This window comes from Perca flavescens, unplaced genomic scaffold, assembly GCF_004354835.1.
Source record: "Perca flavescens isolate YP-PL-M2 unplaced genomic scaffold, PFLA_1.0 EPR50_1.1_unplaced_scaf_12, whole genome shotgun sequence".
Taxonomy (NCBI): domain Eukaryota; kingdom Metazoa; phylum Chordata; class Actinopteri; order Perciformes; family Percidae; genus Perca; species Perca flavescens.
The window spans coordinates 20,471-92,559 of NW_021166537.1; the positions used below are offsets into that span (position 1 = coordinate 20,471).

General features: G+C 41.9%; 1 protein-coding gene, 1 long non-coding RNA gene and 2 pseudogenes across 7 annotated transcripts; 3 read left to right on the forward strand and 1 right to left on the reverse strand.

Annotated features, from left to right (window-relative positions):
- Positions 1 to 16,112: 16,112 nt before the first annotated feature.
- Positions 16,113 to 28,605, forward strand: LOC114551501 (uncharacterized). The gene is made up of 2 exons (XM_028572539.1): positions 16,113 to 16,234; positions 27,481 to 28,605. The coding sequence occupies exon 2, from the start codon at positions 27,560 to 27,562 to the stop codon at positions 28,400 to 28,402; it is 843 nt and encodes a 280-aa protein (XP_028428340.1). The 5' UTR covers positions 16,113 to 16,234; positions 27,481 to 27,559; the 3' UTR covers positions 28,403 to 28,605.
- A 172-nt stretch (positions 28,606 to 28,777) lies between these two features.
- Positions 28,778 to 28,984, forward strand: LOC114551511 (uncharacterized; annotated as a pseudogene).
- A 36,186-nt stretch (positions 28,985 to 65,170) lies between these two features.
- Positions 65,171 to 67,304, forward strand: LOC114551509 (uncharacterized). 6 transcript variants are annotated; one of them, XR_003691912.1, is made up of 8 exons: positions 65,171 to 65,252; positions 65,452 to 65,506; positions 65,677 to 65,768; positions 66,013 to 66,123; positions 66,269 to 66,370; positions 66,472 to 66,642; positions 66,704 to 66,860; positions 66,946 to 67,304. It is a non-coding gene; the product is annotated as an uncharacterized LOC114551509 (long non-coding RNA). The 6 variants fall into 6 exon arrangements; XR_003691909.1 differs by having other exon boundaries at positions 66,013 to 66,111; XR_003691910.1 differs by having other exon boundaries at positions 66,013 to 66,111; positions 66,722 to 66,860.
- Positions 67,305 to 71,935: 4,631 nt separating this feature from the next.
- The window catches only part of LOC114551505 (piggyBac transposable element-derived protein 1-like), a 1,849-nt pseudogene continuing 1,695 nt past the window's right edge, over positions 71,936 to 72,089 (reverse strand).

Below are 72,089 nucleotides of genomic sequence, written 5' to 3' on the forward strand. Positions count from 1 at the left end.
AAGCTAACCTTCAGCATTTTGCAGCGGATCACCCTCTTCACTGGGTAGTAAGGTTCCCCTTCTAGGATCCCATGGTTACGTTTTTACGGTTTTGCAAAAAAAGTACTTGAGTTTGACCTCATACATCTTCATCAATGTATTAAAAATGATTTTGACAGACAACACATGATATATTTATGACTTCAGTATATCTGGCTAAGGCAAAATAATCACTGTATTTGAAGTCTGATTTGAAATGGTGAAATGTAAATCTAGGAAAGCTTAATAACCTTTGGGTGATTTTTTCCCCCTCAGTTTCTTCCTTGTAGACATGTCTGAGGCTGCAGAATTCTTCTGCTTCTTTTTGTTTGCAGACATATCTGTTGAGATTAAGGAAATGTATCTGTGAAGAGCTGTTATTACAATGAATACTGATCATTCCAGTATGAATACCTCTATTCCAATAACAAATATATAATGTCACATTACAATTGGAAAGATATAGATTGTAATCTTTTGCAGGGTACTCATTGAAATACATGCAAATTGTTTAACCATATGTTGTATGGTCACTTCTTCGCTCTACCAAGGGTTATAGACTACAAGACGTACAAATAGGTGACCAATTGAAGGAAATGCCTGGAAAATGAGGGGAAAAACAATGAATGTAGTTCCTCCCACAGAGATTACCTTTATCCTATAATCTCTATATTGATGGGAGTTTTGTCTTCCAGACTGATAATGCTCAATTTACAGGGCACAGGGTCTCACAGAATGATTTACTAAGTATAAAGATTCTGTCAATCTGATTCAATGGGTTTTACAAACCCCAATTCCAATGAAGCAGGGTCAACTCTTAAACGAAAATAAAAACATAATAAAACGATTTGCAAATCTTTTTCAACCTATATTAAATTTAATACTCTACAAAGACAAGACATTTATTCTTCAAACTGAAAAACTTTATTGTTTTTTAGCCAATATCAACTCATTTTGAATTTGAGGCCTGCAACATGCTCCTAAAAACCTGGGACAGGATCAAGACTGGGAATGTTTGGAACATTCCACAGGTGAACAGTTTCATTGGAAACACGTGAGTGTCATGATTGGGCATAAAAGGGGCATCCCCGGAATTCATTCACAAGTAAGTCAGCCTTGGTTGTGAATGACTGAGCCTTCTGGGGATGCTATGTGACAGTGGGAATCACTACTGTCCACATTTAAAATATTTTTTGGAAATCATGGATGTCGTGCTCCTCGGGATAAAGAGGAAAAGGACCTCCCAGTTTGTTATCAGCGATAAGTTCAAAAGCCATGGGGGTGTGTTAATGTCCATGGCATACCCATGCCCCATGACATTCAAAATGAGTGAATCTTTGCAAACAAACAATAAAGTCTTTGTTGTATATTCATTGAATATAGGAACTTCACTGGAATAGGGGTTTGTATTATCATCAGGGGTCTCATTTATAAATGTATAAACACATATAAAACAAACTGAGAAATAAGAAACTGATTATGATGACAGAAATCGCTCCCCACAGAATATGAAAGCTTGCTAAGTTACACCATATTTTTAGTTGATTATCATTTATTAACAGGAACCAGCATAGGACGTGAATTGTTACAGCCATGTATTTTGATGTGTGTGTGTGCGCACATACTGAGCTCGTCCATATACACAGTAGACTGAAGTGAATTATATACAGTTAAAAATGAGGCACCAAACACCTACAGCAGACTTTGGATGTGCAACAGTGCTCTTCATCATCATCAGTTCCTACATAGATTGAAGCCGTTCTGGTGGCACATTGTGGCCTATACCACCTCAGTAATTCACTTGCCAAAATTTGTTTTTTGCTTCAGCATCTGTCAATCATCCTGTCAGAATTTTGAAACATTATATTTTCCTTTAGTAATATTTGAAAAGCAAGTTATTCAGACCTACATATTGCAGTAGTTACTGGTTTAACACCTCAGAAGTCACCTCACACTAATCAGTCACTTGTATTTGTTTTCCAAATTTAAATACATTTCTTCATTTAGAGTATTATTTCAGTTTAAGGAGAGACAGATTAGAGTATTATTTCAGTTTAAGGAGAGACAGATTAAATGTTTAACATGGTTATCATGTATACCATGATTAAACAACATATGAAAAAGAAACACGACTAGCAATTGAATCATGATTTATATTCTATTTGAAAATATCAGCAGAACTTACCGCGTTTCTGCTGAGGTGGTTCTGTGATGGGTAGGATGGTAGGACTGGTGGTGAGCTGGATGGTAGGACTGGTGGTGAGCTGGATGGGAGGACTGGTGGTGAGCTGGATGGTGAGCTGGATGGGAGGACTGGTGGTGAGCTGGATGGTGAGCTGGATGGGAGGACTGGTGGTGAGCTGGATGGTGGGCTGGATGGTAGGACTGGTGGTGAGCTGGATGGTGGGCTGGATGGGAGGATTGGTGGTGAGCTGGATGGTAGGACTGGTGGTGAGCTGGATGGTGGGCTGGATGGTAGGACTGGTGGTGAGCTGGATGGGAGGACTGGTGGTGAGCTGGATGGGAGGACTGGTGGTGAGCTGGATGGTGGGCTGGATGGTAGGACTGGTGGTGAGCTGGATGGGAGAACTGGTGGTGAGCTGGATGGGAGGACTGGTGGTGAGCTGGATGGTGGGCTGGATGGTAGGACTGGTGGTGAGCTGGATGGGAGGACTGGTGGTGAGCTGGATGGGAGGACTGGTGGTGAGCTGGATGGTGGGCTGGATGGTAGGACTGGTGGTGAGCTGGATGGGAGGACTGGTGGTGAGCTGGATGGTGGGCTGGATGGGAGGACTGGTGGTGAGCTGGATGGGAGGACTGGTGGTGAGCTGGATGGGAGGACTGGTGGTGAGCTGGATGGTGGGCTGGATGGGAGGACTGGTGGTGAGCTGGATGGGAGGACTGGTGGTGAGCTGGATGGGAGGACTGGTGGTGAGCTGGATGATGGGCTGGATGGTGGGCTGGATGGGAGGACTGGTGGTGGACTGGATGGCAGGACTGGTGGTGGGCTGCTGGTTAGTACAACCTCAATGGTACAAAAATAGGAAATTATTAACCTCCTGTAATAAGAACAAATGTCCCCTTTTTTCTAGCAGTGAGTGTGCTCCATAAGGAAATGTACCGGTATGTCTTTTGTATTCTTCTGTGTATAAATGCTGCCCTATGGACTCTATGCTCTCTGTAGAACTGAGGCGAGGCTGATTTTGTACTCTGGTGCAAATTGTAGAATCTCATTACCTCATGTTAAGTGGAGATATGTGTTTATAGTTTTTTGAAGTTGAATTGAGCAATGCCTCTTGCTGTTGACTCTTTTGCTATGTATGGTAGACAATCAGTGAGCTATGACTATCACTGACTAGTAAAATAAACTAGGTCTGCAAAAAATGGTTATTTTCATCATATTTTGACTATTTTTTTTCAATTAATCGATTAGTTGTTTGGTATATATATATTCATATGTAAGACTCTGAAAGCAGAGAATTGTTTTACTTAAAAATTACTCAAACCTATTTATCAATTATCAAAATTGTTGGTGATTAATTGTATAATTGATTAATAATCTCAAATATCAATTAAGCAGCTCTAAAAGAAACACCTACTGGATAAAGCAAAGACCAAATTTTTGGCCCACTGTGGTTTGCCCTGTGACAGCGGTACCAAGATAACTGGTAATTACAACTGTAATTGCTGTGTCTGCTGTGTCTGTGCCACATTTCTTTTTATGTTGACTGTGGAGTACGATTTTAAATAATCGCACACACTTACCATTAATTAACAGTTCATAGAGAGCCTTCATCCTGTCTAGGCATTTTTCAGAATGGTCTGACAGCTGCCATTTTGGCTGGAGGACTTGTGTGGACCAGGTTTTCTGCTTCTTACTTTTCTTTCCAATAAAGACTATGGCCTTGTACCCCAATGTGTTTAACTTTTTGACCTGAAAATAAAGATATATATTATATAATACATACATAAATATAAGCATTTATACATGTCTGAAACATGGTGGGCTGTAATTATGTAAATAATAACTACAGAAGTTAAACACATACCAAGACAGATGCCTCATCAATAACATGAGAGGTGTTTTTTTTTTTTTTTTTTTTTTGGTTTTTCAACCATGTCTCCTTTCTGGCCTCAAATTTCTGAAGTTTTTTTGCCAGTCTTTGCTTTCTTGGCTGTACTGACTGACAATATTTGCAGGTCTTGGTGGCCACACCAATAGCTGCTTTGCAGCTCACGCAGGCTGTTGTTGTTGACCCTCGTGGCATCTTAAAACTACAACATAAAACAATCAACATCTTATGATTTCTGTTTTCATCTAGGTATTGTATTGTATTTTTGTGTGCGTATAATTTTACCACTTGTCTTACTAGTTCCTATCTCATTTTGATTCTGCTGCAGTGACATGTGAATTTGGAATCAATAAAGTTTTCAACTTATCTTACTTATCATTCTGACCTCGGTTAGCACATTGCCGCCAACTGTAGCTAACGTTAAATGTGGTGGCTAATATAATGCTGGATAAACCCCTATGTCATTGGACACATCCCTATAAATTCATGTTGCTAAATAATTAACGAATGATGGCTTAGACAGCGCTAACTTTATTATTCAGGTTCCGTTAGCATATGTTGATATCAGCATGTGTGTTCATTACCTACCTTTGAGGATGCACAGTATGAATGGTGGTGGCGGAGAGAGCGGACACCCCCCTCACTCACTTGTCAATCTGCTGACCTCTGTGTCTCTGTGATAGGGCAACCCACGTGTCAATCAGCGACCTCTCGCAGCTACGTTTCCCACTCGTAAAAACGTGATGCCACTTTTGTGACACTGTTACATTTAAATAGGGCTGCGCTCCACTGTAAGGCCGGTTACACACTGCCGGCGTGGCGTGAGCGTGGCGTTTCTGCGTGTCAGCTGTATGGATTTTTCTATGTCTTTACACACCAGAAAGGTGTCTGACGCGCTGCTGCTGCTGCTAGCCTTGTCTGGACACATGGATGTTTCCCATTGATAAAATGAAATACCATGTTAAACATAAATATATACTGATTTGATTTCAGCAAAGACAATGTCGGCAGTATTGACGGCAAAATAGGCTACAGAATATTTCCTTCTGTATTGACAGGTGCAATATTAGAAAATCGATTTTTTTTTAAATTACATTCTTAGCCTATATTTGCATTTATATCAAAACCTAGAGGCTTTCAAACATCAGCATGTCATTTATTAGTATGCATTTGTGTCTAAATGACATATAAACATATTTTCCTATTCTATTTTGCCAGGAAACGCTTTCAACACGCTCGCGTCTCCCGTGAAAAATAGGCGTCGGTTCTATTTCTAGCAGGTAGGCTACGCGTGTCAACTCTAACCTGTTAATATGGGAGCCGAAATATAAACGGACACGCCACGTAGCTGACACGCTCGCGCAACGCTTCCAACCGGCCTTAACCTTCTGCCACGGGCTTCATTCCATTTCAAAGGTCGACTGTCTTACAGGGGTCACCAACCTTTTTGAAACTGAGAGCTACTTCATGGGTATTGAGTCTACCAATTTGATACACTCTTCTGAAATAACAAATGTGCTCAGTTTGCCTTTAGTTATATATGGTTATTAATGATTAATTATAGGCTACTCATCTATGTGAAGACACTGAATATGTTAATGATTTCTCACAATAATTATCAACAATGACTTAACAAGGTGGGAAACAGATAATAATTCAATTTTCATTTTCAGAATAGGCCTGAGAGGGCTAGCCAAGGCCTCATGTGGTCCTTGAGGGCTACCTGGTGCCCGCGGGCACGGTGTTTGTGACCCCTGAGTCTAACGTAAACTGAACCCAAAGACCACTGTCTCTGTTTTTAGGCATATTATAATCTATGATTGTAAAATAATAAGTTTATTTCATTGTAGGCTATATTTCCAGCAGGGTGCCTGGCTGAGGTTTTGGATGGTTATGCCATCCAAAAAGGCCTCAGGCTCCTCAAATACTATCCATGCCATCCAATAAAGCACTGCACACACTTTTTTTGTCCATAATATAATGTTAATTATAGATATGTTATATATAATTATAACATTAGATGCATTGTGTAGCCTACTTGCTGTGGCAGATATACATGATTTGAATGACTGTGTTAGGTCATCCTGGCATAAAACCCTCCAAAATCATAAAGATAAAAAAATTCTCAAACAATCCTCATTTTGATCATTATTTACACACACACACACACACACACACACACACACACACACACACACACACACACACACACACACACACACACACTTGAAGCACTAAAAGTGCTCTCTGAACCTGAGCCTGTTAGGGCACATGTCCAAAATGTGAAAAAATGTCAACTTTGCCATAGAGCTAAACCAAATACATCACTGGAAAGGCCTTGACCTGGAGAGTAACATATATCAATTTGACAGTTCTATATTATTCCTGATTTGAGATATTGACCTTTGAACCTTAACCTCAGGGCATATTTGAAGGCTTATAATTATGGGACGAAAAGGGTTACAGACATGAGACCAACTGTTATAGAAAGGTGTTGACATGGGTTATAATTTGATCATAGTCACCAAGGGGTGGGGGGGGGGGGGCTATGGTTTGAAAATAAAAAATCCCCCATTGAACAAGAGAATATTTAAAGTTTGATGCCAAAAATGTGTTTGACATCCCCTCAACCCCCTGGAATGCCACCAATTAAGTATTTACAATTTCCAATTTAAGGTAAAAAACCCTATTTAAAAAAAAACTACAACTCCCTAGACCCCTCTTCAGCACTTGCGTTGACATCAGCACCCCAGTTGTAGTTCCTCCGTTTTAGGGTTGTGCTAGGGGTTTGAAAACATATATCTACCCAATATATCAATAGAACTGCATGTATATGATGTATCCTAAGAAAAGACAACAATGTTTGTTAAATGACGATATTTTAACTAAAACAGGAGACCAGCGCGCCAACTGCTCTGCTCACGTGACGCAAAGCGGACTGTCCTCATCTCCATAGTAACGGCCAATGTTGCTACTTCCGCTATCAAAAATGTAAAAAAAACACACACATATATTTTTAATAAATGAAGGCGTTATTATTAAAACAGACATATTTGACGTCAATCTACTGGCGTTATAAAACACAAATATCTTTAGGACAAGAGATATTTAATTTTCCACTTAATGTCCGCCGTTTTTGTTTTGCCGGCAGGAACCTCGAGACTCACATGATTGAGACACAACACATAGGCAAAAATGTATTTTGACTTATGCGCCTGCAGTTAGTTCCTTTTGTCACAACTTCACAGGTGTGTGTGGATCCGAACATGATGAACACATGCATTCTCTAGTGTGTCATACTTTTGGGGACAAGCCACCCAAAAGGCGCTCAAGTTTTCAGCACCACGGAGAGCAGCCTTCATGTCACCAGCGGCCTGGATGTCAGTCAGTTTGCTGTGATTGGCCGTCTCGTCCAGCGCCAATCACCTTCCCCACGTTAGCAGTTGACAGCCTTATGAATATGAAGCCTAAAATATCGTTTTCGCCCAAGTGGCTTGCTATCGTACAGGTAATATGAGTCTGTTAACACTGACAAAGGCTAAAAAATAACATACATTTCAAAGGCAAATTGATATATGAAATAATATATTACTTAGGATACAATATTCATTTTAATTTTACAAGAGCGTCTGGCCCTGATAGTGTCTTCCGAGAAAGATTCTGGCCCTTGGACAAGTGTAGTTGATGACCCCTGCCTTAGAATATAGGCCTAATGCTTACTACAGACTTACCTGAAAGGAACAACTCACACAATGGAATAAAACAGGAAACTGACTTAAATGAAAACTATTGATGAATCAAACAAAAGAGACGATGACTATAGTTGAAACAACAGTTCACTTTACTGGGTGAAATTAATAAAGAAGGCTTTCTAGAGCAAAGAGACTATGTCCTATTCAAAATAAAGACTATATATCTTCGGATAGAGAAGGTGTATGTGTGTGTGAGTGAGTAAGTGTATTAATATACTAACATGTGGAAACATAAGCTGGAATAGCACACTGTTGGATAGAGTAACAATAAAATAGGCTACGTAAACTACAGTAAGTACAGTATATACAAACTATATACAACTACAGTGAACAGTGAAGGCACTGGTGAAAATTACTAACGACCTTTTAACTGCTGCAGACAAAGGACTTGTCTCCATTCTTGTTTTACTAGATCTTAGTGCTGCATTTGACACTATTGACCATTCAATCCTGTTACAGAGATTGGAACACTTAATTGGCATTAAAGGAATTGCTCTAAGCTGGTTTAAGTCCTATTTCTCTGATCGATCTCAATTTGTTAATGTTAATGATAAATCCTCCAAGTACGCTAAAGTTAGCCATGGGGTTCCTCAAGGCTCAGTGCTTGGACCAATTCTATTCTCCTTATATATGCTTCCTCTAGGCAATATTATTAGGAAACACTCAATTAACTTTCACTGTTATGCGGATGACACCCAATTATACTTGTCAATCAAACCGGACAAAACCAGTCAGCTAGCTAAATTTCAAACGCGTGCATTAAGGATATAAAATCCTGGATGACCTATAATTTTCTGATGTTAAACCCTAACAAAACTGAAGTTATTGTACTGGGACCTAAACACCTCAGAACCTCATTATCTAAAGATATAGCTACTCTGGATGGTATTGCCCTGGCCTCCAGCACTACTGTCAGAAATTTAGGAGTTATTTTTGATCAGGATATATCCTTTAATGCCAATCTACAACAAACCTCAAGAACAGCCTTTTTCATCTTTCGTAACATTGCCAAAATTAGGAATATCCTGTCTCAAAACGACGCTGAAAAACTAGTGCATGCATTTGTTACTTCCAGGCTGGACTATTGTAACTCCCTACTGTCAGGTTGCTCAAATAAGTCCCTTAAGACTCTCCAGCTGATCCAGAATGCTGCAGCGCGTGTTCTCACAAGAACTAAGAGAAGAGATCATATTTCTCCTGTTTTAGCTTCTCTGCACTGGCTTCCTGTTGAATCCAGGATTGAGTTTAAAATCCTTCTATTGACCTACAAAGCTCTAAATGGTCTAGCACCATCATATCTAGAAGAGCTCCTAATACCTTATTGTCCCACTAGAGCACTGCGCTCCCAGAATGCAGAGTTACTGGTGGTACCTAGAGTCTCTAAAAGTAGAATGGGAGCAAGAGCCTTCAGTTATCAGGCTCCTCTCCTATGGAACCAGCTCCCGATCTGGGTTCGGGGGGCAGAAACTGTAATCGCTTTCAAGAATGAACTTAAAACTCTTCTATTTGATAAAGCTTATAGTTAGGGAGTGAGGAGTTGCAGTGTTCACCTAACTGGCCCACCTGCTTCTCTTCATAATTGTTAGACTAATAATACATAACAAAGTAGAGGGAGGCAGGCCAGCCAAGCCCGATCCGGCAGGGGGAGAGTTCTAAGCCCGAAAAAGCTACCTCTCCTTATGACCTGTCTCTCTTAGTTACGCTGTTATAGTTACGCTGTTATAGTTCTAGACTGCCGGGGGACTTCCTTCCTTCCTTTGACACACTGAGCTGCTCTCTCCTCTCCCTTTCTATTACTTTTACTATTACTATTTGTGTGTATCCAGTCCCAGAAATGCTTGTTACTAATCCTAGCTTCTGGGGAGTTTACTCCCCGGAGTCCTTATGTTTTTTCCCCAGCGTATTTCCTTGGAGAACGTTGGCACCAAGACCCTGGTTCCAGCTGTCGCCGTGGTCCTGCTGCACTCCCTGCCGAGCTCAGCGGTGCCCTGCAATGTCATGCTTCTTCCGGTTGAACCCTGCAGCTTCCCGCTACATCCAGTCACTGTTCCATTATTAATGTGACTATTATTGCCACTGTTCATCACACCCCCAACCGGCCCGTCAGACACCGCCTACCAAGAGCCTGGGTCTGTCCGAGGTTTCTTCCCAAGAGGGAGTTTTTCCTTGCCACTGTCGCACTGCTTGCTCTTGAGGGAATTACTGTAATTGTTGGAATTGTTGGGGCTTTGTAAATTATAGAGTGTGGTCTGGACCTACTCTATCTGTAAAGTGTCTCGAGATAACTCTTGTTATGATTTGATACTATAAATAAAATTGAATTGAATTGAATTGAAGGTATGTAGGGATGGACAATACATTTCGACCAAAAATGTAATGCTAAAAAAAAAAAAAAAAACCAAGGTAATTTGTCATGTTGGACAGTTGTGAATCACCAGTGATTGGGTTGGGGCAGAGGGTGGGGACTAATGGGCTAACATAATGGCTTTTTACATTTTCAGAGGAATTTGCAGTACATGCTCTAAACACAAAGAAATCTTACAACAGCAGTAAAATAGCACAGCACTGATGTTTGGGTTCAACACACTATGAAGACATCTTCTTAGTCATACACATCATCTCCCTAATAACTACTCTCCCAGTTCCTCATCAGTTGAGGAAGTATTCTCTAAGTCTTCCTCTTCAGAGAAGTCATCTAAGGACAATGTTTGCAGTCCGAGAATACTTTTGTATGTTGTGCGTGCTGTGGCCAGTTGTGCTTCAACTTCACACAATCTTCTCTTCAGCACACAGTCCCTTACGTCCTTTCTCCATTAATCCGTCTGTACTGCCTGAGAATGTGACATTAAAATAAAAAGAAATGAGCCAAGTGGTAACCAGAGAAGCCAACTGAACTATTTATTGTCCTTACAATTCCCATTGGTGTCTTCAGTGATCTGAAAGGTAAACTCTTCAATCAGTCCAGCAACACTCCTCATGTACTCCATGTGCTGCTTGACTTCGCGAACCACAATAACTTCTTCTTCTTTCAGTCTAGCCAGCAGCATTACCTTGTCAAAAACATTTTTTTTCCGCTCCATATCACCATGACCTGCAAAACATTATATCAAAGTGTTATCTTACAACCTCCTATAAAAATATTGGGACAGAAGATATTTTGCATGCTGTACTACTACTATAGAGAAATAAACCCTGAAAGGATGAGATAGATGCAGGTCATTTTGGATTGTTGCTCCTTTAGACAACAACAAACAAGTTTACAATCAGCCTCTTTTCAGATCTCCTGTACAAGAGCAGAACCAAATGATTCTTTAAAATATGCCATCAAATAATTTTTTCAAAGTACCTGAGGTCCACTGCTGAACATCAGACACCCACTGCTGGACTGTGTCTTGCTGTAGAGATAACTCAGCGGTGAGTTTCTCCAGGTCCTTTGTTGCCTCTGTAATCCTTTGTACAGTCTGTCCGAAAGAAATATCTGTGTTAACAAATGCTGAGACACAATTTAAAAACAAAAATGTTATTATACATATTTGCCTAGTTAGTACCTTGATGTATCTTTTGGCCAGTGTCCGGTCAAGGTTTTCTGCCTTTCGTTTGTTCCAGCCACTTGCCTGGATAGTTAGCATGTCTGTGCGAACTTGACAGACAATATATGTGCAGTAATTTAGGTTCACAGTGAGGACCAAAGGTCAGATACTACAGTGATCATTCTCTAATATTGTCACATAAACCTGGAAAGAATCATACACTTAATTAACGTGTCAGAAGTTAAATTATTATAAAGAGAATCCTGATCAGTGTAAAAGTGCTGACTAGACAATTGTTTTCTAAGGGAACACCTATGCATGGAACTCTAAAGTGCAAAGGCTGAGCATCAGTGTTCAAACCCCTTTCTCAAGGGGGAATATGGAAAATATTAACATTAATAAAGTCTGGTGCTGTTAGTCTTCTCTGGAGTTGGACACCTGCAGAGATTTGACTCCACCTGATCATGAGGAAGCACTCTATTGTAGAGGGGTTCTACACCTTCTGGTTTGGTCTATGTGGAGAAGGATTCATACTGCAGCATGCATAACGACCCCAATCACACCTCAAAGCTCTGACAGAACCACTTGTGGTCTCAATTTGGACACAACTATACATGAAAAATGCTTACCGGCTTTTGACATGTACTTGGAACATATGGCTGCTCGGGAGAGGAAGCTGTTAACCTGTTCAACCTCCTCCCCGATTGTTGTTCCAGCTCCTTCTTGATTGCGTCCCCCCCATTTTAACTGTAACACATTTACATGAATGTTATCAGTTGGAAAACAAAAAGTAGGGGCAGAGGACAGACAATCATAATGTGTGGTACAAATGGTAAGAAATACATCTAATTGTCATTGTTACCTCACACATCCATGAATGCGCTTTTGCATGCGTGATGGAGAGAAATGGGCGCATATTCAGCAAGTCTTCCAACTCTGGACAGTGGTCCACAACTCTCTTCAGATATGGCCAATATTTGCAGACCACATCAGAGCAGAAAAACTGGACGGTCTGTGAAGCTAGCTGTTTCTGGAGATATAATGGGTATGCAAATATTTCGCCACGGAACATATTCAGTCCCTTCAGCAAAACCCCATGACGGCAGACAGCAACTTCAACACCTTCCTCGTCTAGTTTGCTTGCAGACTTGTTGGCGGACTCTTGTGCTGCCGTCCACTGAGCCGCACCACATGTCCCTTTCCCTGGATTCTTAAACAGATGAGGGCAAATATAGACATTTACACAGTTATACTTTACAAAATAAGCTGTAAATCATGGTATTATGGCATTTGATGCAGTAATGCCACTCTATTACTTAAATAAACAAAATAATGTTTAAATTTTGAAAAAAAAAACAGGCAAGCATTCATAAAAATTTTAAATTGTGGTGTTACACATGAAGAAATATAAATTTAGCTTACATGTAAAGTTGTTCCATGGATGTAATCAACAAAGGAGGACACCTCAGCATCACTGGCCAAAAAGACTCCATCAAAAAACCCATCAGGTCTTGAAAGAAATATATAGATGTGGGTTACATTACTGTATAAAAGTAATTTGTGGCTCACTAGCATTTCATTGTACATGAATGTTACACACCCTGGTTGGCTTTTGAAACGATATAATTTGCGGTTCCCATCCACTGCAACTGCCAACATGGAGGGTGTGTGAGCAGGGCACTGAAAATGCTGGACCTGAGACAGCTTGTCAACCTCAAATTTGGCATAGGCCCATTCGAGGAAGGCCCTCTGCATTGTGTCCCCACATATCTTACCACTCTGAGAGCAAAAGTTAAAAAACAAAACAAAACAGTAAGTAACTGTTTCGAATGTTGGCTTCAGACCATTGTCATGACGAAAAAAGGGCTCTGTCAAGAAATGTGTGCTGAATCTTTGGGGATCTTTGGAAGAACAAGTCCTAACAATGAATCAGTTATTTAAAAGGTGATCCAAACAAGATAACTTAAATGATGAATCCACTCACTCGCCCGAAGAGTTTTGTTCGACCCTCGAGCATGCTGACAAAAGCTTGTCTTGACATCCCTGGGGCAGTGATTTTTAGATCCTCATACGTGGTGAACAAGTCCACCATGTACAAGGTCTCAAAATCGACAGTGGCTGGCCAGTAACCACTTTCAACCAGATCACTTATGGTCACTGGCAAGGTTTTTCCACAGGAGCAGTTTACTGATGGAAGGAAGAGGTTGTATCTTCCTGAAATTTCAGAGAAAAACAATTATCTTTTGTTCACAAGACAAAAAAAACACAATATGAAGAAATAAAAAACTTTTTTTTTACCATTCATTCCAATTAAAATAACTGGCTTTCCCTTGGAAAAGCTTGTTTGCCCGGTGGAGCAGTCGCAGCAAGGAGGAACAATTGGTAACATGCAATCTAAAAAGCAGAATTAGTTTACATATTAGAGTAAATGAAACCAAAACCTCAACAGTGAGGGTGTTGTTTCTATCAAACAAAACTTCATCCAGAATGTTTGTTGGAGTAAACCAGTGTTTGTGTAAAATGTAAAACAGCCTATATAACTTGAAACTTAAAAACTACCTTTTTCATGATAGGAGAATTTCCCTCCCTCATGCTGCTGAACAAAAGTGGATGGCGACAGGTGTCTGAAGAACCCCTCCACCATGGATGCTCTGTTATGAAGCACCAGGGCCTCATGTGTGGAAAGGTCACAGGCTGTGCAGTAGAGTGATCGTGGTAAACAGTCTCTACACATCACTACTGCAGCCTTGTGTCCACAATGATGGCAAACCCCCTCCTCGGGCTTCTCAGATGACAACATATTGTTCACCATGAAGGGCCTCATCACTGTCCAATTCTCCAGAGAGGAAGTTTGCCTGTTCCTCCAGTGTGAGGGGAGAGGTTGTTCAGCACCACTTCCCAAGAGGTCTCGGACATCTTGAATGAGGGAGCCTGAAAATTAAAAGGGAAGAAGGCAGTGGTAAATCTGGGCAATTACCACATAACAAATGAGAAAACAAGTATTAAAGGAAAAATAACCTAAATTTTCGATAGTCACAGTGTCTTCAGTTGTGTTGGTAGACGGAGCACAGGAGGGGGTCACGCTTGCTGAAGAAACTGCAAAAATATGAATAACCATTGAGAACTTGCTCAATGAATAATGAATGCAACTACTGATGAAAAAACAAACAAAAAACCAACCAGTGGCTGAATCTCGCTTTCGTTTCTCCCCAGCTCTACATCTTTTTGGCAGAGGTTGACCATCTTTGTCCTCATCAAGCCAAACACACAGCTTTGTTTTGACCCTCCTTTTTGGGGTCCAAGCTGATCCACCTAAATAAACAATTGAGCCAAAGAATAAACCACCCCCCACCAAGGTTATCGCCACCTACAAACATCTCATTATAAAACCAATGTTATAATATTACATTGGAAAAATTCAGTCTAATGGTTGTGTCTAATGGTTGTCTATTGGTCCTGTATTGTACTGACAGATCTAGAAAACCCTTTCTACATAAAAAAAAGAAAAGAAAGTGAAACGTTTTGACAGAATATTGAATGAATCTATCACTGGCTCTAACGTGTGAACTCAGCTCAACACTATAGCTTGCATTTGAATAAATACATTGAACCAGGTGCTGTATAGTTGCACTTTGTTTGGAGTGTTTTCAGTTTTGCACCTTGACACTTCTTCCCTGGTATACCTCAGGGTCTATTATGGTCTTAAACCTTGTAATTAGCATGTAATTAGTATGCTTTTTCCACCACTGAGATAATGTTATTTACCTTGCACTCATCCAGGAACACATCAACCAGGAATATGGCATCTTCGGGGTCAAGGTGATTCATTTTTCAGCTTGGTCAAGTTATTTTTCCTCGTTTCCTTTTCCTCCTTGTTTACATTTTCCTGCATCTTTTCCCTCGTTGTTTCTTCTTCTTCTTCTTCTTCTTCGTCTTCTTCTTCTTGAGGCCATGACGCGTCAAAACCCATCAATGAGATCGCACCACACAGGAGGTTAAATGCACAGAGGATCCGGTAGATTTCAAAATTAAACACAGCGGACAAACATCCGATCGTAACTCGTAACTTTGTCAACATTAGCTTCTCCCGGTGCCACGGAATAATGTGTTGATCAGTAAATCAACCTCAGACGCAACGCATTTAGTGGGTTTTGATCCGTCAGACTGAGCGAAATCGCAATGGAGTCCTATGTGGAATCTGGGTCCACAGCTATGCTAGGCGATAGCAGCGTCCATAGCAACCAAAACGTGTCAGTTTCACATTATTCTGGCGATATCTGAAAAATCTTCGCAACAACAAGCAAGCGAGTGATCATGTACATTCACTGAGTGAATATAATGAAAATAAAATATATATTTCTCGCTAGAAATGTAATCAAAACGCATTTTTATGCAGAAACTAACTCAAAATATTGATTTTTTCACTAAAAACTGAGAAATGTCAGCCATCTTTTTTGTTCTCACGGCCGGAATCTTGAAAGTCACGTGACTTGGACGCAGAACATTAGGAAAAGAATAGGCAGAAAAAATGTAACAGTCATACAATTCAAGGGCCATAATTGTAACCCCTCTACGTTATTGCACTTTGGACCAACGTAGTCAGGGTACGTTTTTATATGAGACTGGGTTGAGAAGTGTGAAGTCGAGAGTTAGAGCAGAGACTGTTTTATCTTTTCTTAACTCTTTTAAGTCTGATGTGTTTTTAATACAGGAGTGTGGCCTGCCGTTTTTAAACCATTACAGAGATTGGAAGGAGCTATGGCAACAAACATCAATATGGAGTGGATCAAACCAGAACAAAAATGATGGAGTGGCCATTCTAATCAAAAAAACCCTAGTCACAGTGAAGGGTAGCACCGTGGTGAGAGACGGCCGGGCACTTTTAGCACACTTGACTTTTATGGGAAGAGATTTTAACGTCTTAAATATTTATGGCTTTAATGATAAAAATGACAGGTACAACCTTTTAGAAGACCTGCAATTCCACATGCTATGTAGGGCACCACTAGTTGTAGGGGGAGATTTTAATTGTATTTTAAGCAGGAACGACAGGAAAGGAGCAGGGGAAGCTCTTAAAATTGACTAAACATCGGTTTTATTATGGGACATATGCAAAGATTTTAAACTTCTCGACTGTTTTAGAACCATGCAACCCAAAGAGCAAGGCTTCACCTGGTTCAGTGGTGATGGCACTAGAGCCTCTCGTATAGATTACATTTTATCACGCGATTGCCCACCAATGGATGCTATATTGGAACCGGTTTTCTTTTCTGACCACGCTATGCTTTCCTGCACCCTCTTACTTTCTTCTGAGGTGACACTAGGAAGTGGTCTGTGGAAGCTCAACTGCTCCCTTTTAGAGGATAGGGAGTTAGTTAGTCAGTATTGGGAGCAGTACCTAGAGTGGCAGACCCTTCAAGACTTGTACGATACACGTGCACATTGGTGGGAAATGGTAAAAGGGCAGACCCAGACTTTCTTTAGAAAGGCAGTAAGAGAAAGAAAGATAGGGACGACAGACGCATGTTGGGACTGCAAAAACAACTCCAGCGGTATTTTAAACTAAACCAACAAGGGATGGATCTTCATAAAGACATGAAACAAATTAAAGGAGAGATGTCCCTTTTAGCAGAAATTAAAAGCAAGGGTGTCATTTTAAGAAGCAAAGAAAAAGAAATAGAGGAAGGGGAAAAGTGTTGTAATGGCAAAATTACATTTAAGCACAATTCCTTATATTTTTATGTTTTATTTCTACTTTACTGCTCTCACAAATGCTGAAAGAGTCTCTCATTCCCACATGTAGATTTTGATTCTAACTTTGTGAGACATTCAGTCTGGAACATTATGTGAGCTGTTAGCCTGAACCGATAAAGGTACAAGGTCACCCTAAAACTATCTCTAGTTTTCTCATGCCAGTTTAGCTGTAACTGGGGGGTGAAAGTCATACAGGGAGGAGGAGGTGACATGACTCCAAGATGTCTCTTGTATTTCTCTGATTGTCTTCACGTGTATCAGATTGCCTGTCAAAATTGTAGTGTCATACTAAGCCAAGTGCGTGTGTGTTGTCACTCTGAAGATGTATATAAGCCTGGTGTTCTGTTCACGCATTTGAGAAACTGACTCCACACTGGGCTGCGGCCTTTTGTGAAATCATGTTGATCCTATTTGCAAATATATCTTTTTTAATAAAATACAAAAACCCAACTTGGTTTTAGTCTCAGTCTGTCTTATTTGTTTCAATTTACTAAACTCTGAAATTTCCCCCCCTGCTGCAAAGGAAACTTCCTTAACAAATGGCGACGAGGATGGGATCATGTGCGGGAGTCAGATAAAAGAGACTCCGTGGTTGACTGAGGACTCGCCATCCGAGATCCAACGATCTTCGCCTCTACCTCGCCCAAAAAGCATTCAGAGAGAGAGGATCAGAAACCACGGAGGGCTCTACTGACCCAACACTGATCTGTTAAGACGGAAGCAATTCCACGCAGCAGGGTAAGATCACACTCTAATTTAAATTGAATTAAGAGTAATTTAAATTGGCTGTAGTAAACTTCCAGAAACAAATACTGACGTTGGATACTAAAATAGGATAACCACTTTGGGGTTGTTTTGTATTAATTTTGGGTAGGCCTAGTCTTTTATGTTTGTGTAAATACATAGGCCTAATTGTGATCATTCTAGCAGTATTTTTGCACCATAAAACTGATCCACACACGGGTGTGACTTTGCTTTATAGATTTTCGGGGGACAAATCTAATTAGGTTTTGAAGTAAATCTAATAAACGGTTTTTCAGAAACTGTTAGGTTTTTTTGTGTTTGGTTTTTCCAAAATAAGATAGAAACCTGGCCTTACAGTGACGATTGTAAGTAGGATAGAAGTACTTCTTCCCAGTAAAATGGGTAACGGGTCGGGGAGATCCGGGTCACACATCCCTACGGGAACCATGGTGGATGACATGGTGTGAAAATACGGCTCAAAAGTTTGGATTGTCCATATTCGTCAAAAAGTTTTGGGTTTTCCTTTAAATTTGGGCAAATTGAAAATATTCAAACAGGAATTAGGAGAACAAGAGAAAAAAATAATGAAAAAAACAAAATTAAGAGGATTTAAAGCTACTGAGTACAGGAAAAACTAAAGGTATGATTCAGGGAAAGATTGCAAAAACACACATACACCAATAACCTCCTCATCAGTTCAGAAAGACAAGTTGGAGAAACGGAGGGACGAAGAGGACACAGACTCAACTATCGGACAGGACCGACAACATCAGTCACACCTGCATCGGGTGGAAAGACCAACGAGTACGTGAGAAAACCATGTTTGAAGCGTTTGTCTGTATGTTACAACAGGCTGGTGGGCAACATATGGAGCGCGGACCCAAGAAAAGGCCACTCCCACGAAGGACGTGGTCGAGCCAGAAGGTGCCGAGGCGGGTACCGTGGGCAAAATAATGAGCCCTACAACCGAGACCAGTGTTTGTACTGCAAGGACTCTGGACATTGGGTATGTAACTGCCTGAAGAAAAAGCAAAAAACACCTCAGACAGAGAACAACACTAATCCCTCTGTTTGACTGAGTCCAAAAGCTGATAAGGAAGATACTGCTATAAAACACACACACTCGCTTCATGCAATGAAGAAATGCTTGGCACTGATACACTGTTTTTTGTTTTTGCTATTTAGGGACAATTGATAGGTTAGAAAGTTCTGAAAAAAGAATCTAATCAGTTAAACCATTATAGTATGTTATCTTCTGAAACCTACAAGAAAATGCCTACTACTGAGGGTAAAGTTAAAAGGGTTCCACTCACATAACTTGATTATTAGAGCTAAAGATTTGACACTGAAGTGCAGTGGTCATTCTATTTGGTCAATTGGGAATACAGGTTAAACAGTAAAAGAACAATTTTCTGTTCCTTTCTCATATACATGGGAAACTTTTTTTTGGGGTCTGATTTATGTCCACTTATTTTGCTCAGGTAGTGATTTAATGTGCACTTTTAACATTGGCTTAACCTCAACACCTGTGATTTGATTTCTCATAATGATGCATCTAACAAAACCACATTTGTTAATCACAGTGTGGCTAAAATGAGCTCACTGAGGCGGCGTCTGTAATCAGCCCTGCCTCTGACTGCATGAAACCTGACAACCTGCTTTACACAGCTCATGTTACTACAGGGCCTGATTAAGAAATGCTCAAAATGGTTCTTTAGAGATATAATGACAGTTTGACAACCTCACATCTGATTTGGACTGATACTGACTGTGTTGTAGCTTGACTGACAACCAATATAGTTTTTAAAGAGCCCAGCTTGTGTTTTTTCTACATCTCTCAAGGCTGCATCTGCTTTTTCCTTCCTCGAGAGAGTTTTTTGGTACAGTGCTGTTTTCATGTAAAATGAACAGAATAGCAGCTTTTTCACTTTAGTGTTAATGATTAGGATTTTTTCTACTTGAGCCTGTTACGTAAAAATGCCTGTACAGGTTCCTGAGGTCACTGTAAGACTTTTTGCTGCCGAAGCTAATGAAGCGCTGTGAATATGAAACTGGCTTCCCCGACGCTGGGACTGCCAGATCCCTAAAAACAGTTTATGCAGACCGATGATAAGCACAAGAGCTGCGTGGCTCTGTGTTGCTGCAACACCACGGCGACAAAACTCCGTCCGGTTGCAAATTTCTCTGCTAAACTTGATTCTGCCACTCGAAGCATTAAATACGCCCTGTTCCACATTCTGTGTCACACATTTTGTGGGAACAGAATGAAAAACTCTATTTATCTGTGGCCAGGTACCTTAGATATTACTACTCTGTTAGATTGCAAAATGTCACTCTAACAGATTCACTGTTCTTAACCCTGATTTTCTTCTCCACACACCAGCTGACAGAGAGAAACAATGGTGTTGTAGAGCTACAGGTGGTACCATGACCGGACCTCTCTGACACACCTCTCACTAACCCTGATTTCATTTTTTTAAGGTTAACAGTTCTTCTTCCAGAGACTCTAGCAGTGGCCTAACCGTGTGGGCTTCTCTGTTGTAGGTGTTTCTGATGCTATCTGATTTGGACCTCTGCCATCTCATCTCTCAGTACAAGCAGTAGAGCTCATTCTTCCTAACAGAAAGCTATCCAGCTTTTTCTTTCCTAAATGTTGCAAAGTTGACACATGGGTTAAAACCAGGTGTAAAAAGTATGATTAGGATGATGGAAATACAATTGAGGGAAAAACAGTTGTTTCACAATGGTGAAGCAACATTGGTTCACAAATGATTTCTTTTTGGATCAAGACTACTGTCAGCTAGTGTAGGAGCCAAAGCCCTACTTACTGAAATAATTCCAAAATGATGAATTCCTACCAAAATCTCAAGTATAGTGGTTTGCATTCAAAATGCAACATGCCTACATTTGACAAAAGCTCTGCTTATTGTACTGAGGTATAGAATGTGCACGCATAGCGACCAAACCTGTCAACCTTTTGAGATTTTGTTTACAGCACCTCCACACATTGGACTTGGGTGAAGAGGACACCCAGCAGACACACCACTGTGTGAGGACCAACTGGTAACGGATTATGTCTCCTGATGACATGCTAACAACCACAATGAGAGCAGCAGAGCCACTCAGTGAGCTGATTGGTTAACCCTCACTGTAGACTAAGCTTACAGAGCAGCAAGGCCATAGCAACACACACACACACACTCAGAGATAAGAGAAAAACAGGAGTTGTGCATGTACAGTAAATGGTTCAGAAATGATTTTTGATATAGTTTTTGTCATAAATTATAGAATGTGATATGTTTCCCATATCAGGTAACAATTTGGATAAATAGAGGTCAATTGGAACGACTTAGGTTTGTTCTATAGGCCTAAAAATTTTCATTCATAATGATTTTTAGAACTACCAGACAACGGTTAGTATAACTTTGGGTTGCAAACTAAAGATAAAAAGTAAATAAACAACATATTTTTGTTTAATTCGTCTTAGTTTATTGGTTATATTGAAACCAATACAGGTTGATATGAGATTTCAGCCTAAAAACAGTTAATTTAATATTGTACTCTAGTGAGTTTTTTTTTCAGTAAAACTGCACTAAAGACTTTGTATTTTGATTTGCTATATCAGAAATAGGTTAAAACTAAATTAATTGATGTTGATGTTGAAAACACTTTGGTGAATGGTTTTCTTTTAAAAGAAATGATTTATTGAATTTTGTGTTGCTTTTATTCAGGTTTTGCTGTGTAACACAGGACAGTGTTAATGGCTAAACCACTGAACAGATTATTTATATGTGCTGCGTTGTTTTGAGTCATGAGCTTGTCATGCCTCAAATAGAAGGGATATAGTAGCAATAATAAATTGGGTGTTTAATGAATGGGGTGTTCACATCATTTTTTAAATTTAAAAACTAAGACTAAAGAAAATTTAGTTTTGTTTTGATTGACTTTCACTATTTACTTTAAAGGTTGTGTTAAAGTAATCTAAAAGAGAACAATTACAGAAGCAGTGTTTCCTTTTTAGCACAATTTGTATGGATTTTATAGAGTTAAACCAGCATGAGGGAAAGTAATGCGGTTGTATAAATTATTGATATTCATTAAAATAAGTAAACACTTTTCCAAGTGATAATATTGATAAAAAAACAAATAATGCTTTTTGGAGTTCTGGTTTGTGCCACACGGCGCCTCATTTGTATCAGTCGCGTCCATCTCACTCCCCCTCCAGCTGCAGGACCAGTAAAAACTGTCTGGAGGTTCGGACCAGCAGACGGACTGAGAGAAGGAGGGGGGGGGGAGCACCGTTCTGCTCTGACACATCTGACGCATTGTGAAGTTAAAGGAGAATTCCGGCCAATTTTTACGTTAATCTTGATCGCTATAGCTACGCGAGTACTTTCGATAGAAAAAACCCCGACCCGAATCAGTGCAGGTAACACTGAGAAGCTGCAGCTACGTACTACAAGCGTCCCCTGAGCTAAAACGGCAGTGCTCGGGGCAAGTTTTAGAGTGCCTTTGTGCCTCTTAACAGACACAAAATGCAATTAATATGTCTGTGCCACAAGAACAGGGCCCTTACGTGTCAACAAGATGCGTTTTCAACTCAGACATTGTTTAAATTCACCTACCCTGGTCCCTGTCTCGATCCTGCCAGTAGCTAGCTTGCCCTGCTAGCTGATAGCCGTTAGCTGCCGTTTGGTGAGTGTATTCAGACAGGCTTCTGTGATAATCATCCCAATAACAATCCACGGAGCGGTGGTGGTGTGGCTATGTCCTCCAGAGGACAGGTCATGTCATGAAGTGTATTCCCCCCTAAAAAAAACAATAGTGCTGTAGTAGCTGTTAGCTGCTAGCTGCCCTCCGGTGAGTGTGTACAGCCAGATAGGTGTTAGCCGTTAGCTGCTTGCTGCCGTCCGGTGAGTGTATTCAGCCAGGCATCTGTGCTAATCATCCCAATAAAAATCCACGGAGCGCCCGGTGGTGTGGCTATGTCCCCCAGTTACTGAAGGCTACCTTTAGCTTGTGCTTGGAGCAGCAAGTTCATCTGTCTGTTTCCCCTCTGTCTGTCAGTCTCGTTCTTTCCAACTCTTGAGGCTAGTTCTTCGTCTGTATACTCTGGTTCGAATAAATAAGGATGACCATCAAACGCAAAAGGCTCTTCCGTGTGTTGCATATCTGCTATATTCTTCATACTCCAAGCTTCTTCCGTTATAAACAACTCCGCTTTTCACTCTTCACACACACTACACTCCAATCTGCAAATTACTGTTTACCTTTTTCTGCTACAACTGAATTCCCAGGAGACCGCGCGATGCAACAGCTAGGCTTCAGTAACGCTATTACTGTGCAAGCCACAGACATCGTTTATCCCGTTTCCATGTAGTTACATAGTCACTGATATGGTCATAACCACTACAGTGCTAAATTACCTATTTTGAGGGGGAAATAATCTAAACCTTTCGCTGCAAAGGCATGATCTGTCCTATGCAGGATATCCACCAACCCACCGGGCGCTCCGTGGATTTTTATTGGGATGATTATCACAGATGCCTGGCTGAATACACTCTCCGGACGGCAGCTAGCAGCTAACGGCTAACAGCTATCTGGCTGTACACACTCACGGAGGGCAGCTAGCAGCTAACAGCTACTACCGCACTATTGTTTTTTTAGGGGAATACACTTCAAGACATGACATGACCTGTCCTCTGGAGGACATAGCCACACCACCACCGCTCCGTGGATTGTTTTTGGGATGATTATCACAGAAGCCTGTCTGAATACACTCACCAAACGGCAGCTAGCAGCTAACGGCTATCAGCTAGCAGGGCAAGCTAGCTACTGGCAGGATCGAGACAGGGACCAGGGTAGGTGAATTTAAACAATGTCTGAGTTGAAAACGCATCTTGTTGACACGTAAGGGCCCTGTTCTTGTGGCACAGACATATTAATTGCATTTTGTGTCTGTTAAGAGGCACAAAGGCACTCTAAAACTTGCCCCGAGCACTGCCGTTTTAGCTCAGGGGACGCTTGTAGTACGTAGCTGCAGCTTCTCAGTGTTACCTGCACTGATTCGGGTCGGGGTTTTTCTATCGAAAGTACTCGCGTAGCTATAGCGATCAAGATTAACGTAAAAATTGGCCGGAATTCTCCTTTAAGTAGCACACAGACTCACATTCTGAAAATACACACATTATTAGGAGAAGATAATTAGAAGTACTTTTTTTTACTTTTAAGATAAGTATTCAGTTGATGTGTCAGGAAATGTTTAAAGTACGTTTCATTGTTCGAATCTGAATTGGATTGATGAAAATTTGATAGAAATAACTTTGGCTTTAGGTAAAGTCTGACATAAAACATCTGTAAACTATTTTTGTGTGAGTGCTGAGATGGGGTTTGAAACCATGATGATTAAATATATCAACAACTTGGAGATATGATTAAGACTAAATAGCTAAATGAAAATGTTTAATGTTGATGTGACTGCTTAATGATGTACATTATGAGTAATGTACTGAGACAATGGTATACACATATTCATTTAATATTTACTCTCATATTTATATGTTTACACGAAAAGTAAAATATAATATAAGTTAAAGATAACTCTTATAAACAGTAAAAGATAATACTTTTATACTATAAAGATAATGATATTATAATATACTAGTATACTTTATAAATAGAAGGGATAACAATTTAGTCAGGAAAAGTTTAGAAAAAAACAAGAAGTTGCCTTTCAGGCCAGTTCCTGCTGGTACCAGAGAGCTAAAAGTACTTTTGAATTAGGATAATAGGTCTCCTATTGATGGATTGTATAGGAGTTCAAATTAACAGTTACTTTCAATCGGAAGTCAATTATATTTGAAATACTTCTTGCTTTCATCTGAGGGAATTTAGCCCACACTGGGGAAATTCATATAGGTGATAAACAAACAGTTGGTTTTTGATTTCAAAGACAAATTATGTCATTTTTAGGAATAACTAATTTGGATTTCAAAGACAAAAAAGTTAGTATCAGAATTTTGTCAAATGCTTACAGATGCTATTTGTAATCTGACATATTTGGGTTAAAAAGAATTAGGATTTTTGTACACAAAACATATGTTTATGAAATATGTTTTATTGTCATCAAACTGCCTGACCAATATATAGGCCTACAAGTGCAACTGAAATGATTAGTTGCTAAATCAATTAATTGATTGACAGAAAAACCGCTTTGATCGTTTCCAGTTTCAAAAAATGGTTGGACTTTTCGATATTGCTGTTTTTATTGTACCTTAAGTACATATTTTTAATGGAATATTGGTGGTAACAGAAAATGTTTACTATAACTATCTGTATGAACCTTGTTTAATTGATTAACCCCATTTAAGCAATATTGTTGAATCAATGATGACATAGATCAAACTTTGAGAAGCAGTGTGTTTAAATGCTCCTTCTTACAGAGGCTCAAAACAGCCAAGAAGGGGACCACACACACACACACACACACACACACACACACACACACACACACACACACACACACACACACACACACACACACGAAACAATGGTAAAGATTGTTTCCAACGATTTGTCAAGTGCTAGCAACCTCTGACAATAGAAGACATGGACGATGCTATCTGCAAAACAAATATATGTAATCATTAAAGTAATTTGTGTATTGTGATTAGGTTGTAATCAAAAGGGTGGAATGTAATGGCAAAATTACATTTAAGCACAATTCCTTATATTTTTATGTTTTATTTCTACTTTACTGCTCTCACAAATGCTGAAAGAGTCTCATTCCCACATGTAGATTTTGATTCTAACTTTGTGAGACATGCAGTCTGGAACATTATGTGAGCCTGAACCGATAAAGGTACAAGGTCACCCTAAAACTATCTCTAGTTTTCTCATGCCAGTTTAGCTGTAACTGGGGGGTGAAAGTCATACAGGGAGGAGGAGGTGAGATGGCTCCGAGATGTCTCTTGTATTTCTATGATTGTCTTCATTTGTATCAGATTACCTGTCAAAATTGTAGCGTCATACTAAGCCAAGTGCGTATGTGTTGTCACTCTGAAGATGTATATAAGCCTGGTGTTCTGTTCACGCATTTGAGAAACTGACTCCACACTGGGCTGCGGCCTTTTGTGAAATCATGTTGATCCTATTTGCAAATATATCTTTTTTAATAAAATACAAAAACCCAACTTGGTTTTAGTCTCAGTCTGTCTTATTTGTTTCAATTTACTAAACTCTGAAATTTCCCCCCCTGCTGCAAAGGAAACTTCCATAACAGTGTACAAGATACTTTTTTAAGAAAATAGTAAATAAAGGGGGGGCATTTTTAGCTTAAAAAAAGAAAATGGCTGCACTGTTAAAACAACAGAGGGACTTAAAGACACAATTGAAAACTTTTATACAGAACTATATAGAGAAAAACCGGTTCAAAGAGACACCATGGTGGAAGTTTTAAATTTCATTGAGCAAACCATAGACGACAGTGTGCTTTTAACCCAGGATTTTACCATTCTAGAGTTAAATGAATGTATCAAGAGTTTTAGAACAGGGAAGTCCCCAGGAGAAGACGGACTTCCCTTAGAATTTTATTTAACATTTTGGGACATTTTAGCACCTGACTTGTTTGATGTTTTTAGCGACTTTGAAAAACTTGAATGACTTCCTGATAGCTTTAGAGTAGGGATAGTGACCCTGCTTTACAAAGACAAAGACAAGACTGACCTGAGAAATTGGAGAACCATCACACTTTTAAATGTTGATTGTAAACTTTTTAGTAAACTTTTAGCATCACGCATTTCTCTGTTTTTAGAAGGGTTGATTCACCCGGATCAAGCCTGTGCCATACCAGGGAGGAAGATCACCGACAGCCTCATACTGATCCGAGACACCATCTGTTATGCAAGAGACAGAAACATCCGGCTAGTAGTCCTAAATTTAGATTTTGAGAAGGCTTTTGATCGGGTCTCGCACCAGTACCTTTTCCAGGTACTGCAAAAAATGGGCTTCCCAAGAAGGTTTATAGCCTGGGTGGGATTGCTGTACCGGGGCATTACCAGCAAATTCCTCGTTAACGGGAATCTGACAAAAGCAGTCAATATCAACTGCGGTGTCCGTCAGGGTTGTCCGTTATCTGCCCTCCTTTATGTTATTTCCATCGAACCATTGGCACAGATCTTGAGAAGGGACAAACTGATTAATGGGGTAGGAGTGCCGGGGAGCGGGGGACTCGCAACAAAGTGCATTTTATATATGGATGATATTAACATTTTATGCACTGACCTTTTATCTGTCAACTTTTTCGGACGGGCCTTCTGGGTCAAAACTAAATAGAGGCAAGACCCTATCCCATTTTTATGGGCCGTGGACGGCGACTGAGACTACCGGACTCCCCCTGACCGTGACCCGGACAGACCAAAAAATACTTGGGGTAAAATTCAATCAGGAGGGGGGAGGGAAAACAAATTGGCCAGACATGGTAGGGAAAGTTAGGCAGAGACTAGGGTACTGGAAACTTAGAGGACTGACAATGGAAGGAAAGGTTTTAATCATCAAGGCAGTGATTTTACTCTTATTTTTACTCATCAGCTCTGTTTTTATCCCACCCAGGAAAGTGATTTTAGACCTGGAACGAGCCATCTTTTATTTCCTGTGGGGGTCCAAGTGGGAACGAGTGCAAAGAAGCGTGATGAAGAAGCCAAAAGAGAAAGGAGGGAAAGGAGTGCCGGACCTGTTATTGTTTTTAGGGAGCAGATTTACAGCTATACACATAACAGCAGCCACGGCCCCATCCAGAAATCCTAAGACTACAGCTATGGCACGGTTCTGGATGGGGTCATACCTCAGAAGATTGAAGATATTACCCTCGGATCTTAAAGTACCAGTGTCTTTTATCCTGCCGCCAACCTACGTTTTTATCCAGACCTTTTTAAAACGTTTTTACCTTGAGCAAGAAGAAGTGTATGTTTTAACAAATCATCGCTCTCTCATTTCAGTTGTGCAGGAGCGGGAACCAGTGAGTCCAGTGCGTGGGCTGGCACTTGGCGAGCCCTCAACTGTTTGGCGCAACGTGAACCATTCGGCTCTCCCAAACAGACTCCGGGACCTGTCGTGGATGGTGGCTCACGAGATCCTCCCGGTCAGGTCCGTTATGCACTCCCGGGGCATGTCAGCGCACTCAAACTGCCCCCGACCTGACTGTGGCGAGCCGGAGTCGGTGAGGCATTTGCTCTGGGAGTGCAGCGCTGCCGTAGACCAGTGGGCAATGGCCGGCTCCTTGCAATTCCCGTACTTACCAGCAAGGGAGGTCCTCACAGCACAGCTAGTGCTGTATGGGGTGAGCCCAAAGAAACCGATGCCAGCATGTGACTTTGCAAAGCAGTGGCTCACCCTGGCCGCCATCAAAGACGCCATTTGGACCTCCAGAAACTTGCTGGTAAGAAAGCACATGCAGAAGCAATCAAAGCAGCCGCGGCCTGACTCTCCGGGTGAGGCAGGTGGGAAGGAGCAACAAGGGGAGGGCCTCCTCTGAGCACCGCAACAGGATCCCGAGAGACCCAAACGGATTAAGTACATCCTTGTTAGGGACCCACTGCGCTCCTGCACAACTGATTTTTGAAGAGAGCTTTTTAACCAACGCTCTCTCTCTTAAAACTTTTAATATGGACACTAAACACACTCTGACATGCACAAGATGACAACATTTTATATTTACCTGAAAGTTATGAAAACAACTTTTACCTGAAAGTTATGAAAACAACTTTTACCTGTATTACGTATGAAAACAAATGCTTTTACGGTACTACACCTGTTTTAAACATAGTTTTACAGAGTAACTTATTTATTTATTGAGTTGTATTTTAAATGGTAACTGAAGTTTTGTGAATTGTGTGAGGACCTCTATGAAATGTGTTTTGAACTTGTGTCAATAATAATAATAATAATAAAAAAATTAAAAAAAAAATCTGTTCTTATCAGTTTAATATCTGATACATCTATCAGGGGACAACATATTAAATGGATTTTTGTCAATAGGATTTGAATAAGGGGCTTGCTCCGTTCCTTCCACGCATCGACCCGGTATTGCAGCGCCGCCGGGAACGGTACACCCTTCTTCTGTCTTGTGTAAAACCAAGTAACAACGCGCACCGAACTGCCCCGTGGTTGTGTTTGATACTGGACCAAGAGCGGCATGCGTCGCAGTGGCTGGCGGACTTCGTGGCCAGGAGTTGTCGCAAGAACCGCTCAGTTTGACTGAATGGTCTGTAAAACCTCATTGGGCTCCTGGTATCAAAACGTTGCCATAATAATCTAAGACACGACAACTGCGGTGAAAAACGCAGCAGCGAATTTGCATTATTGATTGGCAGGAAAAACAGCAGAGAGAAAATATTGGCAAGTGAGGCTTACCGCGAGGGTGTGGGCTGGGACGACTAGGGTTTTCGGCTGCCCTCGAGTAGAGGGCTGTACTTGTTCTGGTTTCTCTTCATAACGCATAAGTCTTTCGCCTTTCGCTAAAGACTTCCTAACCCCTAAACCTAACCCCCAATCCAGGCGTTGGGATGAGAGAAAGAGCTAGCAGCATAGTGACCTAAGTTGGTGGTAACGCTTAAGGTGTCTTTTTTAACATTGAAGCCCCGGTCCAATAGATGGGGGAACAGATGAGACATATACTGCTGCGAAGAGCAGGGAGAGAGTGCGACACTTGATATCCGAAGGGTTGTATGCGGTGGAGAACCGGGTCGACCTAGGGCCGACCGAGCCATAACACAAGCAATACAAGCAGTTTGCCGTGTGGTTTGAGCTGTATACTGAGCCTAGAATTAGGCTGAGCCAACAACTGCCTTGGCTAGATTCTTTACAGTGACTTGTTTAGTATGTCTGACTCATTGTTGTTGCAGCCAAAAAGAACTCAGGAAGCTTCGACCCACCAGCGTGTCGTCCAGGCCCCTCATGGTCTGGGGACTGCCCTTGAGCATCCTGAGCCTGTTGATGCCTGCAACCATCAACGGGAACAGCTGGCGTAGGAGACGAGGGCGTCCTTGTGCACCATGAGGGCACTCTGCTGACTTCTGCCCCCTTTGTCTCTCTCTCCCTCGTCGGATTCCTAGCAGTCACCTGAACGTCTGACCCCTGCGCTGGCCGAGCTGCAGCTCGCTCTCGGCCAGCACCTGCCGACGATTGGTGGGGTCGCCTCCCTTCTCTGCAACCCTATCCCTCGCCTCAGAAATAAATATTAATGCAGAGCACTGTAGAAACTCGTATCCCTGTCTGACATTACTCACACTGACTTAACGCGTTTTTTTACGGTCCTTTGGGTGATCATCTGAGTGTTGTTAGCCACAGCGTTGTTGACAGTACAGTAGCTACAGTAGCGCTGTTTGGCTAGCGGTGGGGACCTGACAGTGACACTCACGGAGGTAGACACTTGTTAATATTTGTATTAAATATTAATGCAGAGCACTGTAGAAACTCGTATCACTGTCTGATGTTACTCACACAGACTTGACGCGGTGTTTTACGGTCCTTTGGGGGAACATCTGAGCGTTGTTAGCCACAGCGTTGTTGACAGTACAGTAGCTACAGTAGCGCCGTTTAGGCAGCGGGGACCCGACAGTGACACTCACGGAGGTAGACACTTGTTAATATTTGTATTAAATATTATAGACTATTACCTGGGTCAGCATGTTAGCTAGCCGCTAATTGCTAATTTTATTTTTTTATATATAAAAGATGTCGTGATATCTGTGAAAGTGTCATGAAACTGCTCCAATTAAAAAAGAATTAAAGAATGAAATAGTGCAGTTGTAAACAGAGTGTGTGCAAACTGTGTTATCCTCTGTGTTATACATTCAGACATCATTCATCGTTCTTCATCTTTACTGTAAGTACCTATTTATTTCTTTTTATGTTGAAATATCTACTGCAGTATTCAGCTAATGTTCATTTATTTATGTAGATGGAGAATCCTACTTTCAGAAGGGCCCCTAATGGGACCCTTCTGCTGAAGGCTTCGGCCGAGGCAACCCGGACCCGGCCGCCTGGCAGCCAGGCCCCCTACAGGGCCAAGAAGTCAGAGGAGGTGGATGCGGAGGCCTGGGCCCACGTCAACTCCGAGGGTGGCGACACCACAAATGCCACCCTCATCCTGAGCCGGTGGAAGGTCCAGTTTGGGAAATACCAGGGGAAGACCTTCCACTGGCTGCTGGAGAATGACGTGGGCTACAGCGCCAATCTGGTGGCCTCCCACCAGAAGGAGCGAGAGAGGACAGGGTCTCAGTCCCCGCTGATGGCCAACAAGGTGCAGTACTTCAGTCTGAGTCATACAAAACAATTTAAAGAGGGATGATCTGATGACAATTTTAACCTCCCTTGGTGAATTTACAGGATGCTTTCACCCGCTACTCCTCGGCGTACCCTGACTTTACGGAGGCAGTCAGGTTCCAGCGGGCGTTTGAGGAGGCGCGGGTGAAGTCCCTCCAGCCCGGGCAGGAGGGACAGGCACTTGTTGGCTTCGGGGACTTTAAATTTGAGACACTGCAGAGCCTGTACATTTTATGTGAAAAATTGTCTGATTTGTGCAGATTTGTCAACTACCTCCGGAGGAAGATGCCAGCTCCCGGCACGCAGATGGAGAACGCCGTCCAATATGTCCGTAACAGGGACAGACAGAGAGCCAGGGCTGTTGCTGCATCCACCACCACAACTGCTGCTGCTGCATCCACTTGCACCACCACCAGCACCAGCACCAGCAGCAGCAGCAGTAGCAGCCAAGCCTCTGTCTCGGCCGCAAGCCAGAGAGCCAGGAGTACCTCACAGTAAGTGTTTCAGTGTAAAGCGGTCTGTTTGATGTACCTGGATGTGTTTGTAATGTTGTCTCATTATAAATGTTGTGTGTTTTTGTTATAGACCTCTTGGTTCTGCGCTTGCGGCCTTTGTCTCAGGGCGGCGTTCTCTGTCTGCGGTGGAAATGCAGGCTAAATTAAAAAAGATTGTTCCTAAGCCTGCATTTCCAGGCAAGTCCAAAATACTAAGTTAAATGTTTATACTATTGTTTTCCCTGTGATCACTTTGTAAAGTTCTGTTCTCTGTGTGATTACAGCCTCTTCCTTCCGGCCCTTCAGACCAGCTCTTCCCTCCACTTCCACCCAGGAGCCCTCCGATGAAGAGCTGGTCAAGGCGGTAGTTGACTCGGAGAAGTGTAAGTAAACAGTCAAGTAATATTTTACAATTTGGCAAATTGTTTATGATGATGAAGCTTGAATTCATTGTTAACCGTTGTATTTATTTTGCTTAAAACTGTTTCCATAATCAGAGGAGGAGAGGAAACGACAGGTAGGTTTGTGTTAAATCAAAAACGGGTTACGTGGTGTCATTTCAAATCACTAACCAACATGCTGGCCAATCAATCATAACATCCCTAATCATTGTATGTGTAAAGTAACATTTGCTTCTTCATACTTTAGTTACCTGTATAATCTGTCTGCTGTCTGCATCACTCACTCAACCGCTGTAATGTGTTATCGTCAGTTTGTCTCGCCCCCGCTTTCTCAGCTTCAGTAGTAGTAGTAGTAGTTTTTGTATGCAGCTTGGCTGAATGTGGGCCTGAATTTGTTTTTGCAAAGAATATATAGTATATGCAATGTACTGTCTATACATTTTTACTGAAACATTTTATTTCTCTTAAAGCCTCAGACAGCTCTCGCTCCTGCAGCATCCACCTCCTCCCCTTAGCGGCAGCAGCACAGAAGGGGCCTCTCTCGCCCACGGATCCTGCAGCGACACATCCTGGAGCTGGAGGTGACCAGTCCCCATCCTGGAGCCACCTGGAGTGCAGGAGTTGACGGAGCCAGCCGCCCTCCCTCCCCCGCCTCCTGCTGGCAGTTCTGAGGTAAAAACACATTACATATACATGTCTGTCAAAACATATCAGGCCTCTCTGCTGCCCTCACACATACAGTGTTTTTCCTTTTAGATATTAAAGTGTCCTGTGTGTTTGTGTTGTTATCTCTCCAGCTGCTGCCTGCGTCCTGGCGGGCAGCTCTCACTGCGGAGCAGCAGCAGTGGATCGGCCGTTTACCAGGAGCAGCAAGGGGAGGTCCCAGCTCATCAAGGAGCTGAACGTATGGTGGTACCCTCCCCAGACCCGGCCGATCTACACCCAGCCTCCCGCGTCCCCCGACCCCTTCTTTGCATGTCGGCTGTTCCTGTGGATGCCACACAGGATCTGGCATCTGCAGCTGACATGCCCCCAGCCTTTGTGCACCGGTACCATGACAAAGGCTGGGCTGTACAGGACCATCCGGAGGGTCCTGGACATCGACGGCTGGTATCTCATGGCCACTGAGTACCTAGAGTGCCGTCGGTGTAAGAAGAAGGTCGGAGGGTGGTCACAGGGCATCTTCAGACAGCTGTCCCCCACCTACAGCTGCCAATTCCCAGCTGTACTTACGTACAAGTAAGAAATCTCAGTGTATGTTTAACATATTGTGTGGTGTATATATATGTTTTGCTGTATATAATGTTTGTTTTGTTTCTGCAGGCTGTCCTGTGACCTTAGGGTGGTCGCACAGCTGAGGTCTCGCACTCTGGGCAACAGTGCTTCTCGGCTGGCGCACTCCGATGCCTGGATGCGGAGAGCTATCGCGTACATCGGCGTGTGCGAGCAGTTCCTGGCCTTGTGCACGGTGAGGGGGCAGTTCCCACCACCACCCCAGATGCTCCTCTCCCCTCCGCCGTCTGGCTGTTAACAGTCTACAGCCATGACGTCCTAACGCGGCTGGAGGAGTACAAGGCCAGGATCACGTCCACCTTGGGATCCATCCTAAAGATGGATTCCACTAAGAAGGCAAGTGAAGTTTGTGACCGTTTAATATTTTCATAGAGCTGCTTTTACGGCACAGCTGTGTGTTCATGGACTCACAATAACAAGTAGAATCTCTCTCTCCTTAAGGTGACGAAAAAGCTCGCAGGTACCGCTGAAGACACGGCCGCCTGGGTTACCAACGTGGGTAACGAGCACGGGCAGGTCCTCATCAGTGTCCTCACCTGCTCCGAGGGCACCGAGGGCCTGTCCGCCATGGCGGTCGGGTTGATGAGGCGGTACCGACGCGCCGGGGTACGTCCCCCCCAGCTGATCTACGTGGATCGTGACTGCTGCAGCCGAGACGGCGTGTCGAAGACCGCTGCCTTGTTTCAGGTGTGAAACTGAGACTGTTAATAGTAATGCTCATAATAGCTTTCATTATCATCATTATTATATTATAGACTATTATGTATACTTTTGAAGATGATTATAACATCATGAACACTGTACTTACATATATACTGTGTATGTGTGTGTGTATATATATATATATTAGGACCGGGACTCGATTAAAAAAAATAATCTAATTAATTACAGGCTTTGTAATTAATTAATTGAAATTAATCACATTTTAATTCCATAAATATTTGACCTGAGAACAGTGAGAAGTAATTTTTTTCACATGGATTTTTAGTATTCCATTGAATAATGACTTGTGGACGTCTGTACAAGACTGTCCGGAAGGTCCTTGCCAGTGACAGGTGGTACTACATCGGCACAGAGTACCTGGAGTGTCACGGCTGCAAGAGGAAGCTGACCACCTGGTGCAAGGACATCCATGCTAAGCCTCAAATATTGGGCCATTTTCCCCGCAGTGTTCACTTACAGGTAAACACACACACATACACACACACACACACACAAAAGAGGTATATTGGAAAGCAATGTTGTAGAGGTATTTTAGCTTTTGGAAGAAAACACAACTTAAGCAATTCAAGATAACGTGTGCATATAGGACCAGTGGCTTTTAGTGTAGACAGAAAACAAATTACATGCTATTTGTCAGACCATTCACAACAAACTGGAACTATGGTGAATACAAACTGCAGGGCTTAAAGTATTCCGGAACTGTGCCGGATCTCTGGCGTGCGGCCATGAGGAAAAAACAAAAAAACAAGTTGGGAACTTGCATGCGGTTTAATATTTTCAAGTCATTTGATTTCACCTACCAATCATATGAGAGGAACGCAGCTCTAACTAACGCAGGGCTTAAAGTACTCGGGCCTGGTGCCGGATATCTGGAGTATGACTATTTAACCCCTTTGGACCCTGTGTCCATTGGAATGGTCATGACATATTTTTGTCTCTAGACCAATAAATACTCTGTAATTGAATGATGTCAGCAATGCTGGTTACTGATTGGACCCTGATTATCCAATCAAAATCATGTTTTGACTTTGAGCATGTTCTGAGAGAGTGACAGACATCGGACAAGACAAGCATGGCGGAGCGACAGCAGAGAGGGAAGAGTAAGTGCCTATTTTCAATCAAAAATGTAAATTTATGTTCATGCTGGCCAAACAAATTTGCTGTCAGTATAATTTTAACTGTTACAAGTGATAATATTTGAAGTTATTTCAAACATACATCATATAATTAATGTATAGGATTTTTTCAAAGTCCAATGTCCATTGCAATGGACATCAGGAGGTGGGCATGTTTAGTGTCAGTATATAAAGAAAAAGAATACATTTAAGCTTTTCATAGGTAAAGTATGGTGTCACAGTTTATTTATTCATGATTACAAAATTTTAAATATATATTTTTTGTACATAATGTTCTTGTAGAGTATAAAGTCGAAGACTTTCTCGAACGTCTCGTAAATGGAGAGTTATCTGAACTTGACTCCTTGAACTCGGGAAATGAGGAGGATGAAACCAGTAGTGAGATAGGTGGTAAGTTTAGCAATGAAGAGTGTTTTTAATTCTTAGTATGTGTTTTTTATCAATTTAATGTCTTATATGTAAGATATAAATAGAGTGCATAATAGTTCAAGAGTAAGAATACCTAAAATGAGTTAAAATGTGATTGTTTTGTTAGGGACAGTGAAGAGGTTACATGCATGCCAGAAGAACTTGATGTGGCCAATGAGATTGAGCTAGAGGAAAAAGACAGTGTAGTGACAGAGGAAGACAGGAGGAGATGACAGTAACCAGGAAGGAAGAAATCAAGTGGCGTCACAGGCCATTCAATACAATCATGGACACTTCCTTTGAGAATCCTCCAATTCAAGAGGCTCATCCCATGAGACCCTATGAATACTTCAAACAGTATATACCAGATGAGATCTTCAATTTGATGGCCGACAACACAAATGTTTATGCCTTGCAAAGTGGTACATTAAGTTTCAAACCGATAAGTCCAGGAGAGATCAGAACCGTAATCGGTCTCCACCTTGCTATGGGAGTGTTGAAAATGCCAAGAGTCTCCATGTACTGGGAAGCTGGGATGGACATTGGTATTTTTCAAAACACAATGCCCCGTGACAGATTCTTCCAGCTCCGGTCACATTTGCATTTGGTCAACAATTTGGAGAAGCCAGCTGACAACAATGATGTGTTTTACAAGGTACGTCCTCTCTATGACGCCATACGCAGTAGATGCTTGGAGCTTCCACTAGAGGAGAACCTTTGCGTTGATGAACAAATGGTGCCATTTTGCGGAACTCTGTCTGTCAAACAGTTCATCAAAGGCAAGCCACACCCATGGGGGGTGAAAATATACTTCCTGTGTGGGAAAAGTGGCATGGCCTACGACTTCTTGCTGCACCAAGGCACAAACATGGAGGTATCACAAGAGCACAGGAAGCAGCTAGGACTTGGAGCTGGAGTGGTGTACCATCTTAGCCAGCGGATCACTGAGGCCAACCACAAGTTGTATTTTGACAATTATTTCACAACGTACAATCTTCTGGAGCTGCTGGCTGAGAGGAAAATTCATGCCGCTGGGACAGCAAGGGTCTCTCGCTTTGCCAGGCCTCCTCTACAGTCTGATAAAGAGATGGCCAAGAAGCCTCGAGGAAGCTGTGATGAAGTTGTAAGCCTTGATGGTAAGGTGGCACTGGTCAAATGGTATGACAACAGACCAGTTGTCATGGCCTCCAACTTTGTCGGTGTTGGCAGAATGAATGAAGTGCAGCGGTGGGACAAAAAGAAGGCCCAATTTTTGATGGTGTCCCATCCAGAGGTGGTTAAGCTGTACAATGAAGCAATGGGCGGCGTTGACCTGCTTAATCAACTTGTCAGTCTGTACCGTACAGAAATTCGGTCAAAAAAGTGGACCCTGAGAATGATAACCCATGCTTTTGACATGGCTGTGGTCAACAGTTGGTTGGAGTACAGGCTGGACGCCAAGAGGGCCAATATCCAGACCAAAGACATCCAGGATCTCCTCCATTTCAAGATGAATGTGGCCCAGTGTCTGGTGAGAGTCCATAAAACAGTGGCAGCAAAACGTGGAAGACCCAGTATGTCTCCAGAACCACAGCGTGTCCCCCACAGACCAGCTCACAGACCAGTCCAGGATGTATGGCCTCTACGTGAAGTTCAGTATGACATGGTTGACCACATGCCAAATTATGATGAAAAGAAAGAGGCTACCAGATGCAAGATGCCATACTGTACAGGAAAGACACACGTCTTTTGTGACAAGTGCAACATCCACTTGTGCTTTGTGCCACACCAAAACTGCTTCAAGGCTGCTCATCGAAAATGAGTATGAGTAAGTTGATGTGAGAATTCTTCTCAAGTTCACGTTCCAGTTCCATCCCAAGTAAATGTGCCATCAGTTCATTAGCCTACTATAAAAAGTATGGTTATCTGTTGGAAGTTCCATGATAGTTTTTTTTCAGGTAATCTTATCTACAATCATACATTTATTGTGTTCATGTGCATGTTCAGATTTCTCATTTCTCTATCTTTATGCAGGCTCTGGGTTTTCCTGGTGATGACCTCACTGCTGTTCCCTACCCACGCTGAGATACCCCTATCAAGTTCATGTGCATGTTCAGAACTGTACACAGACTCAAAACCATGCAAACATCCAGTTCCAGATGTTTACGTCATACCTGATTGATTACTATGTGGAAAAACTCAGCCTTATTTTTCTTAAGTTTTTATGACGTTTTACACCCATCTCGTCGTGGCGTCCACTGGAATGGACATGAAAAACTACTATTAAAAACACGAGTTACCAAAAATGTGTTTTTTCCACTTTGTTTTTATGTTGGAGAGGAGTCAGAATCAGTTAAAAAAAAAAGAAATGTACCCAGTCAAAAAAATGCAGGTCTGAAGGGATTAAGAAAAATAAGTAAATAAAAAAAGCCCACATGGGATTTGTTTTTGATGTGCTGGGTTTAACCAATCATCCAACTTCCACCTACCAATGAAACAAGATCTAGCCAATCAGATGCAAAGTAGGGCGGGTCTTTACCGAAAAGCAAGAGTGCGGTGTGGTCTAAATGGAGGCAAAGTTTATCAAACTTGGAGCATGTAGATACAGCTTTAATTGAGAAGGGAGTTAAAAACAAATGGTGCTGGGCATGAATAGAGGACAAGAGGAAAAGGGTGGAGACGGGAAGCCATTAAGCACTTGGTGCCTCAAATTGAGGGAGCCGGGTGCTTGCTTCTGCAGCGCATGTTCAAGGAAGATACTGTACGGCAGCAGCGGTAAGAAAGTGCTAGTAGGGATGAGCGAGTACAGCATTATCTGTATAAGTATCTGTTAACCATATGAATTATCTGTATCTGTACTCGGACTGGGCGGGGCCTAACCTGGAAGTGGATGGGATTCAACCCGGAAGTGGGTCGGGTTGTCTTGAAATGGGCGGGGCTTTAACCGGTATGTTATTTTAAGCATGCAATTGATATGGGTTGATTGTTTTATATCACTACTTCCTTTTTTTTATGAAATACAGTAAGAAAGTGTCAGACAGAAAAAAACAGAGCCAGCAGACGGTTTAAAAAAGAAAAAAAATCTCTGACAGGCAGAGATGCAACGCGAGTCTCATTCTACCAAGCACCACGTCTGAACAAACCCCATGTTTACCAGAACTCTACTGGTTAATAAGTTAGTACTACAAACGGAAGTAAAAAACAGACCTGAAGCTGAAGAAACCCTAAACGTTAACGGAAAAGACCCGTGAACCTGAGTGACTGAGGGAGAGACAGAGAGAGAGAGAAAGAGAGAGAGACAGCTGTTCTCTTCTCAGGGTTCTGTGTGTGTGAGTGAGCAGAGCGGGACACAGCAACACAATAAATCTGTGTGTGTGTAGGGGAGGGGCGCTGTGACTAGCCTATCACAGAATGCAGACGCAGTCAGCTACCCAATGAGGATTTTTATTCAATCCGAGCATAGATATTGACTCGTATAATACTCGTACTCGGCAAAAGTGCTTGTTTTCACAATGATTCATTGTAGGATTATTATGTTATTACAATATGTAAATCTACATTTACTTTTAATTTAACATATGGTTGGAAGAAGTAAAAATGTATCCCCAACTTTTTACTTCTTAAAAAAATCTTTTATTATTGTGTAAGAAGGACTTTAACTGTTTGGCCAGTGAAATTAACTTTAATGAGTAAACATTCTTCCACCCTCCTGGCTCCAAAAAAAATATAGCTGTAAATTTTAGCATGTTGGGCGCAACAAATTACATGCATCTTACCTAGTTATATCAACAACCTCCACGCTTTTTGTAAGGTGTGTCACATTGATTTTAATGTAGCGCATGACGGGGAAAACGACATTACCCAGCACATTAAAACACAGCGGCACCATCGCGCTGAAGAAGCACATAAGGGCACACGGGCGAGTCCATCCTTCATCATGAAAGAACAGACAGAGGCAGAAAAAGTGAAGCAAGCTGAACTCAAGATGGCAATGTTGGTAGCACAGACTTACAGTACACTTAACAGTAACACACACCCCTCCCCCGCACAAATCTTCTAGATTTTGAAAACCACATGTTGGCAGCTATAGGACACACGGGAGGGGGGGCGGGTAATAAATATCAAGGCCCGGATGCTGCCTCCTTGAGGTCTTTGCTAAGTTCAAGTGGCCAGAAAGCAGGTGGATGATTGGGACACCTGCAGCTGAGAGGGGAGAGCTGTCAGGGGAAGGGAGGACTCTCCCAGGGACCCCTGTTGATTTCACACCTCTTCTTAGAACTAAGTTAATGTGTCATGATCCCAAGTTTGTGTGTCTAAGTCATCAAAGAACAAACTCAATTGACTGTGTGTGTGTGTGTGTGTGTGTGTGTGTGAGGTAGGCTGCTGTTTTGATCAGTCTATGGACACTTGCTACTATTCCAAACTATTGAAATATCAACCACTGGTAGTGTTACGTGTGACACTGGCATGAACCCAAAATGCAGACAGAGACAGAGTGATAGTTAAACAAATATATAACAGTAGTTAAGTGTCCAGCTTTTCAGAAAGGGGAGCAAGTCCAGGTTTTCAGAGGGGTACAGGTCCAGGGGTTCCAAGCAGGAGTGTCTGTCTATCCAGGTGTGGGTGTTAAGTCTGTAGTGAGGTCCATTAGTAGCGATCAGAATGGGGGATGGCAGGAGTGAGTGGCAGCCAGAGTCAGGGTCCAAAAAACTGTAGCACAAGAGAAAACAAGTCAGGACAAGCAAAATAAAAACACCAAGAGTAATATCCAGCTGGTTGAGTCAGCAGCGTGGGCGTCTTGACTATGATCTGACAACGAGTGGCAAGTGGGGTATTTAAAGCTGAGGTGATTATGGTGAATGAGTTGCAGCTGGAGCACCAGGCTTCACTCCTGCAATTAACAGACAGAGGGGAGGGGGAGAGCAGAGACAGAAAGCTACCGAGCAGTAGCAGCAGTAGCAGGCCTAACAGGTAGATGTCATTCACCAACTTGGATACAACTGTTTTTTTTTCCTGCAATGCCTTTCAGATCCAAATAAAAGCATTTAAATGTGTCTGTATGTGTATGTCTGTCTCTCAGGCTGTGCTGTGACAAACTGCTGTTGTCCCAGATGAGCGACAGGTAGTGGTGGGCAGATCGAGGCTTCGTGAAACAATGAAACCGTTGAAGCAAATGTGCCATATTGTGTCGAGGCTTCGAAACAATCCGACACCCGTCTCAACGATGACACCTAGTGGTCACTTGCAGGCGTTAATCTAAAACAACCTTGACAATGAGCCATTTTTTATTATTGTATTTTTCTAATATGTGAAGCTTGTAACCTGTAGGCTCCTCACTGTGCATAATGTTATTTTGTTCATGACAAAAGAATATTAAGAAATCAAGCCACAATGTCTCAATTCTTTATAGATTTTTATTCAAAAATATGAATGTCCCAACAGTTTATTATATTTCAATCCTAATTATCTATCTATATCTATATATCTCTATCTATATCTATATATCTATCTATCTGCGTATCTATATATGTATCTACCTATCAATATGTGTCACTATGTATACTCTGTCTCTAGCCTATCAGTCAATGTGTAAATTTAAATGTAATGCTAAATATAACTAAACAACTCGCACTATGAATGTCACTATATCACCAAAAATCCGCTATCTCAAAATCAAACTCCTCTCACAAAAACCCACGAGGTCAAGATGCGTTGACTTCACTTTTATACTGATGTGCGATTGTGTGTTCCCGACCCTGTCAATCAAACGCTGATTCATGCCACCTGTTGAAACACTTGTGAAACACTCCGATGTTTCATTTAGCCGTAGTCACGTGACATGGGTGTTTTGAATCACGCTTTGAATCAGTGTTTCGAAACATCTGCACTTCGGGATCTCGACAAAGCTTCGGAACGTCAGTTTCACTTCAGCCATCCCTAGCGACAGGACCCTGGGCATGTGTTGCCTGCTTAGCTTCCTCCTGGAGCAGCACACAAAAGCCTGGATGAGATGGGCCATAAGCTTTATGACAACATACGTGCATTTTATGGTGACTTGATTTACCTAAATTAATTGCCTTTTTGATGTTCTGAACTCTAGGAAATTCTAAAACAAAAACAACTTCACAAACATACAACCTATCTACTAACTTCGACCTACCTACCAACTACGACCTACCTACCTATCTACAACTACCCTACTTGCAGTATCCCAGTCTCTGGGCTTACCATGAATTAACATATTCCTTACTCCTTTATTAGGTCTGCCAAGGATTCAAACCCCTGGAGACAACCCCTTCCCATAGCAAAGAAAATTGAAGATGAGATCTCCTTTATGTCACATTTACATCTCCTAGATATAAATGAGCACTAATCGAGACAAAAGTGGTTTTCTCATTCTTCTCAAATGTCTTTCCTGAGAATTACAATGGGGGAAATAAGTATTTGACCCCTTGCTGATTTTGCAGGTTTGCCCACTTACAAAGAATGCAAAAATCTACAATTTTAATCATATGTACATTCTAACAGTGAAAGACAGAATCCCAAAGAAAATTCCAGAAAATCACATCATATGAATTTATTAAAATTGATAACCATCTGATGAGGAAAAACAAGTATTTGACCCCCTGGACAAACAGCATGTTAATATTTTGTAGAAAAGCCATTATTGGCCAGCACAGATGTCAAAAGTTTTTTATAGTTGGTGACAAGGTTTGTGCACATTTCGGCAGGGATGTTGGCCCACTCCTCCCTGCAGACAGCCTCCAAATCATTCAGGTTCCGAGGTTGTCGCCTGGCAACTCGAATTTTAAGCTCCCTCCAAAGATTTTCATTCGATTCAGGTCTGGAGACTGGCTAGGCCACTCCAGAACCTTGATGTGCTTCTTCTTCAGCCACTCTTTTGTTGCTTTGGCGGTGTGCTTAGGGTCGTTGTCGTGCTGAAACACCCATCCTCGACCCATCTTCAGCTCTCTCACTGAGGGAAGGAGATGTCGGGTCCAGAATTCCACGATACATGGCCCCGTCCATCCTCCCCTCAATACGATGGAGTTGTCCCGTCCCCTTGGCTGAAAAGCACCCCCAAAGCATGATGTTGCCACCACCATGCTTGACGGTGGGGATGGTGTTCTTTGGGTTGTACTCGGTGTTCTTTGCCCTCCAAACACAACGAGTTGAGTTGAGGCCAAAAAGTTCTATTTTGGTCTCATCTGACCACATCACCTTCTTCCAGGCCTCTTCTGAGTCGTCCAGGTGGTGAATGGCGAACTTCATGCGGGCCTGTACATGTTTCTTCTTGAGCAGGGGGACCTTGCGTGCGCTGCAGGATTTCAATCCATGACGGCATAGTGTGTTACCAACCGTTTCTTTTGTAACTGTGGTCCCGGCTGCCTTCAGTTGATTCATCAGTTCCCCCCTTGTGGTTTTGGGATGATTCCTCACCGTTCACATGATCAGGGACACCCCACGAGGCAAGATCTTGTGTGGAGGCCCTGACCGAGGGAGGTTGGCGGTGGTGTGGTGCTTCTTCCATTTCCTGATAACTGCACCGACAGTTGATCTTTTCTCTCCAAGTTGCTTTCCGATTCTCTTGTAGTCCATCCCAGCCTTGTGCAGATCAACAATCTTGTCCCTGATGTCCGTAGAAAGCTCTTTGGTCTTGCCCATGGTGGTGATGTTGGATGCTGGTTGTTTGGGTGTTGACAGGTGTCTTTTATACAGGTAACGAGGTGAGGCAGGTGTATTTGATGTAGATAATTGGTTCGGATTGGGGCTGTGTCTTAAAGAAAGACTAACTGGCTTGTAGGAGCCAGAATACTTGCTGTTTGTCCAGGGGGTCAAATACTTGTTTTTCCTCATCAGATGGTTATCAATTTTAATAAATTCATATGATGTGATTTTCTGGAATTTTCTTTGGGATTCTGTCTTTCACTGTTAGAATGTACATATGATTAAAATTGTAGATTTTTGCATTCTTTGTAAGTGGGCAAACCTGCAAAATCAGCAAGGGGTCAAATACTTATTTCCCCCACTGTAAGTCTCACATTGAGCACTGTGCAAGTTCTCTAAATTCTCTCACAGCTGTCTCTTTTCCTGATCTCAACTAAGAGAAAAATCAGACATACTGTGCTGCTTTCAAATATGTCTCAATTTGATCTCAGTTATATCTCTTTTCGAGTGTTTCAGCAAAAAGAAAAATGAGAGTAGTGCAAGCTCTCAAATTAGTCTCAGTATGAGACATTATTTAATATTATACCTCAATCATATCTCAGTTTATCTCATTGCAAAATTTGAGAAAAGAAGTAATCAATTCAGGCAAATAATTTGAGATATAGGGTTTATTTACATAATGTTCAACTTACAAAATGTGTTGATTTCTGACACAAGCCATACAATTCATTAATTACAATTTTGAGTTCTAAAACAAACAGCCATGATGTCACACATGATGCTTTGCTGTTTCTTCCAAACTCAAGCCATTTCTGCCTGATTTCTGCCCCACACTGCACAACGGGCAGTGCAGTAATCGCCGAAAAAAGAAGAAGAAGAAGCTGAACGTTGCACGTGCGGGAGACGTGACCGTTAACTTATGGGGGGAGGCAAATTTACGAATCCAACTATGGTAGCGCCAAGACCCGCCCTACGAAGCAGCTTGATTGGTTGGGATTAGGCTTTTCACCTCGAGTGGTTAAGGTTAGAATAGCGGATTGGTCAGGGGATAGGAACTGAACAAATAATGGCCAATAGTAGTGATTGGAGGGCGGGTCTTGACGCTACCATAGTGGGATTTGTAATTTCGCTGGGGGGAGAGAAGTGTCCGTTGGTCACTGCTGCTGCACCTGTTGGCTTTTGCCCCTGCCACGCTGAAGAGGGTGTGGGGATACTCACAAGCCCCCGGCTGAGCGCCGCTACGTTGGAGTTTACCCCAGTGGACAAGAGGGTCGCCTTCCTACGCCTGCGGGTTGTGGGGGGGAAAACTCTGACTGTTGTTTGTGCATATGCACCAAACAGGAGTTCGGAGTATTCAGCCTTCTTGGAGACCTTGAGTGGAGTCCTGCATGGGGCGCCAGTGGGGGACTCCATTGTTCTGCTGGGGGACTTCAACGCACACGTGGGCAATGATGGAGACACCTGGAGAGGCGTGATTGGGAGGAACGGCCTCCCTGATCTAAACCAGAGTGGTTGTTTGTTGTTGGACTTCTGTGCTAGTCATGGATTGTCTATAACGAACACCATGTTCGAACATAGGGATGCTCATAAGTGTACTTGGTACCAGAGCACCCTAGACCGAAGGTCAATGATCGATTTCATAATCGTTTCATCTGATCTGAGGCCGTATGTTTTGGACACTCGGGTGAAGATAGGGGCAGAGCTGTCAACCAATCACGATCTGGTGGTAAGTTGGGTCAGGGGGTGGGGGAAGACTCTGGACAGACCTGGTAAGCCCAAACGTGTAGTGCGGGTAAATTGGGAACGTCTGGAGGAGGCCCCTGTCCGACAGACTTTCAACTCACACCTCCGGCGGAGCTTTTCGTGCATCCCTGTGGAGGCTGGGGGCATTGAACCCGAGTGGACAATGTTCAAAGTTTCCATTGCTGAAGCTGCGGCGAGGAGCTGTGGTCTTATGGTCTTAGGTGCCTCAAGGGGCAGTAACCCACGAACACCGTGGTGGACACCGGTGGTCAGGGGTTGCAGCCTCTGCCGTGAAAGAGGCAAAGCAGCGGGTGTGGGAGAAGTTTGGAGAAGACATGGAGAAGGACTTTCGGTCGGCACCAAAGTGCTTCTGGAAAACTGTTCGCCACCTCAGGAGGGGGAAGCGGGGAACCATCCAAGCTGTGTACAGTAAGGATGGGACACTGTTGACCTCAACTGAGGAGGTAATAGGGCGGTGGAAGGAGCACTTTGAGGAACTCCTGAATCCGACTAATACGCCCTCTATGTTAGAGGCAGAGCTGGAGGATGACGGGGGATTGTCGTCGATTTCCCAAGCGGAAGTCACTGATGTAGTCAAACAACTCCACAGTGGCAAAGCCCCGGGGATTGATGAGATCCGTCCAGAAATGCTCAAGGCTCTGGGTGAGGAGGGGCTGTCCTGGTTGACACGACTCTTCAACATTGCGTGGAAGTCTGGAACAGTGCCAAAGTAGTGGCAGATTGGGGTGGTGGTTCCCCTTTTTAAAAAGGGGGACCAGAGGGTGTGTGCCAATTACAGGGGTATCACACTTCTCAGCCTCCCTGTTAAAGTCTACTCCAAGGTGCTGGAAAGGAGGGTTCGGCCGATAGTCGAACCTCGGGTTGAGGAGGAACAATGCGGATTCCGTCCTGGTCGTGGAACAACGGACCAGCTCTTCACTCTCGCAAGGATCCTGGAGGGAGCCTGGGAGTATGCCCAACCGGTCTACATGTGTTTTGTGTATTTGGAGAAGGCGTATGACCGGGTCCCCCGGGAGATACTGTGGGAGGTGCTGCGGGAGTATGGGGTGAGGGGGTCTCTACTCAGGGCCATCCAATCTCTGTACGACCAACGTGAGAGCTGTGTCCGGGTTCTCGGCAGTAAGTCGGGCTCGTTTCAGGTGAGGGTTGGCCTCTGCCAGGGCTGCGTTTTGTGACCAATCCTGTTTGTAACATTTATGGACAGGATATCGAGGCGTAGTCGGGGTGGGGAGGGGTTGCGGTTTGGTGGGCTGGGGATCTCATTGCTGCTCTTTGCAGATGATGTGGTCCTGATGGCATCATCGGCCTGCGACCTTCAGCACTCACTCAACCGATGGAGTGCCTACTCCAGGTAGGGAATGAGTCCTTACCCCAAGTGAAGGAGTTCAAGTACCTTGGGGTTTTGTTCGCGAGCGAGGGGACAATGGGGCGGGAGATTGGTCGGGGAATCGGCGCAGTGGGTGCGGTATTATATTCAATCTATCGCACCGTTGTGACGAAAAGCGCTGAGCCAGAAGGCAAAGCTCTCGATCTACCGGTCAGTTTTCGTTCCTACCCTCACCTATGGTCATGAAGGCTGGGTCATGACCGAAAGAACGAGATCCAAGGTACAAGCGGCCGAAATGGGTTTCCTCAGGAGGGTGGCTAGCGTCTCCCTTAGAGATAGGGTGAGACGCTCAGTCATCCGTGAGGAGCTCGGAGTAGAGCCGCTGCTCCTTCGCGTCGAAAGGAGCCAGTTGAGGTGGTTCGGGCATCTGGTAAGGATGCCCCCTGGGCGCCTCCCTAGGGAGGTGTTCCAGGCACGTCCAGCTGGGAGGAAGCCTCGGGGAAGACCCAGGACTAGGTGGAGGGATTATATCTCCAACCTGGCCTGGGAACGCCTCGGGATCCCCCAGTTGGAGCTGGTTAATGTTGCTCGGGAAAGGGAAGTTTGGGGTCCCCTGCTGGAGCTGCTCCCCCCGCGACCCGATACCAGATAAGCGGACGAAGATGGATGGACCTCAACTTTTCTGCAAATTTGACCAATAATCTGAAGTTTCCCGCGACTTCAACCAATCACAGCAGTCCCACGTTCTCACTCCCGCTTGGTCATTGGCGATGACCAAGCGGGAGTGAGAGCGGGTTGATCATTTCCTTGTTTGTGATAAGAGTACAAGATGTGTGTGTGACTTGAACATCTCACATATACCAACAAAATGTACAGCGAAAGATTTTTTTTTTTTAACATCAATGTAGACTGTAACTATTTAAAAGTCGCTGAAGTTGCTGCCGTTTCAATTCAATTCAATTTTATTTATAGTATCAAATCATAACAAGAGTTATCTCGAGACACATTACAGATAGAGTAGGTCTAGACCACACTCTATAATTTACAAAGACCCAACAATTACAGTAATTCCCTCAAGAGCAAGCAGTGCGACAGTGGCGAGGAAAAACTCCCTCTTGGGAAGAAACCTGGGACAGACCCAGGCTCTTGGTAGGCGGTGTCTGATGGACCAGTTGGGGATATGATGAACAGTGGCGATAATAGTCAAATTAATAATGGAACAGTGACTTCAAATGGTAGTGGTAGTAGTTCATGTCATATCAGGGCGCTGCAGGGCGTTACAGGATGTAGCGTGGCCCAGCAGAGCATGGATGGACGTAACAGGAAGCAGCAGGGTTCAGCAGGATGCAGCAGGACATTGCAGGGCACCGCTGAGCTCAGCAGGGAGTGCAGCAGGACCCAAGATCTTGGTGCCAACGTTCTCCAAGGAAATACGCTGGGGGAAAAAACATAAGTACTCCGGGGAGTAAACTCCCCAGAAGCTAGGATTAGTAACAAGCATTTCTGGGACGGGATGCACACAAATGGTAATAGAAAGGGAGAGGAGAGAGCAGTTCAGTGTGTCAAAGGAAGGAAGGAAGTCCCCCGGCAGTCTAAAACTATAACAGCGTAACTAAGAGACACAGGTCATAAGGAGAGGTAGCCTGTTCGGGCTTTGAACTCTCCCCTGCCGGATCGGCTTTGCTGGCCTGCCTCCCTCTACTTTTGTTATATGTTATTAATCTAACAATTATGAAGAGAAGCTGGTGGGCCAGATAGGTGGACACTGCAACTCCTCACTCCCTAACTATAAGCTTTATCAAATAGGAGAGTTTTAAGTTCATTCTTGAATGAGGTGACAGTTTCTGCCCCCCGAACCCAGATTGGGAGCTGGTTCCATAGGAGAGGAGCCTGATAACTGAAGGTCTCTTGCTCCCATTCTACTTTTAGAGACTCTAGGTACCACCAGTAACTCTGCATTCTGGGAGCGCAGTGTTCTAGTGGGACAATAAGGTATTAGGAGCCCTTCTAGATATGATGGTGCTTGACCATTTAAAGCTTTGTAGGTCAGGAGAAGGATTTTAAAATCAATCCTGTATTTTACAGGAAGCCAATGCAGAGAAGCTAATACAGGAGAAATATGATCTCTTTTCTTAGTTCTTGTGAGAACACGCGCTGCAGCATTCTGGATCAGCTGGAGAGTCTTAAGGGACTTATTTGAGCAACCTGACAGTAGGGAATTACAATAGTCCAGCCTGGAAGTAACAAATGCATGGACTAGTTTTTCAGCATTGTTTTGAGACAGGATATTCCTAATTTTGTCAATGTTACGAAGATGAAAAAAGGCTGTTCTTGAGGTTTGTTTTAGATGGGTGTTAAAGGATATATCCTGATCAAAAATAACTCCTAGATTTCTGACAGTAGTGCTGGAGGCCAGGGCAATGCCATCCAGAGTAACTATGTCTTTAGATAATGAGGTTCGGAGGTGTTTAGGGCCCAGCACAATAACTTCAACTACAACTACTTTGTTAGAGTTTAACATCAGAAAATTATAGGTCATCCAGGATGTTATATCTTTAATGCACGCTTGAAGTTTAGCTAGCTGACTAGTTTTGTCTGGTTTGATTGACAAGTATAATTGGGTGTCATCCGCATAACAGTGAAAGTTAATTGAGTGTTTCCTAATAATATTACCAAGAGGAAGAATATATAAGGAGAATAGAATTGGTCCAAGCACTGAGCCTTGTGGAACGCCATGGCTAACTTTAGCGTACTTGGAGGATTTATCATTAACATTAACAAATTGAGATTGATCAGAGAAATAGGACTTAAACCAGCTTAGAGCAATTCCTTCAATGCCAACTAAGTATTCCAATCTCTGTAACAGGATTGAATGGTCAATAGTGTCAAATGCAGCACTAAGATCTAGTAAAACAAGAATGGAGACAAGTCCTTTGTCTGCAGCAGTTAGAAGGTCGTTAGTAATTTTCACCAGTGCCGTCTCTGTGCTATAATTCTTTCTAAATCCTGATTGAAAGTCATCAAAAAAAAAAAAAAAAAAAAAAAAAAAAAAAAAAAGAAAATCACATAACTGATTAGCAACCACCTTCTCAAGGATCTTGGATAGAAAGGGAAGGTTAGATATAGGTATATAGTTTGCTAAGACCTCAGGATCGAGGGTGGGTTTTTTCAGAAGAGGTTTTATCACAGCTATTTTAAATGCCTGCGGTACATAACCTGTTAATAAGGACATATTGATCATATCTAGTAATGAAGTGTTAACCACGGGTAACGCTTCTTTGAGTAATCTCGTTGGGATGGGGTCTAAGAGACAGGTAGATGGCTTAGCTGAGGATATCTTTAACATTAATTGTTGAAGGTCTATAGGATAAAAACAGTCTAAGTATATGTCGGGACTAGTCGTTCTTTCTAGTGGTCCTGCATTTAAAGGTGAACTGTTAGAAGTTGAGGGCAAAAGGTGATGAATTTTAGCTCTAATTGTTATAATTTTATCATTAAAGAAGCTCATGAAGTCATCACTACTTAGAGCTAGAGGAATAGATGGCTCAGTAGAGCTGTGGCTATCTGTCAGCCTGCCTAAAGTGCTGAAAAGAAACCTTGGGTTTTTCTTATTTTCTTCTATTAGTGATGAGTAATAGTCTGATTTCTTAGGGCCTTCCTATAGGTTTTGAGACTTTCTTGCCAATCCAAACGGGATTCTTCCACTTTGGTGGAACGCCACTTACTTTCGAGGTTTCGCGAGATTTGTTTTAATTTACGAGTTTGGGAGCTATACCAAGGTGCTAGTTTCCTTTGCTTCATCATCTTCTTTTTTAGGGGAGCAACAGAGTCTAAAGTCGTCCGTAGGCAAGTCGTAGCACCGTCTACAAATGTATCAATTTGAGAGGGACTGAGGTTAACATAGAGGTCCTCTGTTATGTTAAGGCATGACATAGAGTCGAATGCTGTTGGAATATCAGTAAATGTCAGATAGGCATCTAGTGTAGAAGCTTTTATCTAATTTAGTATAGTCAGGTAGTAAGAATTCGAAAGTAATTAAAGAATGATCTGATAATACCGAAATCTGCGGAAACCGATTGAATCCAGTAATGAGTTGAAAGCAGTACTAAGGCTATCATTGTCAATGTCCACATGGATATTAAAATCACCTACAATAAGTACTTGGTTTGATTTAAGGACTAAACATGATAAAAACTGAGAATTCAGATAAAAATTCAGAATACGGACCTGGAGCCCTGTAAATAACAACGAATATAATTGGCTGTAATGTTTTCCATTTTGGATGTTGAAGATTAAGAACAAGACTTTCAAACGAGTTATAATTTAGTTTAGGTTTACGATTAATTAACAGGCTTGAATCAAAGATGGCTGCAACTCCCCCTCCTCGGCCTGAGCCTCTAGGAATTTGAGTATTAATATGACTGGGAGGAGTGGCTTCATTTAGACTAACATATTCTTCATGGCCCAGCCAGGTTTCAGTAAGACAAAATAAATTCACAAACTCCACACCCCGAAGAAAAAAGAAAAAAAAAGTTCCAAAATTATCCGTTCCACAGCCCTCCTGTTTCTTTGTGGTCTTGCTGGTGCTAGTTAGCCGTGTGTTAGCATGCTTTTGTCCATTGTTTTGGGTCACTGGTAAAGTGGTGTCATTTCCACATGATCCGTTCACTTCCACGTTTACTTCTAACCGGTAAATTTTGGTTTCCAGAACTGCAATCTTCTGAAGGAGTTTGTAGTAGTCCTCTATGAACAAGGGTGGCATCTTTCTGCTAATTAGCTTTAGCTACAGTCACTTTAGGACAGGCTTGAGCTATTGTTAGGCCACGCTCATGCAGAAAAATTTTCAAATATGACAATAGCCTACTATGTCTACAAAAAATGTATAGTCCAGTGATTTATAAGTATCCAAGAGCCGCTGCTCATAGTTACTCTCAGAGGAAAAGCAAGATTATAAGCAGAAATATGCAAGCAGAAGCAGGAGCAAGCAGTAGTGCGTCTGCACTGTAAGAAGCAGGAAGCAGACCATTGTAAGGGTATGTTTTTGCGACCAGAACTATGGAGACATATGAAAAGGTGCTCCTCCAAACCAGAGGAACAGGATTGTCAAGGAAGAAAACGGGTGCTTGGCCTAGCATCTGCAATCCAGTCAGCATGTTCAAGCCCAGTTAATGATGGGGTGCTTAAAATGTTAAGCCGTATGCATGACGATGTCATTGCAAGTGTTATTCAAAATGACTTCTGCCTTCTTCGGTATGCTGAAGAATTCCCAAACAGCTGACATGTTGCAGGTTAATTCACGAGGTTCCCTACACATGCGAGAATAGCGCCGACGCACTTAACACCGCGAGCGGGTACGCGCTACACACAGGGAAAAGAGGCCGTGCTGTGGCGTCTGTGATGTGGTGTCTGTCCTTGAGAACTCTAACTCGTATAACTTCTGTTGTCAGTTAATTGTAGCGTTGACCGGCATGAAATTGGCATATGACAGACTGACCTACTGGTTGCCGGTCATGACCGAGCACATGAAAACCGGCCAATTCCGGTCACCGCCGGTCTATCGGTGCGTCTCTAAAAACTATTTAGAAACACTGCCAACATAACAAAATACAGTACAGCAGCTGTTAAGACAACCACTCGGTCCCTCCATTAGTTCAACTAGAGTTATTCATTCATTTACACTATGTATTTAACTGTGGCTGCACAGATATTGTTCTTCAGTGTGGATGACAGTTTTCTCACAAAGTCTCTAATGTTTTGGCACGTTCTATTTTTCAGTGCTGGCTGTTCACATTCTTTGCAAACCAAGCACTCCTTGTTTGATGCCAAATGGTAGCCTAGAAACCTTGACACACCCTAGTGGCAGCAAATTTATTTTGCAGCCAGGGGGGGCTTATGGCTGCTGGGAACAGCGGTCTTCTGGAAGACTTGGAGTTAAGCTTTTATTTGAGGAAAGAATAAAGAACGGCACAGAAATCATTCTTAAAAAAGGAAGATGTGTTCAGGGTTTTGCCAACTGGATACAGCAAAAGTTTAATCTATCAACTAGCTTCACTACCTTCTTCGTTGCTCTGCCTGGTTGTAGCGCTATCCTATTGCGTGCAGAGGGAATTTGAAAGACAACTGTTTATCCTGCCCCTCTGTCAGGGTTGCAGCAGTTGGTCCCAAATGCAAGACTCTTCCAGCAAATGTGCAGAACAAGCTCTTTATTTTGACTCAAACAACTAACAAACTCACAACTACAACTAAACAGGACTCACACAGGACAAACAGGGAGTGACGAACTGACAAGAGACAAAGGAAACAGAGAGACTAAATACACAGGGTAACGAGGACTAACGAGGAAAAGGAGGCACAACAGGTGAAACAAATCCGACAATCACAAAGGTGGGAAAACGACAAGACAGAAAACCAGACTTTCAAAATAAAACATGGAACAGAGCAAAACAAAAAAAGACTACCCCAATAAGACAGAACACGTTTCTTTTTAACATACAGGTTTTCTCGAGGACGCAGAGTTGTGGAAAATGGATTTGGAATACTTGCAAACAGGTGGAGAGTATTCCTCACCACCATAATGCTCAACGCAGACAAGGTACAGAAGGTGGCCTTAACTTGTATGTGTCTCCACAATCATTTGTGTGGGATTCGGTCTGACACATATGCACCTCCAGCCCTGATTGACTCAGAAGACGGTGACCACAGATTTGTGGAGGGTACCTGGAGACAAGATGGTCTGGGAGCCATGCTCCCTCTTCAACCTGGAAAACCCTGCAACAGCTCCATGGCTGCCAAACAAATAAGAGACAAGCTGAAGAGCTACTTTGTTTCATCTGCAGGCAAGGTTTCCTGGCAGAACAACTACATTTAGGCTCAAACATGTCATATTCAGTCATTCTTTTTCCATTTTTTGCATTGACAAATGTATAGTTCTGCAAATACAGCATTTTTTACTTGTTTCTTCAGTATAAGTTACAAATTGTAAGTGTCTGGAAATGGAACATGAATAAGAAATTGACATTGAACTGCCTTAACTTTGCAATATTTTAAGGTTTACAAAATTGTATATTCACAACTTTGTTTGTATTCAACATTAATATTTTGATATTTAGTGCCACCTGATATTCCCTGAGCAACAAATTAAACTGCCTGCATAACCAAATGGTTTAGCATCATCATATTTTAATGAAATAATTTTGTTACATTTTCTACTCCTTGTAGTATTACTATGAAATTACAAAATTCAATCTTGAAGTTAATTCACAACAATTGGCTAGAGGTCAAAATTGAAAACAAAAAACCAACAGTCTGCTTGGAAAAATAAAAAACATTTGTTCATGTCACTTATGGTGAAATGGTTAAGCATTTGTGTGGTAAAATACAACTTAAGGCCTTGACACAACAAAAAGGCCGAAATATAAATAAAACAAAGACATCAATAAAGGATGTACACAATTATAACTTAAGATGCATTTGAAAACACACAAATGTCTACCCTTAAATCTGTATTCACTCATTGTCTTCTAGCATTCTCCTGTAGCTATGCTGTGTCTCATTATTTTGAAGCTGGTACTGATTCGGAAGCAGTTGTGTTCCTATGGGTAGAGGCATGTGGTGAGGTGGTTCTTGTGGAGTTGTATATGTGTGTAGAGGGGTTGGTTGTGTGTTGGGCATATGTACAGAGGAGGGTACAGGGTAAATACTAGGTGGCAGCTGGTATGAATTAGATGCCTGTGCATCATTCTCCTGAGCTTCATATACATCATTCATTATTTTTCTCTTTAGTCTTGTCTTTACCACAGTGTTTTTAATTGACCTCAACTCCCTAGCTACTTGTGCTCCAGAGTTGCTGTCACTATCAGCTAGGGATGGGCGATACCACACTTTTAGGATTCGATACGATACCGATACTTTTTCTTGCATTTTCATCGATACCGATACCGTTAATTTCTTATTGGCAATTTTTGTCAGTAAAAATATTATTACATTTAAGACAAATCACAAGACAAATACGGACCATTTATACAAAATGTATTATGGTCAATACATAATAAAGTTAAAATAAATAACATAAATATGAATGAAATAAATTAAATATGAACAAAAACATACACATTTTCACTTTTCTTATTTCTCAAAAAAAAAAAAATACCAATCTTGGTAGAAAAAGCTAAAAGGAAAAAAAAAACTAATACATCATAACAATGTTATGTTTCGAACCTCTTTGTAGAAGTAAACATGTAACACTTCACTGAAGCAAAAACAAGAGGTCATTAAGATCATAATAAACTAGGATTTCCTTATCCTATAAACCTGCATAAGTTGTTCCCTGAGAAAATTAACTTGGCTGTGTTGCACGCATTGGGTTGCACGTTGACGCTCATTCGCTCGTCTCCTGTCACGTGACATGGGCCAGCTCAATACGCCGCCAGGTACAGGGGTGTCACGGCACATAGTAATTTAAGTAAGTAATCTAAAACAGCTGAAAGTGATGCATACACCCCCAATTATTATTTTTTTGTTTATATTGATACTTTTTTAAGGAAATCAATGCCAAATGAGTAGCGTGAGTATATCGATATATCGATACCACAGGATCGATACGCCCATCCCTACTATCAGCAATAGGTTTGCTTCTACCAGCCGTAAAAGCAGTAGACATCTGCTGTAAAATTTTCAATTGTTCCATTTCAATGGCATCAGCAGATTGGCTTTTCTTTAGTCTCTTCGCAGTAGGTGTACGAGGTACAGGAGGGGAAAGGTCGTCATCATTCTGGATAATAGATGGTTCCTCAGCAGATGTTTCGTCTGACATCAGAGAGACGTCGTCATCTGGGTCACTTAAGGGGTCCCTCTCTGCAGCCAGGCCATCTTTAATTGATTGAGGCAGCTATATAAAAATATATGAATGGATTTTTAGACATAAAACTTAAATATTGATGAACAGTCAACAATTAGGCTACATACGCTGCTTTCAGGGGCACGTTGGGTGACATGCTTCCTCAGAAACATCAGTGTCTTCATAAGCCATCGTTGTTTGCTTGTTAGTGGCTTTTCAAAAGTCCAACTTGATTTAGTTTTCAGAAGCTTGCTGAACTGGGTTGTTAAAGTTGTGGCCCGCGTCTTCACTTCTTCCACTGACATGAACAAACACGAGACATTTATATGAATGAATGTTATCGTCATGCTAGCGATGGGTAGTGTAGATAAACATTACCTGGTATCTCAAGTGCAGCATCAATTTCTGCCCAATTCCTCTCCTTGTCATTTCGGTTCTGATTCTTTAGACGAAACGTTGTACAAACATTAACCCTAACTACTAGGGTACTAACCCTAACCCTAACACAGGTCGACGAGTTGGTCCTCCATCTCCGACGTCCACCGGACTTTCTGGTGCACCATTCCGCCGGCTGTTTTGATTTTGTTTCCTGGTGCTTTCCTCGCCGCCTCGTCACCTCGCTTTCTGATTGGCTACACGCCACAGTCCACAGGCTGCGTGCTCGTTTGTCCATGGGGGCAACCCAGTCTCCTACTAAAAATGTAACAGCATTACAAAATAGCATGGCGAGAAAATGTAAGGTTGTTACATATATTTGAAGCTTTTTTGCGGCAAAACAGTTAGTTCACGTATCGCGAGAAATAGTAGCTGTATCTATGCTGTAGATCAGCATACTTCACTGCATGACTTAACTGTAGTCTACTGTAGTCTACCGTTCTCTTTTAATGGGATCTACCAGGTAAGACAGGAATAGTTTGAAATCATTGTTAACACCATATTTACAACATGTTTGGCTTGACCTAAAATAGTTAATGGAAATATACATAATGAAAATGTGCAATATACAATGTTTTTACTAAGACCATCATGTTTTTTTACCGACCGGCACCGCGCAGACCCGTTATGAGACTGAATCTGCAAAAACCTGACCGGCAAAAAAAATTGAAATTTAAAAATAGGCTATTTGTCTTGAATTCGAACCTGATTCAACCCAGCGCGATCATTCAATGTTGTGAAAATGGGTTAATTAAACATGCATTGGCAAACATGAAAAAAGCAACCACTTCTGCAAAAGCTAGCATAACGACAGTTGGTTGCTGCAGGCATGCTAGTCTACACTTGTACACATGCACGCACACACACAGTAAAATTATGCACATCGTATCATGCATTGTTTTCTATCACTGTGATCTTGATCAAATTTGCCATAACAGTTGTAAAACTGTGTCTTAAGGGCGTATTTAAAAGTTTTCACTGACAGTCCAGATTTGATGTTGTAACTTGTAAGGGAGAATACGCAATGCTTTAGCCCATAGTAGGTAAAGGAAGTCAAATTTATTTATGAAGCACAACTTTTAACATAGCTTCACATAGCTTCACTGAATAAAGTGAAAGCTGTGCCTAAAGTTATGGCCTATAGTTCATCATGCAGTATTGGCTACTGACAGCCAGGGCTTCTGACAGAGAAGCTGCACCCTCTTGTGTGTGTGTGTGTGTGTGTGTGTGTGTGTGTGTGTGTGTGTGTGTGTGTGTGTGTGTGGAGTGTGTGTTGTGTTGTGTTGTGTGTGTGTGTGTGGTGTGTGTGTGTGTGTGTGTGTAAAGAGAGGAAGAAAAGGTGGAGATGTGTATAAGATGTAGCTTATGATATATAATAAATGTTGTGCTAATGAATAATAAGTAAATTAATATTATAAGTAAATTGGTATTGGTGTACTGTACTGTGTGCAGCTCAAAGTGAGTGTTTATGTCTTTTTGTGCTAGTTTCATGTGAGGTTAAACCAAAGCCACCGCAAAGCTGCCACAAGTTCCCAGCTGCACCACTGGCGAGAGTCCAGATGAGCTGAAAGTGAGCAGAAGGTGGCTACTGGTGTGGAGAAGTTTACATCTAACACAAAACTGTCCAGCCCTGGCAGCCCATCAACCTCAACTTATATGTAACTTACGAGAGGGTAACAAAGCAAGAGGACTGTCATCTTTAGCAGTTATCACCTCTCTTACCCCTGAACATCTACAACTTTGACGGCTGGATCCGTATCTACATCCTAGATGGAGAACCATGCTGAGTGCTGCTCCATCATATTCCTCGAATGTATTACTATATTCCCCGGCATTCGAAGGCAAGACCGCAAACCTGAGCAACACACGTTGTCATTTGATCAGCTGAGCTAAGCTGAGCTGAAGGGGCATCTAAATGCTTCTCAACGGTCCAGTTTTGGCTGACTGGTATTCAAGATGACTGACTACAATTGATTGGTAAATCAATAATACTGTGCATGTGTGCCAGACAGCAGCTGCACCTGGGCATGGAAATTATAGACAAAATGAGTCCAGAAGACTGCTCATGCCTCCATCCAAGAAAGCCAAGACCCCAAACAAGACCAAAGTCCTCTAGGTGGTTGTGGTGAGAGACATTTCAGCTACCACCCCTGCAAACCACAGCCATGCCAGTGGGAAACAAAGGGTGTGACTGCGTAGGCCATTGAAGAGCAGTGACATGCTACATCAGGTTCAACCATTGTGAAGAACCATTTCCACACCTCACATGGACTCACAGTACACACTATTGCCATCTGTTAGACGCTATTGCTGCATCAAAACCCAAAACATCTATGCTGTGTGAGAGCCTTTTCCCTCACACATCAGGCTCATCAACACGCTGTCGACTCCCACATAAACTGAACTGAAATGCTGAACTCTCTCTGAACAAGTAAACAAATCTCTGCATGGGCTATACATGCTGCTGTTACTATGCACCCCCCCGACCTTTTAATTGTATGTTCTAAACTTTACTGTATGTCCCAAACCCCCTCACACAGGTAAACCCTCCTCACACACACACACACACACACACACACACACACACACACACACACACACAAACTCACTCACTCACCCCACACACACTGTCTGTGTCATCTTTGCCCTCAGTTTTACCTCAGTTTTGTGCCCAAATAAGCCCTGACGTCCTGTTTATGTTAATAAACGACATCGACGCCAAAGATATCTCCTGACTCCATGTAATCATTACAATATCAAAAACAGTTTGAGAATGATGAATTTGGAACAACCTGATCTCACAGAATTACGTGAAATGAACACAAACTCTTAACACCGCATTACGTGGTGGAGGCACAGAATGTGTGAAAATTACATGTGGCCACCACGGAAAACAATGCCAATGTAAAGTCAATGAGGATTCTTTTACGTGTTGGACACACGGATTCGCTGGTACGTCATGCAATGGGCGGTAGTTTTCTAGTTTAAAACGTCTCTGTGTAAGGTGTGGAAAAAGTAAAAACATTTTTTTTATTTCATATAGTAATATTGAGAGTATATATAAAACAGTATTATTAATAAAAAACAATGATTCAAAAGATTAAGACGTCACAGCACAGACGCTTTACCGCATTCATTTTGTTGAAAACTTCGTTGTGTGAAATGTAAAAAAAAGATTATGTCGTTACCACGGCAACTTTACGCCGCTGACTGACGCATCCATTCATTTCACTTTCCACCCGACTACAGTAAGTACCTCAACTCAAGGGCTTTTCATTAGTTGAATAGGCTACACAAGCCAATATTGCTGCCATGTCTTCCGTGTGGCCCAATCTCTATAACGTTTTATCACTGAAGTGTTAGTGTGCTGCTGCATTATTTATTTTATACAACTAACGTTACCCCCCAAGCAACTCCGCCAGCTGTAACATGACCCGGCCGGCACTGCTGGATTGTGGCACTGACAGCTATCAAAACCAGTTTAAATGCACGTATTTGCACGTTTCTTATCAAGTCATTAACAAAGAGGTGTTGGAGTGGTTAAAGAATGTAAATGTAAGAAGTGTAAATATAAAAATAAATATATATATATATATATATATATATATTTATATATATATATATATATATATACCACCATCGGGGGATGGACTGGAAGAAAATAGTGGCCCTGGACTTTTCCAGAGGATTGGACTGACCCAATGATGCGCTAGACCTAAAACAATTATGTTGCATGCATAATGATTAAGAGACGGACCCCTACCATAGAATACAATAGAAGCCTTTTCCTGCCATTCTTGTACAGAATTCCTGATTAGTGCACTAAAAAAAAAAGTCACAGGTTCTACAATACTTAAAATGATAAATACAACTGGATTTTGCCCTAGATGTGGTGTATTCTTTCCACTAGGATAAATTGCTCTAAATGAATAGAATACATGTAATTATTGCAATATTGCACTGGAATACATTTAATCATTGCTAAAAGCATATAGCAGTAGGCTATTCTGTAAGACAGAACAAGACTTTATGCTGGAGTTTCCACTTTCTGTACGCCAACATATAAATTATATTTATGTAGGTATTTCCTTGTGTCAACTAAAAGTGGTGTGATAATTGTAGCCCTGAGATTGATTTGTATTGTTTGTAGTGGTTGTGATTAAGTAAGATTAAGATTTAAATAATATTTACAATATTTAGATCATAGCAATTGAGAAATGCTAATTTACTTTAAATGCTATTCTAATGGTTCTCTTTTTCCTGTTTTACAGCTTTGCAACACTTTGACACCCACAGAACACACATATCCACACACACCGCACATTTAACCAACAGCACTTTTCAGAGCCCCTTTTTGCACTCTCGTCTCTTTTACTCTCTCACTCTTTCAATCACTTTCCTACTCTTTTCAATTTGTGTAATGTTTTTTTGTATTTTTTGTCTGTACTGTTTGTATATGTGTGCCATGTCCCTCAATTCGGACGTGAGGGTCTTTGATGACCCAAATGAGGCCAGGGTCCATATGGCAGAATTAATGAGCTATGCTCATTTAAACTTTGTTGTTTTATTTGTTACATTTGACTTCAATCTCTGCAAATATATAGGCTACCATGACCATGGAAAACCCTGCCTTTCATCAAAAGAAAAAGAGGACAAGCAGGAAGAGATTTCTCAGCCATCCAATGGTCAAAAGCAGACGTGAGAAACGCCGGGAAACACCGTGCCCTCAATCAGGTTTGTTTCTTCCGCAAAAGATACCACTTTGAAAAGGTTGTGTCAATGTTTGTGAACACTTTTCAAACTCACTACTAAATATAAACTACTAAAAAAAGCTTTGAAATGATAATCCTTGCTTGTATTGTTTTTTTGGTTATGTTTACTTAATGTACATTTTAATTGTAGTAAGTTTTGCTTAGTTTTGTTGCTTGCAGTCCTCACAGAACATTTTCATATTAAAATGAGTGTAATTTTAGATTGGTTAATGGGTTAAGCAAAAATGACTGTTTCTGCAGTTTCACAAGCCAGAAGAAGGGATTCTGTGCATGAGGAAGGCCTTCAGATGGAAGGTCACGAGGTGTCAAGTCTTGGTTAGTGTATTGATTGTTACAGCAGTTGATGTTCACTACTATTTTTTCCCATTTCCTCCTTTTATTTACACATGTTTTTATCATAATTTTGCAGATTTTGTAAATCTCACCACAAACACAGTAAAACATAACTATTCTGGATGCAGTCATTAAAATGTGAATTGACTGTGTATGTACAAGTGTATTTTGTAGAAGTATTATTTGCAAATATTACTCTGGATGCAAATACGGAGTTATAGCATGTTGTCATTACTCGTCAGCATATTTTTTCAACTCAAAGATGGTTCAGTATGGTTCTTCCTTAAAGTCCATAATGATTTGAGTTTTCGGGAGGCTTACCAGCTGTTTAATTTTTTAGAAACCCATCTTCAAGAGTTAAGAGAAACTCTTACTGCAGTCCATGTTCCGGAGGCAACAGACACAAAAGTTTCTGCTTGGGCACAAAGACAGCTTCTCACAGATGTGAGAATGAAAACGGATAGGCCAATGCTTTTTGATGCCAAACTCTCAGCTGAGAGAATAATAATCCAAAAGTGCCACAGATGCGTTGCTATAGAAGCTGTCATTAGGTGCCTGGACTGTGTACCACTGGACATGGAGTTCCTCTGTGCAGCCTGTGACATGGAGGCCCATAAGAAGAACATCTTCCATGACAGAGAGGCTACAGTGTCATGGATTTCTTGAGCCCATACCCCCGACAACTGCTGTGGTGCTGGATGAAAATGGCCAACCTCAATTTTGTGAACAAAGTACTGTATGTACTGTATGTTCAGACTAATAACACATTACAATGTCCTAACTGTAATTCCCCAAGCATTGTGTGAGGAACATGTTTATATTTTACTTTTTTCTCAATGGCTTCTAAAACGCTAACCTCATTCTCAAAGCTAAACTGAAAATATGATTGTAACAATAACATAAAAGAATAGAGTTGGAATAGGGGCCAGTTGTGCTATTACTGTTGTGTTTTGAGGCATACATTTTTCAGACTGAGGTTAGCGCTTTGGGAAATGCATCAAAAAGATTGAGGAAAAACTGTAAATACACCCTACCTACATCATTGTTTTCTCTATTGCAGTATGTCAACTGCCCATTCCTACAGCCAGTGCAGTCTGTGGATGCTCTCATGACCTCACAGTCACTCCGGGGAAGCATATTTCTGTGGTTACATTTAATGGTATGTTGTTTTGACTATACAGTATAAACGCAAATGTCTTTATGATATACAATATGATCAGACAAACTGTCAATATCTGATAACTGAAATATATTTAGCTTTTACTTTGTCCACTTGTTCACAGGACGATATGATGTCTGCTTGCCTCAGAAATCATGTCCATCCTGCTCTGCAGAATGGACTCCAAGTGTTAAAGACTTGCTAAAGTATCGGTTCTGGCCATCCACCACCAGCTGCCAGACCCTTTACAAATTCGATGTGTTCACCTCATTTGAACAAATGAAGGTGACCGCACCAGCCATGTCCAGACAAGCCTTCCTGAAAATGCTGGAGCACAGATCTGTCCAAACTGGAAGGGTGAATCTTCTTTAATCACACTGAATCATATAAGTGTATACCTAATATTTAAATGTGGGCACAGTTTTCAATAAAATTCTAACCAAAGATTTTTAACATACAGACCGGCAGTATCTGTGCGGATACATTTCAGCGCAGCTATTTTGAATTTTCATACTGTCGCTTCAAAGAAGAGGATATGTGCCAGGTCCATCATTTCAACTGTCCAGCATGCTCTCCACACATGTTGGCTGTCTGCTCGGATGGAAACAGAAAGCATTACCGTTTCTGCAAGTCAAAAGGGTAGGTATATATGTATTATACAAATATTTATTTTATGATTGTCTCAGAAAATGGTAAAGAAAAGAAAGCGAATACAAATAGTAGTGTCTTTGAGGTGTCATACCAGACATTTTTTCAATAAATAGTAAATGTAGTACTCGAAGATTTTTATTATTGACTTGCATTTTAACATATGTACAGGACTGAGGAGCCGCCCATCTACGAGGGCTTGTTTCTTGCAAAGGACGAGGAGGTTGCTACATTTGTGGACCGTCAGAATCAGAAGCAACATGAGAAATGTAAAAAGAAATATATATTTATTTTGTTTATAATGATAGTTTTACAATATATGTTGTTGTGAGAAATTCTTTATTGTTTTGTTAACATATGGCTTAACGTGTGTATAATAAACTGATTTTATAGGCAAAAAATGACAGTGCTCTTTGTGGTACTGCCAAGTTCACAGCTGGCAGAGAGATGTCAAGAAAGTCTGGCTCTCAGATAGATGAGGAGGGCATTCAGGTTGCAGTTTGCCGGTATGTATTTTGTAAGTGTGTGTATGGTCCATGAGGGTGGTCTCATTCAGGTTTAAAGAGAGAGTATTATAGAGGATTACTAAGATTTGAAAGCTTTAAGCACTTATGATTGGTAAGTGGCATTTATCCATTCATTGTAGCAGCCAAGTGTTATATTTGTTGTATATTTGTATTTGTTGGTGGGTCAGTTTATAATTAACCACTAGATTGTCTTCTGATTAAACAGACATGGGTTTCTCTTACGAGGACTTAACCATTACCGGGGAGAAATATTTGCCTACCTGATGTTTCTGCAAAAAGAAATGTCCAAGAAGGCAAATGTTACATTCTTTTGCATGGATGTTACTTGCAGGTAATTCTACACTAACACTAAAAAAATGCTGCACCTGCTTTTTAGGTACTGGCCATACCTTAACAAATTAGCAGAGGGGTTACCAGAGCTTCTGCCTTTGACGGACATGAGGCCATTTCTTAGCGTCATGCATGCTAAAGCTCATACAGCAAAATGCGAGGTACATGCAATTACTTTAATACTGGTGTGACAGTGGTATGGAATTAGAGAGCAAGCTAACCAAATATGTTGTGTGTTAACCTTCACCAACTTTGTAGAACAGGGATTTTGTTTTCCCATTCAAAAAAACCTTATGTTATGAGTGACATATTTGAGGGACTATTTATAATGTTATTTATCAAAAGCATTAATGTAGATATGAACTGCATTATATTATCTAAAGGATTTTAACATTGCATATCATGCCTGATTGTATTGTATTATGCCTGATTGGATTATGTTCAAAGATCCTACTGTATATGTACAGGTATGCTACATAACCCTTCTCACGCTGTGTTGCAGGTGAGATGGGGTGGCAGAAGCCAGGATGGAGCAGGAAACACAGTGGGAGAGGAAGTGGAGCAGGTCCATCCATCCATCCATCCATCTTCGTCTGCTTATCCGGTGTCGGGTCGCGGGGGGAGCAGCTCCAGCAGGGGACCCCAAACTTCCCTTTCCCGAGCAAAATTAACCAGCTCCAACTGGGGGATCCCGAGGCGTTCCCAGGCCAGGTTGGAGATATAATCCCTCCACCTAGTCCTGGGTCTTCCCCGAGGCCTCCTCCCAGCTGGACGTGCCTGGAACACCTCCCCAGGGAGCGCCCAGGGGCATCCTTACCAGATGCCCGAACCACCTCAACTGGCTCCTTTCGACGCAAAGGAGCAGCGGCTCTACTCCGAGCTCCTCACGGATGACTGAGCTTCTCACCCTATCTCTAAGGGAGACGCCAGCCACCCTCCTGAGGAAACCCATTTCGGCCGCTTGTACCCTGGATCTCGTTCTTTCGGTCATGACCCAGCCTTCATGACCATAGGTGAGGGTAGGAACGAAAACTGACCGGTAGATCGAGAGCTTTGCCTTCTGGCTCAGCTCTCTTTTTGTCACAACGGTGCGATAGATTGAATGCAATACCGCACCCGCTGCGCCGATTCTCCGACCAATCTCCCGCTCCATTGTCCCCTCACTCGCGAACAAAACCCCAAGGTACTTGAACTCCTTCACTTGGGGTAAGGACTCATTCCCTACCTGGAGAAGGCATTCCATTGGTTTCCTGCTGAGAACCATGGCCTCCGATTTAGAGGTGCTGATCCTCATCCCAACCGCTTCACACTCGGTTGCGAACCGATCCAGTGAGTGCTGAAGGTCGCAGGCCGATGATGCCATCAGGACCACATCATCTGCAAAGAGCAGCGATGAGATCCCCAGCCCACCAAACTGCAACCCCTCCCCACCCCGACTACGCCTCAATATCCTGTCCATAAATATTACAAACAGGATTGGTGACAAAGCGCAGCCCTGGCGGAGGCCAACCCTCACCTGAAACGAGTCCGACTTACTACCGAGAACCCGGACACAGCTCTCACTTTGGTCATACAGAGATTGGATGGCCCTGAGTAGAGACCCCCTCACCCATACTCCCGCAGCACCTCCCACAGTATCTCCCGGGGGACCCGGTCATACGCCTTCTCCAAATCCACAAAACACATGTAGACCGGTTGGGCATACTCCCAGGCTCCCTCCAGGATCCTTGCGAGAGTGAAGAGCTGGTCCGTTGTTCCACGACCAGGACGGAATCCGCATTGTTCCTCCTCAACCCGAGGTTCGACTATCCGGGAAGTGGAGCAGGTACTGCATACAATTAATGTCATGGTTTGATGGATACAAGGACTCATTTAAGAGACCAAAAAACACCAGTAAGTGGCAAGCTTGGTTTGAGAAATTAAGAACATCCTTTGTGTCTGAGGGCATGTGTTCCAATTTAATCCCAGGGTTAAACCAGGATATGTGTTTTTCTCTTAAACTATTAATTATATTCTCTTTATAGGTGAACAGCTTTCTTTCCAGGGCAGCTCTTGTCACAAAATATATGACAAAAGCAGGTTGGTATTGCACCTACACAACACAGTGTAATAAGGAAGAAGAAAAAAAAGTTCAGTTCAACAACATCTTAACTATTGTGTTTAGTCATGTCTATCTGTTTTGTCACTCAGTGTTGCCTTTTTGATGCAAGTTCTTACATTTTGGCTTGATGCTTTTTTGTTTTAATTAGGACGAGTCAACATGCTAACCCAACAGGCCATGGGTTGGAACTGACGAAAGAGGGATAACCTTCATCAAGCGTTAGCCCACAGATACCTCAAAGTAAGGGCTAATAACAATTGTCTTCTTATCACACTATGACAATTTTAATCTCACAGCTACAGTATATTGATTTGTTTCTTTTTATCTAAACCTCCTTCTGGGAATATATAAAGATGATGTAATTTATTGTTTCACCTGTTCTGATGAAGGTCTCGTATTGAATGTTTAACTTAAACTGGTGATTTTTACATTTTTGTGTTACATGGAGCTTTTATTCTGGAATTTTATTTTTTCTCTTCAAAAGATCACAGATAGGGCAAAAGTGGAAGCTGTCAGCCTCAGGAGCATCAAGGAGCAACAACCTGGATCAGGAGACCACACAGCAGTGGGTGTGTGATGTCAGGTACGTTAACAGGTACTTTGATGTCCTTTCATACATCTCTTAATGACTGTACCTTTATACACACCACAGAAGGTGGCTATATTTATTGAAAATGGGACATTGGAATGGAAAAAGGGTCACTGAGTATGTATTTTCTCCAATTGTTTCAACTATTTAGACAGAATCTACACTCCAGGGTGCACTGAAGACCTCAGGGCTGAAATTGAAAACTTAACAGTAACCCTTTTGCGCAAGAAGCAAGACCTGTATCGTCAGCATGGTTTGTTTTCTAAGTGATTTAAATGACATTTTAAAACAAGTTATAAAACAACACAAACATTCTGGCACCATGATAGTTTCCTTTTGGTTTCACTTTTGCAGATAGCAACCAGACAAGACAGAGAAAAAGAAAGACAATGGCACAGCTGAAGATAAAGCTTTGTGATCTGGTCTTGCAGTACAACACCACCGTGGAAGGAGATCAGATTGACGAGGAGTTGGCGTGCAGTCTGACAGATGGCTACATCCTGCCATGGGAGACGCATGAAGATGGTATATGATTGCTAGTTTGGTTTTTATATATATATATATATATATATATATATATATATAGAGGTTGGTCTTTGACCAGGTAATGCTGCTGAAACGCATGGAGGAGGAGCAGAGCGTCTTGGTGAAAGAGATGTCCCAACATGTTATGTACCTTCTAAAGGAAATACAACAAGTGGAGGCACTCAAGGGAAAGACTTTGGAGAGCATCAAAACAAACTGTTTGTACTACATCATACAGTATGTACGTTGTCTGTGTGATGTATCATCTTTTTCATTTTGTTTTCCCCCACAATTCCTCAACAGATTTTGGTGACCTGACAGAGGACGCTACACATGGGCTCAACAGTGTTCTCAGTCGGAGGTGGCACTACCTAAAAAGCCAAAGTAGCCAGTAGTATAGCCTTGAAGGAACTTGTTTTCTTCCATATACAGGAGGACATTGAAGATTGGGAGGACAACGGCTTCACTAGCCCCGAGTCAGAAGAAGAAGAAACGTAAAGTCCACTGCCTTTGCTCCTGTCCTTTCCAACTCTGCATAATCACTATGTATTGTGTTTTTTGTGTATGCCCCTGTAAAGCACTGTGACTGTGAAAAATGATGAAAAATACATCTTATTTAATTAGTTACTTTACTGTAAAATCAATCAAAATACCTTTAGTGTAGGGTGGCCTTGACATAAAAAGCCTGTAATTATGTATGGTTTGCAAAAATGGGAACTGCTGCGTCCGTTTAGATGACAGAAGTGTATGCGCGTTGTGCACACGCTACATTCTGGCCAAGCATGCTCCCCTAAAATAGCATCTGAATAACGCGCTACTGACTTTAGACTAGCACCACTGACTTTAGACTAGCACCACTGACTTTAGACTAGCACCACTGACTTTAGACTAGCACCACTGACTTTAGACTAGCGCCACTGACTTTAGACTAGTGCCACTGACTTTAGACTAGCACCACTGACTTTAGACTAGCACCACTGACTTTAGACTAGCGCCACCGACTTTAGACTAGCACCACTGACTTTAGACTAGCACCACTTTTAGACTAGCGCCACTGACTTTAGACTAGCGCCACTGACTTTAGACTAGCACCACTGACTTTAGACTAGCACCACTGACTTTAGACCAGGTTTTTCCTGGTCTGTGGCGGAATTGTTTTCTGAAACTGTAAAATAGAACCAGGGAATGTTTGCGCCTGAACAAACCTCCTCTTTTTGCTGAACCGCCCCCTGGAGCGCAAATTCATTCCCTAATTTACCGACGTGCATCTGTGGAGGGAAAAGTCAGTTGTGTGTCGGGTGCAAAATAGGAATGATACATGCGTCGATGTACAAAGGCTTTTGCGCTGAGTGCAAGATAGGGTCCATAGAGTTACATCCCTATACTTTTTTTGTCACTATATGTTCTCCACAGCTATGAAGAAAATGTGTTTTTAGCCATTGTTTAAATGATTAAGGAAAAATAAAAGTGTAAACATATAGGCCTATGCCTATACATTGTTTAATGTGTGCTTAGAGTGTCTCGACATAAAAATGGGCCAGGTGGACCTGGTTTACCTGTAAACTGTGTAGGCCTATTATTAAAGCCATTGAAGTTATCATGCTGTCTCCTTGACTTTCTACATTTAGGCCTAATCCCTGTTATTGCAACATGACTGAAGTTAGAAGGGCAGTCCTAATGAAAATAAAGCTCAACAATACAAGGGGTTAATGCTAATATATTATATATTGTTCCTTCGACTTTCGGATTAGTTTTGGATAGTGAAAGGCTACATTATCCATAATCCTCAGCCGCCGTTGCTACGGAGAGGGATTGCTTCCTACCGAATGGTATATTATTTCTAACTCAATTTTCAAAACTGAATTATTTAAAAGAATTTGTGTGCATCTTAACTTTTTATTAATATATATCATATACAGTGCAGTGTAATTACTAGTTCGGCTTTACTAGACACTATATATAATCAGTGGATATATCTTTTTACGACCCTAGCTACAACGATCTTTACAGCCAGCGAACTTAATATCACAAATAAAGCTAATTCTTTACTTTTTTAAAACATAGATCGTCCAGATGCAGTATAATTACTAGTTCGGCTGTACTATTCATTTTATATATTTATCAGATATATATTTTTACGACCCTATTTCTTTGCATACCGGAAGAACTACAAATGTTTTGCGGATTTTTATCAGTTTGATTACACTCGTCTTGGGAAATGTAGTTTTCACAATGTATTATTGTTTTTCTTACAATTGGAAGTTGTCTATAATGAATTGAGAGTCAACTGGGTAGTTTGGATAAAAAAGTTTTATAGAATGATAAACAGATGGGTTTACTCATAAATAAAATATGTAATTGTTAAATCGGTAAAAATGTATTTTAACCACATTTTATCTAAATTGGACAGTTCCCATGTTGCTGACTATACCCACATGACAGCTAAGGTCAAGAGCTCTCTACAACAGCTGAATCCATATCTGTAGTCCTTTGTATTGCTTAGTTATAAGGTTTCAAACATGCACCAAGGTCAAGGCTCAAAGGTCATTATTTCAAAGCAGGAGTCATGTAGACTCTTCATACATTTTATATGCCTATTGCATATGCCATGTCATTGTTTCTGAGAGCACTTTGAAGGCCTGTTTTTCTTGTTGCTTTTTTATTTAAAAATCTAAATGAATCATCTTTAGAGATTACTATTCTACCAGATTTGTATTCCTATTAGTTTTTTGCAAGGTTACAAAGAATCTTTTTTGGCATTTGCTCCTTTTCTCATTAAACATGCATCCATCCTCTTCCAGCCGTCAGGTAGAAAGTTGAAACATTGTCCTGGGTGAGGCATATGGTGATGATTTTGAACTCTGTGTGTGTTAGGGGGTGGGATCGGGCCAAATTTTTCTGTCCGAGCCCGGCCCGCGTCCGACAGAACCGTGACCAAACCCGGCTCGAGCGCTAAAGGCATCAAGAGACTTGTGTCCAACCCCAGCCCGGCCCGACAAAATCTAATTTTTTTTCACATACTAATGACACATGTAGGCTACGTGTGTTTGTGTGGAAAGCTTTTATTAAGCAACTGTAAGGCACTCAGAAATGTCAACAGATGAGCGCATCAGCACAGTGAGCGTGCACACGGGGCAACAAGCGCACGTTAACACAGGCGAACACAAGAGGCCCAATCATATAATTGAAATTAAATTAACATATGCATTGACAACTATGTGGAAATACTTCCACACAGTAGACTTTCCTTCATTTTCGGTGGTTTTAAAATCTCCTGAGGCCAACTTCTTTTTAACATCTTCCATCGTTGCGCTCTGAGCGCAGTCTGCGGCGTGCAGTCTGCCTGATGCACGTGTTTCAATGTCAGTTAAAGCTATAAACACATTTCCACAATTCTGCACACAGGAAGACGGATGTTAGGTTAATATTTTAAATTTATTTTAATCACAAAAACGAACAGGCCCATTAGCCTAAATAATAAGCTGTTTTACATTTTAAATGTCCAATGCCTTAGGCTACCGCGCTGATGTGACCGTCCGAGCCCGGCCCGAACCCGTCCATCATTTCTAAATAGCTGTCCGAACCCGGCCCGGATATCCCAGCTTTGGTGTTTGTGTGTGTGTGTGTGACGTGTAGGCCTATGTGTGTGTGTGTGTGTGTGTGTGTGTGTGTGTGTGTGTGTGTGTGTGTGTCTGTGTGTGTCTGTGTGTGTGTGTGTGTGTGTGTGTGTGAAACGACCTGAAGACAATTTGTGTAATTTTTCCCGCTTCGGTCCCCCTACTGGTTGTCTCATTGGAACTACAGCTGCAGCTAAAAGTTACATAGTGTTGCTTTCGGTTGCTTTAGACACAGTGGCAGGCCATTTTTTATCCGAAGACAACACAAGGGTTAATATACGTAATTAATGGGGGAAGTGTCATGGTGATTTTTGTTGGTTAAAACAATAAGTTTCAGTATTTTTTAAGACTTTCCACCACTTGGATTTCTTAGTACTTTTGTATGTTATAGAGGAGACTTTTATGAGACTAGATCAGTTGAAAGAGTTTCTGTTGCAATTTGTGTAGGTTCATGTTGCATAATGCTTGTAGGCCTACTATATTTACGTTTTTGTCTCATTGTTTTCTGTCTTTATAAGCTAAAGCATTGAGCTTACCTGTGAATGAAACTGGCTAAAGCCTACCAATGACATTAACTTTATGCTCTTTCTCTCATACACAGGCATACATTAATGATTTTAACTAACCTGGTAATTGCGATGCCTCCAAGGGTGGTATATTATTCTCATTTACTGCAGTAGGCTACTGTAGTAGTGGAGTACCAACAACTTTCAGTTCTTAACCCTTATGTGCTGTTGGGGATGTTTTCAGCCACTAAGGGGTAATTTTGAGTCTAAATTTGGCCATAACTTTTTCCGTGTTACAGCAAATGGAATGATTTTCACTGACAAATCTTATTTTAACACATATTTTAGGAAAATGCTTTGAAAATTTTCCAAAACCCAACAGTACACTGTGGGCAAATTCACCACCCTTTCGTTATGTTCGTGGCTGAAAACAGCCACTACTTTAAACTGCTGTAAAAATGTATCAGATAAATATTTTACATACATCTATTAATCAACCTCAGTCCTGATCAAAACTACTAAATTTTCTAAAAAAATCTGGATTTTATCTCTTTAATTGCCAATTTCATAAATGATGTCACAGATTTGGGAAAAAAACACACAAAATGACTGATTTTCAATATAAAATGTGATTGTGGACTGGATTTTTTTTTTCTTTTATCACAGTCTTGGACATGTCAAAGATAAGAAACAACATTGGTTTTGATGCATTGTTAATTTTTGTGCAGTATCAGATTTTAACTTTTTCTCCCTCATTTACTGTTTGTGGCTGTTTTTGCCCCATTGACTTCCATTATAACCACATTTTTTTTGATTGCAAAGCCATGACACCATATAATCATGCATTTTTGATTGTTAGTGGTTTTCCCTGTTGGGAAGAGGTAAAATTAGTAATTTGTACTGCTGATAACCAGGTGGCACCATTAACCCTTTAGATATGTCTGTGCAAAAAAAAACAATCTACTCAGCATCTGCATCAGATTTATGAACAATTTATTATGAACCAAAATGCAACAACTTCAAATAAACTGAACAATGGTTCAAGAGTTGAGGATGGATGAAGAACTAAATAATTAAACAAACCACAAACTGTGTGTGTGTGTGTGTGTGTGTGTGTGTGTGTGTGTGTGTGTGTGTATTTTCAATCTTTCCAGCAGGACTTGCAGCATATCACCACAACGGATGCAAGTGCTGACTGTTCTTTTTTTTTTGTCCTGTGCACCACTTGCATGTTCCCCTCTTCCCTTCTGAGCTCCTGGTGCCCACTGGTGTCTGTGGATCTGTGTCTGGAGGGACAGCTGCAGAAGACTGAATCTCTCTCACC

Bases quoted from the DNA above. Each gene is read 5' to 3' on its own strand.
- LOC114551501 (XM_028572539.1), top strand. From the start codon at position 27,560: ATGAAGAAGCCAAAAGAGAAAGGAGGGAAAGGAGTGCCGGACCTGTTA.